This window comes from Stomoxys calcitrans, chromosome 1 (assembly GCF_963082655.1).
Source record: "Stomoxys calcitrans chromosome 1, idStoCalc2.1, whole genome shotgun sequence".
Lineage (NCBI taxonomy): Eukaryota > Metazoa > Arthropoda > Insecta > Diptera > Muscidae > Stomoxys > Stomoxys calcitrans.
Window position 1 is genome coordinate 16,318,955 of NC_081552.1, and position 72,089 is coordinate 16,391,043.

The window sequence follows — 72,089 nt, forward strand, 5'->3', positions numbered from 1 at the left end:
TAAATTTAATGTAGCTTAATTTTAATTTTAGGGGCTGTTGTAGGGTATAATTTTGTCAGCTCTACCCTTCGTTTACCTTTCCTGGCTAGTTTTATTTGTAAACCAGTAAGGAAAGGCAAAATTCGGGCGGAGCCAACTATATTATAACCTACACCATCGAGACTACGCACTTCTTTTGATACAAAGAACCTACGTCAAAATCTAGCCAGACTTAAATTTTGCATACCTATTGAAATATCGATGTGAACCTTGTAAGATTCTCTTGCGATAGAAACAAAATTGTGGGTACTACAGCCCCAAAGGCCATATCAGTTGAAAGATAAATGTATATGGGAGCTATATCTTAATCTGGACCAATGATTAAAGCGTATGAGGATGTAAAATAGAACACCTTCTGCTAAATTTTGTAAAGATCAGACCAAGAGTGTGGCTTGTACAGCCTCAAAAGGCCATATCGGATAAAAGCTATATATGGGTGCTATATCTTAATCTGAACCGATTTTGTTCAAAACCAACAACGTTCGCTCTTGGGCGAAAAAGCGAAAAAATTAGTGCGGCCTATACCTTGATCACAAGAAAACATGAGCAAACGGACGCTAAGCTACGGATAGCTAAATCGAATCAGGAAGTGATTCTAAGCCGATCGGTATATACACTTACGATACACTTACCAATGGGTCTAGCTCTTCTCCTTGTTAGCGTTGCAATCAAATTTATAATACCCTGTACCATAGTCGTGGTGTAGGATATAAAAATATAAATCTTAGAAAAATATTTTTATATTAATAAGATCCGATTTTTTTCAATTTGCCAAAGATATGGCATTTTCCTTGCTTTCGTCAGCATTTTCATTTACATTGTGTACAAGTTAATATAAACAGCAATTATTTTCAGCTACAACGACTGCAATATAGTAGGGGGACAATATAAACAAACCAAATTGCTGGGAAAATTGTTGCTTATTTCACTTATTGCAAATAGTCTGTGTCTATTGTGTTCTTGCGATACCCAATAAAAAAGGGGGAGAGTGTGTCTCTCCTCAGCTCACACTCTCCTCTCTTTTATTGCAAGAAGACAATATACACAGATTATTTGCAAAAAGTGAAATAAGCAACAATTTTCACAGCTATCAATTTGGTTTGGAAACTTGTAGCCGCAAAATGAATTCCATTTGGATATATGCCAATGGGCAAATACTTGGTGAACGAGTACAAGGCGGTTCAACTACAAGAAAAAAAGTATAGCAACAATGATAAGAAGTAAAAGGGCATTAAGTTCGGCCGGGCCGAACTTTGGATACCCTCCATCACGGGTATATATTGGTAGCTATATTCAAATATAGATCGATCTGAACCGGATGTCGAAAAGCCTGACATAAGTCACTGTGTCAAATTTCAGCGAAATCGGATAGAAAATGCGCCTTTTATGGGGCGAAGACTTTAAATCAAGATATCGGTCTATATGGCAGCTATATCCAAACTGGACCGATCTGGGCCAAATTGAAGTCGGGCAGTCGAAGGGCGTAACACAACTCACTGTCCCAAATTTTTGGCGAAATCGGGCAATAAATGCGCCTTTTATGGTCCCAAAACCTTAAAACGAGAGATCGGCCTATGTGGCACCTATAGCCAAATCTGGATCGATCGCGGCCAAATTGAAGAAGGATGTCTATATGGGGGCTATGTCAAGATATAGTCCGATATAGCCCGTCTTCGAACTTATCCTGCCTATGGACAAAAAAAAAGGATCTGTGCAAAGTTTCAGGTCACTATCTCTATTTTTATAACCTCCACCATATGAAGTTTTACTAATTTCGTCATTCCGTTTGTATCACCTCGAAATTTGCATCTAAGACCCCATAAAGTAACTATTGTATATTCTTGATCGTCATGACATTTTAAGTCGACCTAGCCATGTCCGTCCGTCTGTCGAAAGCACGCTAACTTTCGAAGGACTAAAGCTAGGCACTTGAAATTTTGCACAAATTCTTTTTATTAGTGTAGGTCTGTTGGGCTTGCAATTGGGCCAAATCGGTTTATGTTTTGATATAGCTGTCATATAAACCGATCTTGGGTCTTAACTTCTTGAGCTTCCAGAGGGCGAAATTCTTATCCGATTTGGCTGAAATTTTGCATGTGGTGTTTTGGTATAACTTCCGACAACTGTGCCTAGAATGATCTTAATCGGTTGTTATCCTGATGTAGCTGCCATATAACCGATCTTGGGTCTAGACTGCTAGAGCTTCTATAGGGCGCAATTCTTATCCGATTTGGCTGAAATTTTGCATGTAGTGTTTTGGTATCACTTCCGCGCCAAGTATGATTTTAATCGGTTGTAAACCTTATATAGCCACCATATAAACAAGCCTTGGGTCTTGACTTCTAGAGCTTCTAGAGTGCGCAATTCTTATCCGATTTGGATGTAATTTTGCATGAAATATCCTAGAATGACTCTAGCATAGTATGACCAACAACTGTGCCAAGTATAGTCTAAATCAGTTCATAACATATGAACCGATCTATCGATTAGACTTCTTGAGCCTATAGAGGGCGCAATTCCTATCGGATTTGTCTGAAATTTTGCATGACGTGTTTTGCCATAACTTTTAACAACTGAGCTAAGTATGGTTGAAATCGGTAATTAACCTGCTACAGCTGGCATATAAACCGAACCGAGGGCGCAATTCTTATCCGATTTGGCCGAAATTTTGCACGAAGTGCTTTTTATACCCACCACCGAAGGATGGGGGTATATTCATTTTGTCATTCCGTTTGCAACACATCGAAATATCCATTGCTGACGCTATAAAGTATATATATATTCTTGATCAGCGTAAAAATCTAAGACGATTTAGACATGTTCGTCCGTCTGTCTGTTGATATCACGCTACAGTCTTTAAAAATAAAGATATTGAGCTGAAACTTTGCGCAGATTCTTTTTTTTGTTCATAAGCAGGTTAAGTTCGAAGATGGGCTATATCGGAAGATATTTTGATATAGCCGCCATAGAGACCGATCCTCCGATTTAGGGTCTTAGGCCTATAAAAGCCACACATATTATCCGATTTTGCTGAAATTTGGGACAGTGTGTTGTCTTAGACCCTTCGACGTCTTTATTTAATTTGGCCCAGATCGGTTCAGATTTGGATATAGCTGCCATATAGACCGATCCCACGATCTGCAATATGGCACAGATAGGTCCAGATTTGGATGTAGCTGCCATATAGACGGGTCTCTTGGTTTTAGGTTTTGGGGCCATAAAAGGCGCACTTATTGTCGGATGTCGCTGAAATTTGGGACAGTGAGTTGTGTTAGGCCGTTCGACGTCCTTCTTCAATTTGGCCCAGATCTGTCCAGATTTGGATATAGCTGCCTTATAGACCGATCTCTTGGTTTTAGGTTTTGGGGTCACAAAAAGCGCATTTATTGTCCGATATCGCTGAAATTTGAGACAGTGAGTTGTCTTAGACCCTTCGACGTCTATCTTCAATTCGGGCCTGATCGGTTCAGATTTGGATATAGCTGCCATATAGACCGATCCCTCGATTTAAGGTTTTGGGGCCATAAAAGGCGCATTTATTGTCCGAAATCGCTGAAATTTGGGACAGTGAGTTGAGTTGGGCTCTTCGACCTCCTTCTTCAATTTGGCCCAGATTGGTCCAGATTAGAATATAGCTGCCATGTAGACCGATATCTCGATGTAAAGTATTGGCCCCATAAAAGTCGCATTTATAATCCGATTTCTCTCAAATTTGACACAGTGACTTATATTAGGCTTTTCGACATCCGTGTGGTATGTGGTTCAGATCGGTTTATCTTTAGATATTGCTACTAAAAAGAGAAATATTTTGTTATACTCAATTGAACAATAACTTGTACTTTTTAGAATTTGGTCCAAATCGGAACATATTTCGATGTATTTGCTATGGGACATAACGTATGCAATTTTCACCGGATTTTGATGAAAGGTGGTCTACATATATACCCGAGGTGGTGGGTATCCAAAGTTCGACCCGGCCGCACTTAACGCCTTTTTACTTGTTTTTTTTTTTTTTTTTTTTTGTTATGATTTCTAACAACTGTGTTCAAGTTTTGTCTAAATCATTGCATATCCTGATAAAGCCGCCATATAAACCGATCTCCCGATTAGACTTTATGGGCTTCTAGAGGGCGCAATACTTATCTAATACGGTTGAAATTTTGCATATGTCGTTTTGGTATGACTTCCAAAAACTGTACCAAGTATGGTCTGAATCGGTATAAAGTTTGACTTTTTGAGCCTCTGGAGTGCGCAATTATTACTCGATTTGCCTGAAATTTTGGAGTCGTTGTTTTTCTATGACTGATGTTTTTCTATTTGAACAAGTCATTCAAAAACTTGACCAATGCTATCCATTGTGGAGGGTATATAAAATTCGGCCCGGCCGACCTTAGCACTCTTTTACTAGTTAAAGACTGTATAGTGATTTCAACAGACAGACGGACGGACATGTCTAAATCGTCTTAGATTTTTACGGCGATCACGATATACTTTATAGGGTCGGAAATGGATATTTCGATGTGTTACAAACAGAATGACAAAATGAATATAACCCCATCCTTCGGTGGTGGGTATAAAAAGAATTTCATACTATATTTTTAGTCTTTAGAAAACATTTATTTTAAATTTTGTCTGTACAGTGATTTCAACAGACAGACGGACGGACATGTCTAGATCGTCTTAGATTTTTACGGCGATCACGATATACTTTATAGGGTCGGAAATGGATATTTCGATGTGTTGCGAACGGAATGACAAAATGAATATACCCCCATCCTTCGGTGGTGGGTATAAAAAGAATTTCATACCATATTTTTAGTCTTTAGAAAACATTTATTTTAAATTTTGTCCTTAGAAAGATTTCACGATATATTGTTCGACATTTTTTTCTTTAGAGGAAATTTGGTCGAAATTTTGTCTTTTGAAAAAAAGTTATTGTTATTCGGTCCTTAGAAAGAATCTCATAGAAATTTTGTCTTTAGAAATAATGTTATTGCAAATTTGCCTTTTTTAAAATTTTTGGAAAAAATACCAATAATATACGCCATAGGAATATGGGGCTTAAAAAAAAGGTGTTTGAGTGTAGAATTAGAATCTGATATCCAAATATAACCAAGTGTTTTGGGGGGCCGGACTTATTTACTGACCATGGGAATATGGGGCTTAAATTAAAGTTATTTGATTTAATAGATTGACCGATCTCTCGATTTAAGGTTTTGTGCCCATGAATAGCGCATTTATGGTCCGATTTCGCCGAAATTTGGGACAGTGAGTTGTGTTACGCTCTTCGACATTTTTCTGAAGCTTGGCCCAAGTCGGTTCAGATTTGGATTTAGCTGCCATATAGACCTATATCTTGATTTAAAGTCTTGGCCCCAAAAAAGCGCATTTATAATCCGATTTCAGATCGGCTTATTTTTAGATATGGCTACTAAAAAGACCAATATTTTGTTCTACACAATTGAACAATGACTTGTACATATTAGTATTTGGTCCAAATCGGAACATATTGGGTTTCCCAAAAAGTAATTGCGGATTTTTCATATAGTCGGCGTTGACAAATTTTTTCACAGCTTGTGACTCTGTAATTGCATTCTTTCTTCAGTCAGTGTTAGCTGTTAGTTTTAGCTTGCTTTAGAAAAAAAGTGTAAAGAAAGTATATTTGATTAAAGTTCATTCTAAGTTTTATTAAAAATGCATTTACTTTCTTTTAAAAAATCCGCAACTACTTTTTGGGCAACCCAATATTTCGATATAGCTGCTATGGGGATACCTTATGCCCTTATGCATTTTTCATCGGATTTTGACGAAAGGTGGTTTACATATATACCTGAGGTGGTGGGTATCCAAAGTTCGGCCGAACTTAACGCCTCTTTACTTGTTAAAGACTTTATCGTGATTTCAACAGACAGACGTATAGACGGACGCACAGATGGACGGACAGACGAACGGATGGGCAGACGGATGGACTGACGGACGGACACGGCTAGATCCTCTTAGATTTTTTCGACGATCTAGAACATATATACTTTATAGGGTCTGAATTGGAAATTTCGATGTATTGCAAATGGAATGACAAAATGAATATACCCCCATAGTTCGATGGTGGGTATAAAAACAACAGTAAGAACAACAACAACAACTATAAAAATGGAAGGAGCTCAGCCAAATTTTATGGGCATCAGTTGAGAGTGAGTAGAGTTAAGGCTATAGCTTGAAGATATTTTCTGATTCCCACTATAAGTAAGCACGCAATCCATGAGGAGCGAGAGACATACAGAGTGTGAATGAGAAAACTCCAAGTTTTAAGTGTGATTTTGCTAGTGGTACATCGAGTCATACTGACTCACACTGTCATAAAATATTTATTCCTTGGTGCTGTCACATTCATTTCCTTTCGCATGTTGTTTGTTCCCGTACATTCATACTCTCTGCCATACATACTAAGACACATGTTGGGCCTATACCACAACATCACGAGTGAAACATGTGTTAAAGCAAACACTTGCATTCTTGCATGAGCTTGTAGGAATACATGTGTTCTTCAGAGTGTCTGCGTGTGCCTGTGTATTAACACACATAAGAAAAATGAGAAGAATGAAAGACGGCAAATATTGCTGGGAATTTTTTTTGCTGTTATTGTCTTGTTTCTTATCTCATTTGGCAAGCCACATATCATGTTTTCCATGAAGGCCGCCACACAATTGCATGCCGCCTGCGGTTATTTATGAAAATTTTGCAGTTTAGTTCGACTTGGTTTTTTCTACACTCTAGACATTTTTTCATAGAGAAGAACACACATGTGATCGGAAGAAGACTGTGCTTGGTTTGGCGCTAGCGATATTCGAGTGGGTTCTCAACAGAAATTAGGTTGGGAGGAATGGTTGGGTTAAAGAATATTTGAAAAAATCTTCAAACTACAGGGAATCATTGTTTCATTTCACATTCAATGCGATAAGTTAAGGTGGTTAAAGACCAAGGGTATCAACACCTCTCGGAACAAGGAATCAGATATTAGGGAAGGAGCACAAAATATCGAGGAAGAAATCAGACCCACTACCCAGCACGCTACCAACTCGAACTTCGACTTCAGACTTCGATCTGCTCATAAAATTTCAAAATAGAGTCGGGAATAGAAAAATGGAATTTGCGGTCTAGGATGCTTAGTAACGACATGTCGACGAGTGTGCGGTCCTTCAGGCAGAGGCCTGTATCATAATAAAATCTGAAATCTAACAAGTAAAAGCGTGCTAAGTTCTGCCGGACCGAATCCTATATACCCTCCACCATGGATCACATTTGTCAAGTTCTTTGTCCGATATCTCTTTATAGGCAAACAAAAGATAATGGATAAGAATAGTTATGCTATTGTAGCTATGCCAGGTTGTAAACCTATTCGGGTTATTCTTGGCTTGGATGTTAAAGGCAAAAGTAGATCCCATTGCGCAAAATTTCAACCAAATCGGATAAGAGTTGCGCCCTAGAGGGACTAAAGAAATAAAATGGGGAGAACGGTTTACATGGGAGCTATATCAGGCTATTGACCGATTCAGACCATATTTGGCACGTATATTAGAAGTAAAATCGAGAAATAGGTTTATATGGGAGTTGTATCAGGTTATGAACCTATTGAGACCATATTTAGCAAGTATATTAGGAGGTAAAGAATAAGTCACTGCGCAAAATTTCAGCTTAATCGGGTTTAAGACAGGCTCAAACCATACTTGGTACTTCTATTAAAAGTCATAGAAGACGTCATAGTGCGAAATATCAGCCAAATCCAACAAGTACTGCACCCTCTAGAGGCTCAAGAATTCTAATCGAGAGGTCGCCTTATATGGAATCTATATGAAATTTTGAGCCGATTTGAACCATTCTCGGCACGTAGGTCGGAGGTCATTGGAGAAGTTATTGTGCAATATTTCAGCAAAATCAAATAAGAATTGCGCCCTCTAGAAGCTTTAGTAGTCTAATCGTGAGATCGATTTATATGGCAGCTGCATCTTAATATATTCCGAAATAGCCCATCTACACTAATAGAAAGTATTTGTGCAAAATTTCAAGCTCTTAACTTTACTCCTTCAAAAGTTAGCCTGATCAAGATGATCAAGAATTTTTGGTTCAATGGGTAGGGAAGTAAGCAAAATTGTCGATTTTGGAGTGAAGATCAGCCCAAAATGCAAGAGCTTGACTTGCATGACATGTGGTTTCAAGAGTACGGTGCCACATGCCACACAGCACGTGTAACAATGGACGTGTGTACAAGCGAGTTCGTTTAACTTATTTCACGTTCGGGACAGGTCAATTGGCTGCCTAGATCGTACGATATAACGCCTTAAGACTATTTTTTGTGAGGCTACGTTAAAGCTTATATCTATACAGACAAGCCCGCTTCAATTGACGCATTGGAAGACAACATTGAAGCATTTATTCGTGAGATACCGGCCAAAATGATGGAAAGAGTACGCCAAAATTAGACTAAGCGGATGGTTCATTTGAGGCGCAGTCAATATTTGCATGAAATTATCTTCAAACATTAAATTATATGGACCATACTATGGATTCTAATAAAGATGTCATGCATTTTTCTGAATTGTATGTTTGTATATATCCACCACCATAGAATGGAGGTATACTAAGCTAGTCATTTCGTTTGTAACAACTCGAAATATTGATCTGGTGTAGCTCCTATATAAACCGATCTCCCGATTTGACTTCTTGAGCCCATGGAAGCCACAATTTTTATCCGATTTGGCCTAAAATTTGCACATGGTGTTCTCTTGTGACCTCCAACAACTATGTCAAATACGGTCTAAATCGGTCTTTTATCTGCTAAAGCTCCAATATAAATCGATCTCCAGATTTGACTTCTTGATCCCTGAAAGCCGCATTTTTCATTTGATTTGGCTGAAATTTTGCACATTGTCTTCCGCTATGACCTCCAACAACTATGTCAAGTGCGGTTCAAAAACCGTTTTAGCAAAAATGTTTGCTAAAACAGCAGTTTTTGGCTGCTGAAAATGGGAAAGCAGATATTGCTGCTGTTTCGGCAAACATAGGTCCGTCCGTCTGTCGAAATCATGATAGCGGTCGAACGCGTACAGCTAGCCGCTTGAAATTTTGCACAGATACTTAAGATTGATGTAGGTCTTTGGGCCAGATCGGTTCAGATTTGTATATAGCTCCCATAAACCCATAAACCGATCTCACGATTTGACTTCATGAGTCCTTACTAGCCGCAATTTTTGTCTGATTGGGCTGAATTTTGTCATTAGTGTTCTGTTATAACTTTCAACAACTGTGCTTAGTACGGTTTAAATCGGTCTATAACCTGACATAGCTCCCATATAAGCCGATCTCCCGATTTGACTTCATGAGTCCTTACAAGCCGCAATTTTTGTCCAATTTGGCTGAAGTTTTGCAAGTGGTGTTCTGTTGCGACTTCCAACATTTGTGCCAAATACGGTATATAGCTCCTATATAAACCGGTCTCTCAATCATCCTTGTTCGGTTCCTAGTAGCTGATGGTGGGTTCACAAAATTCTTCCCAGCCGAACTTACTCGTTTCGATTACTTTAGGCATTTTTTTAGAAATTTTATTGGAAGTAGTGATTTTAATTTGTGGAATATTACTATATAGAAGCTACCTGATCCATCCATTGGTTCAAATTTCGAAATGTGGCTGAGCTCGCTCGCATTTTTATACTCACCACCGAGGGATGGGGGTATATTCATTTTGTCATTGCGTTTTCAATACATGCAACACATATCCATTTCCGACCCTTTAAAGTTTATATAATATTGATAAGCGTAAAAATCTAAGCTGATCCGTCCGTCTGTTGAAATCACAATACAGTCTTTAAACATAACGATTTTGAGCTGAAACATTACACATATTCTTTTTATGCCCACCACCGTATATATTCATTTTGTAATTCCGTTTGTAACATCGAAATATCAATTTCCGTCCCTATAAAGTATATATATTCTTGATAAATCTCAGACGATCTAGCCATGCCCGTTCGTCTGTCTGTTGAAATCACGCAACATTCCTTAAAAATAGAGATATTGAGCTGAAACTTTGCACAGATTCTTCTTTTGTCCATAAGCAGGTTAAGTTCGATGATGAGCTTTATCGGACTATATATTGATGTAGCCCCCATATAGACCGATCCGCCGATTTAGGGTCTTAGGCTTATAAAAGCCACATTTATTATCCGATTTTGCTGAAATTTGGGACAGTGACATCCATCTTCATTTTGTCCATCCATCTTCGATCGGTCCAGATTTGATATGTCGGCCATATAGACCGATGTCTCGATTTATGGTTTTGGGCCCATAAAAGTTGCGTTAGGCCCTTCCGCATCCTTCTTTAATTTGGCCCAGATTCGCCTAGATTTGGATATAGCCGCCATATATATCGATCTCCCGATTTTAAGTTTTGGCCCCATAGAAGGCGCATTCATAATCCGATTTCGCTGAAATTTGACGCAATGACTTATGTTAGGCTTTCCGACATAGGGTCGTATATGGTTCAGATCGGTCTATATTTGGATATAGCTGCCAAAAATTACCAATATTTTGTTCTACAAAATTAAACAATGACTTGTACTTATTACACCACTCAATGTCCGTGCCGAATTTGGTCCAAATCGGACCATATTTCAATAGAGCAGTTATGGGGGCATAAATTATTCATTTTTCACCGGATTATGACGAAAGGTGATTTACATATATATCCGAGGTGGTGGGTATCCAAAATTCGTCCCGGCCGAACTTAAAGCCTTTTTACTTGTTTGTTGTTGCTCCAGGTACATATAACTGAGACACACCACACCACTGAGACATACAGTTACATATATATTTTATAGCCTTCACCAGCTACACCAGGCGGCCACCGTAGCGCAGAGGTTAGCATGTCCGCCTATGACGATGAACGACTGCGTTCGAATCCTAGCGAGACCATCAGCAAAAATTTTCAAACGGTGGTTTTTTCCCTCCTAATGCTGGCAACATTTGTGAGGTACTATGCCATGTAAAACTTCTCTCCAAAGAGGTGTCGCACTGCGGCACGCCGTTCGGACTCAGCTATAACAAGTAAGAAGGCGTTAAGTTCGGCCGGGCCTGCATGCATACCTTATGCCCCATAGCAGCTCTATAGATGTCATCCGATTTAGACCAAATGCTTATAAGTACAAGTCACTGTTCAACCGAGAGATCGGCCTATATGGCAGCTATATCCAAATCTGGACCGATCTGAGCCAAATTGAAGACAAATATCGAAGGGCCCAACACAAGTCATTGTCCCAAATTTCGGCTACATCGGACAATAAATGCGCTTTTTATGGGTCCAAAACCTTAAATCGAGAGATCGGTCTTTATGGCAGCTATATCCAAATCTGAACCGATCAGGGCCAAATTGAAGAAAGATATCGAAAGGCCTAAGGCAAATCACTGTCTCAAATTTCAGCAAAATCGGATAATAAATGTGGCTTTTATGGGCCTAAGACCATAAATCGGAGGATCGGTCTATATGGCAGCTATATCCAAATTTGGACCGATCTAGGCCAAATTGACGAAGGATGTTGAAGGGCTCAACGCAACTCACTGTCCCAAATTTCAGCAAAATCGGATAATAAATGTGGCTTTTATGGGTCTAAGACCATAAATCGGAGGATCGGTCTATATGGCAGCTATATCCAAATTTGGACCGATCTGAACCAAATTGAAGAAGAATGTCGATGGGCTAAACGCAACTCAATGTCCCAAATTTCAGCAAAATCGGATAATAAATGTGGCTTTTATGGGCCTAAGACCATAAATCGGAGGATCGGTCTATATGGCAGCTATATCCAAATTTGGACCGATCTGAACCAAATTGAAGAAGAATGTCGAAGGGCTAAACGCAACTCAATGTCCCAAATTTCAGCAAAATTGGATAGTAAATTTGGCTTTTGTGGGCCTAAGACCCTAAATCGGAGGATCGGTCTATATGGCAGCTATATCCAAATCTGGACCGATCTGGTCCAAATTAACGAAGAAAGTCGAAGGGCCTAACACAAATCCCTGTCCCAAATTTCAGCGAAATCGGATAATAAATGTGGCTTTTATGGGCCTTAGACCCTAAATCGGAGGATCGGTCTATATGGCAGCTATATCCAAATCTGGACCGATCTGAGCCAAATTGACAAAGAATGTCGAAGGGCCTAACACAACTCACTGTCCCAAATTTCAACAAAATCGGATAAATGTGGCTTTAATGGGTCTAAGACCCTAAATCGGCGGATCGGTCTATATGGGGGCTATATCAAGATATAGTCCGATATAGCCCATCTTCGAACTTAACCTGCTTATGGACAAAAAAAGAATCTGTGCAAAATTTCAGCTCAATATCTCCATTTTCAAAGACTGTAGCGTGATTTCAACAGACAGACTGACAGACGGACGGACATATCTAGATCGTCTTAGATTTTTACGCTGATCAAGAATATATATACTTTATAGGGCCGGAAATGGATATTTCGATGTGTTGCAAACGGAATGACAAAATTAATATACCCCCATCCTTCGGTGGCGGGTATAAAAAGGAGGCCCCTTATCATTGAGCTTAACACTTGAATCGTACTGCACTCATTGATATGTAAGAAGTTTGCCCCTGTTCCTTAGTGGAATGTTCATGGGCAAAATTTGCAATTTTACACCCCTACTGTGGTACAGGGTATTATAATTTAGTGCATTGATTTGTAACACCCCGATGGAAACGAGCTAGACCTATTGATAAGCATACCGATCGACTTAGAATCGCTTCCTGATTCGATCTAGCTATATCCGTCTGTCTGTCCATGTTAATTTGTGTTCAAAGTACAGTTCGCAATTTTCATCCAATCGTTTTCAAATTTGGCACTGGCATTCTTTTTGACCTAGAGACGAAGCGTATAGAAATTGGAAAAAATCGGGTTGAATTTGGATATAGCTCCCATATATAGTTTCGTCCGATTTGGACTAATACTGCAATAAAGTGGTAATTTTTGAACCGATTCTCACGAAAACTGGCACGAAGGGCCACCTATGACTCGCGACATTGCTGTTCAATTTCATGGATATCGGTTCAGATATAGATATAGCTCCCATATATATGTATATGTATCTAATGATAGATTTTTACAAAATTTTGCACAATACATTCTTTTATAACTTTGACAATGTGTACCGATTTTGGTTGATATCGAATCAGACTTAAATATAACTCCCATATATAGTTTCCTTTCGAATAATACTGCAATTGTTTGTAGATTGGTTAACTAATCCTCAGCAAATTTGGCGCGAAAGTTTCTCTTATGTCTTTTAAGATCACTGGTGAATTACATAGAAATTGGTTCAGACTTAGATATAGCTGCCATATATATTTTCGTCCGATTTGAAGCGAAAATAATTTGGTTATTTGTTAGCCGATCCTCACAAAAATTTCTTCTATGACTCTTAAATATACGGAGTATTATTGGAATCGTTTTCGATGTAGCTCCCGTATATGTTTTCTTCCGATTTTAACTAATCCTCTTTGATTTCTAAAACATCTAAGATTTTGTTCAAAATTCTACAAATCAAATTAGAGCTAATTTTTGAATTACAATTTTTTTTAAGACAAAATTGCAATGAAACTACTTAAAAAATTGCAATGAAACTTTTTAAAATTTTAATGCATTTTTTCTAAACACAAGTTTTCAATGAAGCTGTTTTTACGGACAAATTTAATGCAATTATTTCGAAAGAAGTGTCAATGAAATCTCTTTTAAAGAGAAATTTTTAAAAACAAATTTTCTAAACACAAAATTCCAGAGAAAAAATTTTTAAAAAAATATTTCAAAGAAATTTTTAAAGACAATATAGTATTAATGTTTCTTAGATTTTTCTAAAGACAAAATTTCAATGCAATTTTATGCTGAAGACTAAATTTTAATGAAATTGTATCTTCAGACAACAATATTATGAAACAATATTATGCTGAAGAAAAAATTTTAACGAAATTTTTCCTTAAGACAAAATATTAGGTTTGGTTAGGTTGAAAAGAGGGTGCGGGTATTAATCCGCGCCTGGCTACTATGGGCATACACCTAAGCCAGTAATCGGCTTGTTGTGAGCTCTAAATACTAAAAAGTAACCTCGAAAAAGAAAATCTAAGTTGAAATTCCGTGCTGGTTACTAAACGCATAATTATTTTCCATACAACGCCCCTTAGTTGGTGAATGTCTGTAATTGTGTCCCCACCTAAGTGCCGGTGTCTGTTAGCCGCGAAAGCCGGGCAATGACACAGGAAATCCTCCAAAGCCTCATTATCTTCTCCACATGCCCTACACATGCTATCACTTTATCGCACCCATTTTGCATAAGTGAGCTTGTAGACCTATGTGACCCGTTGTGATACCGAAAGCTATACTGACCTCCTTCTTACATCCCTCCAGAAAAATCTCGTCTTCGAACGACGTGGATCTCTCCAGAGGATTTTCGCCGTCCCATTGAACGTTTCGCTGTACCACAGGGCCACATGAGCATTCGTCGCCTACGCCACTAACTCGGACTGCATCGACCCGAAAGGCTTCGGGATACCAAGTTTATTGACGACAGTTCTCTGACCTTCACTGCCAAATCGACTGCTTCCTCATTCCTAGTTTCTCTACTATGGCACGGCGCCCAGATCGTGCCATCCTCAGAGAAGGCGTGCCATTCTCTTACTTTCCAACACTGTTCGTGATCTTTCCAACCTGGCTGTTATTGCCCTTGTGGCCATTTTACTGTCCATAAAGATGTTCACACTCGACGGCCTCGCGTATTACGGTCAAATGCAAATTTTGCAAATTTTGTCCATGAACATTCCACTAAGGAACAGGGGCAAACTTTTCACATATCAATGAATGCAGTCCGATTCAAGTTTAAGCTCAATTATAAGGGGCCTTCTTTTTATAGACGAGTCCGAACGGCATGACGCAGTGCGACTCCTCTTTGGGGTGAAGTTTAACATGGCATAGTACCTCACAAATGTTGCCAGCATTAGGAGGGGAAAACCACCGGTGAAAAATTTTTTTTCTGATGGTCTCGCCAGGATTCGAACCCAGGCGTTCAGCGTCATAGGCGGACATGCTAACCTCTGCGCTACGGTGGGCCGTATTACGGTCAGGCTGTCTTAATCAGATCTCAGTCCCTGGTTTCTCAGGCATCCGATCGGAAATCTCTTCCATTCCTTGCAGGTTACCTATCGTCGCCTCGATTATACCGCGATGGTATGAGCTGCTCCCATCCTCATTCCAGTCTCACATCGCTTTAAGTCTCATAGCCGCAATGGCTGCCTCACACTCAATCTATATGTCTATGGGTCGGATATCTAGTCTCCAGTGCCCTAGTGTGTGTGATCCTCATCACTCCGCCTATGCCAAGACAACATGTGCTCTGAGCCTGTTGTATTATTATACCCTCCACCATTGGATGGGGGTATACTAATTTCGTCATTCCGTTTGCAACAACTCGAAATATGCGTCTAAGACCCCATAAAGTATATATATTCTTGATCGTCATGACATTTTAAGTCGATCTAGCCATGGCCGTCGTTCTGTCGAAAGCACGCTAACTTTCGAAGGAGTATAGGTAGCCGCTTGAAATTTTGTGCAAATTCTCCTTATTAGTGTAGGTTGGTTGGGACTGTAAATGGGCCAAATCGGTTCATGTTTTGATAAAGCTGCCATGTAAACTGATCTTGAGTCTTGACTTCTTCAGCCACTAGAGGGGGCAATTCTTATCAGATTTTTCTGAAATTTTGCATTTGCTATGACTTCCAAAAACTGTGCTAAGAATGGTTCAAATCCGCCTATAACCTGATGTAGTAGCCATATTAGCCGATCTTGGGTCTTGACTTCTTGAGCTCTAGAAGGCGCACTTCATATCCGATTTGGCCGGATATGAACTGCGCCTTAACGCTGCACTTTGAGTCAGCGATATATATTAATACCTTCAAAAAGCTCGTTAGAAGTATCCGAACTCCCTGGGGTGCAAAGCTCGACCTTGTGAGAAAGATGGACGCGAAGGTTTTCATCAAGGATGAGAGCGGCGAATTCGCGACGAAACGCATGGTGGAAGCCTTAAACAAGCAAAACCAAGAGTTGGCAGTGGAAAAATTTGAGGTCTTCTACAGGGAGGAAAAAAAGAAAGGAACTCTTCTTGTGGTGGGCATTGATCAAGTCTCCATGAAAAGTTTTGCTAAGACTAAAGACATGGCGTACTACGGATCAAGGTCGTCTTTTGCAAAATTGGGAAAACTAGGATAGGCAAATATCCTCGTATTGAGCCATCAGGCGGTGTCGTGACAGGACACTCAATACCGCCTTTCTCAATATTGGGAAGCTAAGGTCCTAATATTGGAACATTAGACAGTGCAGGGGCGAAAGACGCAACACAGCCTAACGAACAGGGATCCGACGACGGATCCATCACTGACTTCAAGATTCGGAAGATTAGAACAGGAGTTTCGCAGCGACAGGAGTCTCTATGCAGCCATTACCGACTTCAAGATTCGGAAGATTAGGACAGGAGTCTCGCAGCGACAGGAGTCTCTATGCAGCCATTACCGACTTCAAGATTCGGGAGATTAGGACAGGAGTCTCGCAGCGACAGGAGTCTCTATGCAGCCTAACGAACAGGGAGTCGTCGATGGAACCATCACCTACTCCCAAGAAGCCCATTTATTTAAGATTTGGAAGACTAAGATAAAGAAAGATTCTAGCATTGAAATATCAGGCAGTATAGGGACGGGAAACTCAGTACAGCTTAACAAACAGGGACCAGACGATGGAACCATTACCGACTTCATAAAGATTCGGAAAACTAGAATTGGCAGAGATCCTAATACTAAAACTTCGGACAGTGCAGATGATGAGACCATGAACCACTCCCAAAAAGTCCATCTAATGGAGGACCAATGATTGAGGTCATGCAGGTAAACCTCCACCGGGGCGAGACAGCTACTCACGCTCTAATGGAGAAAATCAGCAGGGGCAAGATTCATATTGCCTTATTTCTGGAGTCATATCAACTACCAATTATTCTATGCTAACTCTGGCACTCGGCCGAGGATCTGTGTTATTTGTCATAGATATTTATTATATTATATATTTTCACCAGAGTTATCATCGTCAGATGCAACTGTGATGAGACAGGGAAACGCTGAATCATACCTGGCATCGCTTTTTCTGCAAAAATCGAAAACTAGTAAAAAAAATATGCCGTGTAAGAACGGGTAGAGATAGCTCTTAGAAATTTGGTGTAATTATAGCAGAAGTATTTTTGTAGAGATTTTTGAGCACTGTTCAGCAAAAACAGAATTTTGAAAATCGGATTTGGTAGCGCGAACCATTTTATACCCACCACCGAAGGATGGGGGTATATTCATTTTGTCATTCCGTTTGCAACACATCGAAATATCCATTTCCGACACTATAAAGTATATATATTCTTGATCAGCGTAAAAATCTAAGACGATCTAGACATGTCCGTCCGTCTGTCCGTCTGTCTGTTGAAATCACGCTACAGTCTTTAAAAATAGAGATATTGAGCTGAAATTTTGCACAGATTCTTTTTTTGTCCTTAAGCAGGTTAAGTTCGAAGATGGGCTATATCGGACTATATCTTGATATAGCCCCCATATAGACCGATCCTCCGATTTAGGGTCTTAGGCCCATAAAAGCCACATTTATTATCCGATTTTGCTGAAATTTGGGACAGTGTGTTGTGTTAGGCCCTTCGACTTCCTTCGTTAATTTGGACCAGATCGGTCCAGATTTTGATATAGCTGCCATATAGACCGATCCTCCGATTTAGGGTCTTAAGCCCATAAAAGCCACATATATTATCCGATTTTGCTGACATTTGGGACAGGGAGTTGTGTTAGGCCCTTCGACTTCCTTCGTTAATTTGGACCAGATCGGTCCAGATTTGGATATAGCTGCCATATAGACCGATCATCCGATTTAGGGTCTTAAGCCCATAAAAGCCACATATATTATCCGATTTTGCTGACATTTGGGACAGGGAGTTGTGTTAGGCCCTTCGACTTCCTTCGTTAATTTTGCCTAGATCGGTCCAGATTTGGATATAGCTGCCATATAGACCGATCCTCCGATTTAGGGTCTTAGGCCCACAAAAGCCATATTTATTATCCGATTTTGATGAAATTCGAGACAGTGAATTGTGTTAGGCGCATCGACATCCTTCGTCAATTTGACCCAGATCGGTCCAGATTTGGATATAGCTGCCATATAGACCGATCCTCCGATTTAGGGTCTTAAGCCCATAAAAGCCACATTTATTATCCGATTTTGCTGAAGTTTGGGACAGTGAGTTGTCTTAGGCCCTTCAACATCTGTCTTCAATTTGGCCCTGATCGGTTCAGATTTGGATATAGCTGTCATATAGACCGATTTCCTGATTTAAGGTTTTGGGCCCATAAAATGCTCATTTATTGCCCGATGTCGCTGAAATTCGGGACAGTGAGTTAAATTAAGCCCCTAGACACACTTTTGCAATATCGCACAGATCGGTCCAGATTTGGATATAGCTGCCATATAGACCGATATCTAGGTTTTAGGTTTTGGGGCCATAAAAGACGCATTTATTGTCTGATGTCGCTGAAATTTGAGACAGTGAGTTTAGTTAGGCTCTTCGACGTCCTTCTTTAATTTTGCCCAGATCGGTCTAGATTTGAATATAGCTGCCATATAGACCGATCTCTCGATTTAAGGTTTTGGGCCCATAAAAGAGGTATTTATTGTTCGATTTCGCTTAAATTTGGGACAGTGCTTTAAGTTAGGCTCTTCGACATTTTTATGCAACTTGGCCCAAATTGGTCCAGATTTGGTAAAGGATCTAAAGCCCATAAAACCTTTATTTATTACTCGATTTCGCTGAAATTTGAAACAGTGAGTTGTTTTGAGCCTCCAGATGTTCAACCTTAATATGGTTTAGATCGGATTATATTTAGATATAGCTGTCATGTAGACCCATCTGCCAATAAGGGGTCTGAAGCCCATAAAAGCTTTATTTTTTATCCGATTTCTCTGAAACTTAAAACAGTGGGTAGTTTTAGGTCTCCCAACATCCGTCCCAAATATGGTTTGGATCGGAATATATTTAGATATAGCTGTCATACAGACCGATGTCCAGATAAAACGTATGAAGCCCATAAAAGCTTTATTTTTTATCCGATTTCGCTGAAATTTTAAATAGTAAGAATTTTAGGCCGATCAAGGGTCTGAAGCTCATAAAAGCTTTATTTATTACCCGATTTTGTTGAAATTTGAAATACAAAATTCAACAGTGACTTATATTTATTAGACCACTCAACGTCAGTACCGAATTTGGGTGCATAAGTTATCCAATTTTCACCGGATTATGACGAAAGGGGATTGACATATATGCCCGAGGTAGTGGGTATCCAAAGTCCGGCCCGGCCGAACTTAATGTCTTTTACTTGTTATTATTGGATTTGGTGAAATATGGAACAGTGAATTGTCTAGGCTACCCGATGTCCCATCCAGATATTGTTGAGATATGATTTGCTCTAGGCCCTATGATATCCAAACCGAATTCGGTCCACATGCAACCATGTTCAGAGATAGATGCCATGGAAATCGAACTACCGATTTAGAGTTTTAAGCCACTTCAAGTCACATTCAATGTCAATATTGCTGAAATTTGAGCAGTAAACTTTATTAGAGCCCCTCCTTGCCCGGACCGATTTGCCGATATATGGTCTAAAGTTGCATTTATTGCTCGATAGATATAATTTGGAGCATATGTTCATATTTAGAATTTGCTGCCATGTGAACCGATCTGATTGTTTTACGCTGTTAGGGTCGTAAAAGACACATTTATTGCCCGAAAGTTTGGCAAGGCCGAACTTATTGAGTTTTTGCCTGTTAATTTCAGCACTCTAACAAATGTACTGTAACCCCTTTGAATGTCTTTCATATGTGGGATTTCACCAAACAGCTGCAATATGAAAGAAGTAGAGCGTTTGTTTATTATTTGGCAACTTTAGATTTGTAAAGTTTTTATTGCAAGTCCTTGTCGCAGCACAGAGAGCCTGTGGTGCCATTTCTTGCTGTTTTTACTGCTGCTGCCTTCATTTTGGCTTTTGCCCAATATTATTATCACTAGGGATTTTTTTTAATAAACTCAACTTTTGTTCTGTTTCTAATTGTTTGTAATGAGCTCTGATGAAATATTTATTCAATTATCTAGGAATAATGTCAAAAGTGTCAACTCGGTTGGGTCAAGTGAGTTAATTTGGCCATAACGTACAAAAGTTTGATGGGGTTGGACAATGCAAAGGAAATTAAATGAAATTCAAGCATATTTTGGCAGGGTATATTAAAGGTTGAAATATGGAGGATCTGGGAGCCTTATGGTTCAGATTTATTACTAAGTCTTAAATATTAAGGTTATATTTGTCATTTTATCGGTTCAGATTTGGATATAGCCCGTATCGGTTCAGATTTGGATGTAGCCCCCATATAAACCGATCTCCCGATTTGACTTTTTGAGCCCCTAGAAGCCTTAACGTCCATCTGATTTGGCTGAAATTTTAAACAAAGATTTGAGTAATTATTTCCAATGTTCATGTCAAATATGATCAGAATCGGTATTTAAGCAGATATTGCATCCATATAAACCGATCCCTAGATTTTACTTCTTGAGCCCTAAGAAGCCTCAATTTTGACCTGATTTGGATGAAATTTGGGCCAAAAACCTATCTAATCGCTTACAAAATCAGTACAAAGTTTTGTCCGAATCGGTCAATAAGGTTATTTAGGCTCCAGACAAAAATAATTCAAATACGAGCTCAGTTAATAAGGGTAAATTTTTAGCGAATTTCATGGCCAAGATTCGGTCGGCCGAACATAGCACGCTTTTATTTGTTTTATCTGAGCCCTACACTGGCACGGTCCTATGCTGGCACGGTCCTATGCTGGCACGGTCCTATACTGGCACGGTCCTATGCTGGCACGGTCCTATGCTGGTACGGCCTTTCAGATATTTCGCCCCAATGTGGATATCATATTGGAGTTCTACTCCCAAATACCTTTCATTTCAGCCTTATATAGCTATGGTCGGTAAATATGTCCGATTTGGTGGTATTTGAAATGGACCCCTAATATACCAGATTCGTGCTGTAGTGGTCTAATACCTTTCATTTTCATTATTGGCTTATATTTCCATTTGGTGGGCTTTGGTGGGCTTTGGTGGTGGCGCGGCCCCCCTAGCTATCCCACCCTAAATAAGAATATAAAATTTCTGCTTTTGAGTTATTATAAACAAACTAAATTTCACTTAAATCGCCACACCCATTTCCGAGATCAGGGGTTTTTGAAAATAGGGTAAGGGGAGGGTCTGCCAATTACAGTTTTGATGTTACATCTACTTCACTCTCTTGGGATTGTTGGTGGTTTGGAGTAGCCAAACCCTTTGCCCCGAAAGTGGATATCAGATTCATACTCTATGTTCGTCCGTTCGTTCGTCTGTCAAAATCACGATAGCAGTCGAACGCGTAGAGCTAGACGCTTGAAATTTTGCAAAGATATTTTATATTGATGTAGGTCATTGAGAATTGGAATTGGAGCATGTCGGTTCAGATTTGGATATATCTCCTATATAAACCAATCTCCCGATTTGACTTTTTGAGCGCGTACAAGCCGCGATATTTATCCGATTTAGCAGAAATTTTGCATATAGTGTTCTGTTATGACTCTCAAGAACTGCGCCAAGTAACGCTTTTATTTGTTTTTAATGTCTCTGACAGCAAAGAATAAGTTTTTATATCAGCTTTTTACTCTACTTTTAAATACCAATGACTTCTGCTATGGTCTTCAACAATGAATTCATTTATGTTCCGAATCGGACTAAAACTTAATACAGCTCCAATAGCATAACAATTTTTGTCCATTATTCTTTGTTTGCCTAAAAAGAGATACAACGCAAAGAACTCAACAAATGCAATTCATGGTGGAGGGTATTTAAAATTCGGTTCGGCCGAACTTATCACGCTTTTAATTGTAAGATTTCTAGATGATTAGAGGTTAGCTTCTATATTCATTTAGTCATTCCGTTTGCAACAGATCGAAATATCAATTTCCGACCCTACAAATTGTATATATTTCGGATCGTCGTAAAATTGTAAGACGATTTAACGATGTCCGTGTGTCTGTCCGTCCGTCTATTGTAATCACTTTAGAGCCTTCAAAAATTGAGATATTGAGTTGAAAATGCTACAGATACGTCTTTTTAAAAATTTTAAAAACTAATTTTTTTTTTTTTTTATTTCATAACACATCCTCAAAATTAATATGTACATATACAAATATTCAAGATATTCCGCAAATTGTTCCTTCTTTCCTTATATTTTCAAATGAAAATCTTTAATATGCAAAGCACTTTAAATTCATAAACAAACCCCAAAATAAAATTTAAACGCCTAAAACCAAAAACGGGCGTATTATAACACTATTTACGACGTTCTAATGATTTACAGCATATAACAACAACACTAACAAGGCTTAACAAGACAACATTTGCAACGAACAGCGGCACTCGTAAATAATGCATGGCACACATGCTAGTGAAACAGAAGGCTACAAACGATATCGCGCACACTGGCTCATGAATGTGCTTACAACTCTGCAGTCTTATGTGTAGGTGAGTGTTTGCCTCCCATAAAACATGTGCATTAACTAAAATATAAAAACAAACAAACGTACGAACTTTAAGTAACAACGAAATAGCAAAAATCTTTTTGTTTTTATCGTTTTAACTACAGCGGCAGTCCATATAGTCTACTTTTAGGCTGGCGATAGTACTAACTTGCTGCTTGCATGGATTCTGTGTATGGCACGATACTCGAAGCATCATAACAACATCTGTACATTGCCTACATTTAGGCTCATCAAGCAAAGACATGCAAACTCATGTACAAGAGCCCTTAAATGCACTTATAGAGAGTCTACACCGCCATACACATCATCATCTATAATACACATTTACATACAAACATTGACAATGTTAATAATTTTTAAAAACAATAAGAGCATCAACTTAAAAAAATTTGAGAAAATTCCTAAAGAGCCATAGAATCGGGGGGTTGTGGAAATGTAGTTTTGCCAACAAAACACTGAAAACGAATTTACTGGCTTTGCGCAAAACATAGACAACTCCATAGATACCGGAGACAGGGGAGGATAGTGTCAAATATGAATATGCACATGCAATATTGTACTCATAGCTTGAATAAATGTGCGAGTACGAGGGGTCATATCTAATGGTAGGGAATTTTTGGACTACAAAAAAATGGAGGAAAACATGAAAAACAGAAAAAATGGTATTGAGCATAACTTAATTGAACCGCCTTGACATTGAAAGGACGTCATCCGACACATGAGCGGAATGACAACATTTTTTATAAAATTTTGACAAACATTTTCTATAAATATAAAATTGTTGACAATATTTTTTAAAGAAATAATATGTTATTAGTGTTTATACACACACCACCGTAGGATAGGGGGTATATTCATTTAGTCATTCCGTTTGCAACACATCGAAATAGCAATATTCGACCTTACAAAGTATACATATTTCGGATCGTCGTACAATTCTAAGACGGTTTAACGATGTCTGTGTGTCTGTCCGTCCGTCTGTTGTAATCACTCTACAGCCTTCAAAAATTGAGATATTGAGCTGAAATTTGGCACAGGTACGTCTTTTTGATGTACGCTGGTAAAGTTTTTGAACGGTCCAAATCGGACCATATTTGGATATAGGACCATATTTGGATATAGACCGATTTTCCGATAAAGGGTCCAGTGCCCATATATGCTTTACTTTTCATCCGATTTTGCTGAAATTTGAAACAGAAAGTAGTTTTACGCCTCCTATCATAGGACCCAAATATGCTTTAGATCGGACTGTTGTTGTTGTTGTAGGAGTGGAGGATACCATCGGGTCAATCCGGTACGTACAACCGGCTGCCATTGGATTGAGTTCGGATTGTATTTAGATAAAGCTATCATATAGACCGATATCCCGATAAAGGGTCTAAAGCGAATAAAAGCTTTATTTATTTCCCGATTTCGCTGAAATTTGAAACAGAGGGTTATCTTAAGCCGTCTGATATCTGACCTAACTATGGATCAAATCGGACTATATTTAGGTGTAGCTGCCATATAGACCGATCTCCGGATAAAGGGCTTTTTTAACACCGATTTCGCTCCTAACATAGGACTTAAATGTGGTTCAGATCGGACTTTATTTAGATATAGCTGCCATATAGACCGATCTGCCGATAAAGGGTCTGAAGCCCATAAAAGCTCTATTTATTACCCAATTTCGCTGAAAATTGAAGCAGTGGGTAGTCGTAGTTTTGTGTAGGTTTGTGACGAAAGGGGGTTTTCATATGTATCCGAGGTGATGGGTATCCAAAGTTCGTCCCGGCCGAACTTATGAAAAATACGCAATTACTTTTTGGGCAACCGAAAACAACGCTTTCTTCGACGACTTACACAAAATCCATAAAGTTTGGTCGAAATCGATTCGGTATTAGACAAAATTTCAATAAAATTTTCTCTAAAGACAAAATTTCAATAAAATATTTTTGAAATATTTTCTAAAGACAATATTTGGCTCAGGCCCAGTCTTAATCGAAAATATTTTTCCTAAACGTAAACATTTTTCTAAAGGCAAAATTGAAATGACATTTTTTCTACACACAGAATATTTCTAAAGGCTAAATTGTATTAAAAAATCCTGTAAGGGCAAAATTTTGTCAAGGCACCCCTGGAATTTAATATTTTAAAGGCATAATTAAAAAAAAAAAAACAAAAATTTCTGTTTCTGACTAAATTCAAATGGAATTTTTTTCTAAATGTCAATATCAAAGAAATTTGTATTGCAAATCATTGAATTTTATCATCTAATTGCGTGCTATGTTAAGATAGGTCATAGTAAGAAGATAGGTAAGATAGGTCTTGTAACAAGGCAGTGCTTGGAGTGTTTGAGAGAAAGATTCTTCGAAAAATTTATCGACCAGTTGGCATTGATGGAGAGTATCGTCGTCGTATTATTCACGAACTGTATGAGCTGTATGACGACGTTGGTTGCGTTGGCTATGTCATGTTGTCAGAATGAATGAAGAAGCTGCAGCGAATAAGTCATTGGAAGGCGATCATGATGGGACGGCCAAGAGCCCGATGGAAGGGTAAAGTGGTGAGAGACGCCTCGAAACTTGGCGTCAGAGATTTTGGAAGGAGCCCAGAAGATCGAGGCCCTTGGAGCACTATTATTTATTCAGCTAATGCGACAAATGTTCTGTCATGGCCAATTAAAGTAATTTAAGATGTATTCTTTCAGTTGCATATTTTTCTGGCGAGAACCATGGTCATTTCGAAATCGTGATCACAGTAGTCTGCCAATGCAGTCCGAATCCGAATGGAGTGGCAATAATCTTTATCTTTATGTCATGAGACCCAAAATGTATCTACCTTTTCCTTATCGATGTCGATTCATACCGCCAATATGTACGACTTAACATCCGAGGATATTTCTATTTTATGCTCAACCTCGTGCAGGGCGGTTTATGCCGACCTTCACATGACATAGGCATCATGTTTATATTGGAGCAAATTGTTGGATGTCCTACTCTCTTCATTGGTATGATTAAAACATTCCATGGTTTTTAGTACACTTTAGGTCTAAAGGCCTAATAGAAACCGAATCCAGGCGAGAACATCAGAAAACAAGTAAAAGCGTGCTAAGTTCGGCCGGGCCGAATCTTATATACCCTCCACCATGGATCGCATTTGTCGAGTTCATTTCCCGGCATCTCTTCTTAGGCAAAACAGGATATAAGAAAAGATTTGCTCTACCATTAGAGCGATATCAAGATATGGTCCGGTTTGGACCACAATTAAATTATATGTTGGAGACCTGTGTAAAATGTCAGCCAATTCGAATAAGAATTGCGCCCTTTGGGGGCTCAAGAAGTAAAAAAGAGAGATCGATTTATATGGGAGCTGTATCGGGCTATAGACCGATTCAGACCATAATAAACACGTATGTTGATGGTCATGAGAGGATCCGTCGTACAAAATTTCAGGCAAATCGGATAATAATTGCGACCTCTAGAGGCTCAAAAAGTCAAGATCCCAGACCGGTTTATATGGCAGCTATATCGGGTTATGAACCGATTTGAACCTTATTTGACACATTTGTTGAAAGTAAGAATAAAATACGTCATGCGAAATTTCAGCCAAATCGGATAAGAATTGCGCCCTCTAGAAGCTCAAGTTGTCAAGTCCCTAGATCTGTTTATATGGCAGCTATATCAGGTTATGCACCGATTTGCACCATACATGGCACAGTTGTTGAATATCATAACAGAACACGTCGTGCAAAATTTCATTCCAATCGGATAAGAATTGCGCACTCTAGAGGCTCAAGAAGTCAAGACCCAAGGTCGGTTTATATGGCAGCTATATCAAAACATGAACCGATATGGCCCATTTACAATACCAACCGACCTACACTAATAAGAAGTATTTGTGCAAAATTTCAAGCGGCTAGCTTTACACCTTCGGAAGTTAAGGTGCTTTCGACAGACAGACGGACGGACATGGCTAGATCGACATAAAATGTCGCGAAGGTCAAGAATATATATACTTTATGGGGTCTCAGACGAATATTTCGAGTAGTTACAAACAGAATGACGAAATTAGTATACCCCCCATCTTATAGTGGAGGGTATAAAAATAAATAAAATATAGTTTAAAAGGGTTTAATTTCACGAAAAATTTAATTAAAAAGATGCTCATCATTATTTTTAAAGCAAGTATCTGCGTTATGTTGTTCTCTGCTAGTTTCAGCAGAGCGAAAAAGAGTATCCAGCATATTCATGTGTTCAATGTAAATTGGGTTATCATTAACAAAGTGTTTGATATAGACCAATCCGTGATAAGTGTACGCCGAATGTACTTGATTTTGTTTCCTCAATCGAACTGAAGCTTGAAGGATCCAACTATCAGATCCGATCAGAAAGGTTTTCTTTTATATACTTTATATGGAACAAAAGTTTTTTTGGAATATTTATTTTCGACAATTAAAGATCTTTTAGTGAAATACCATGCTAACTTGACTAACAGTTTAACAATATAAGTGCCTTTGTCTGAATTCCGTATGATCTTTATTGGTCTACGAATTTAAGTTTGGATGTAAGTTGTACTTCACTCTCAAAATACATCATTTCAGACCGATATTCTCATGATGTCTGATTTAGTGGTGTTTTCGGGGGAGAGGTGGTCCCCCATATACTTGGCCCTGAGAAAAATATCAGCTTCGTGCTCTTCTTCAAAATGCCATTTATTTAAACCCCATATTGCCATTGGCTTAAGAGTTTACAGGATGAGACGTCCCTCAAACACATGGCTCCAAGATAGGTTATCAAATTCGTTTTCTAATCTCAAATACCTTTCATTGGAGCCACATATTGCGATGGTCACTAAGAAATTGCTGTTTGTGGGGTATTTTGAGAAAGGGGTAGACCACCAGACAATTGGTCCCGAAAATGGGTATAAATTCTTGCTCTACGCCCCAAAACCTTTCATTTAAGCTCCACATCCACATGGTCGGTAAATATGCCCGATTTCGGGGTGTTTTGGGGATTGGAGTGGTTCCCAAACACTAAGCCTGGAGAATATATCAGCAACGTGTTCTATTCTCATATATCTATATATCATTTATTTGAACCCCATATTGCCATTGCCTTCAAAATTGTATTTCAAATTCGTTTTCAAATCTCAATTTAACTCCTTATTGCAAAAGTCAGCAAATATGTCCGGTTTGGGGTACTGGCCCTAAAAACTATAAATATTTAGTTTCACTCTCTTTACGACCCAAATTGTCTTGGTGAGCAAATACGTCCTATTCGGGGGTTGTTATGGTGGTGGGACGTCCGCTAGACAGTTGGCCCCAAATGTTGATATCAGATACGTGGTCTACTCCCAAATACCTATAATTTGAGCCCCATATTTCCATATTCGGCAAATATGACCGGCTTGGGGGGTTGTTTTGGAGGATGGGCGTTCATTCAGTGAGTTGGCCTTGACAATATACATCGGATTCGTGTTCCACTTTAAAAACCCTCTTATTTGAGCCTCATATTGCAATAGTCAGAAAATACTTACTATTTTGGTGGTGTTGTGGGGGTGGCGTGTCCCCATAGACACTTTTCCCGAATATTGATATCAAATTCGTGCTTTACTCCCAAAGACCATTCATTTGAGCCCCATATTGGTATGGTCGTAAATTTGTCCCCTTTGGGGGATGTTTTTAGGGAAAGGCGGCCCCCCAACCACTTGGTCCCATATTTGAATTTCAGATTCGTATTCTACTCGCAAATACCTTTTATTTAAGCCCCATATTCCCATGGTCAGTAAATAAGTCCTACTTGGGGGGTGTTTTGGGAAAGGGATGGACCCACAGAAACGTGGTCCCACATTTGGATATCAGATTCGTATTCTACTCGCAAATACCTTTCATTTGAGTCCCATATTGCCATGGCCGGTAAATATGTTTGATTAGGGGTGTTTTGGGGATTGGGGTGGTCCCCCTAGCACTTGGTTCGGCAAATGGATATCAGTTACGTTTTCTTATCCATAATACCTTTCATTTGAGTCCCATATTGTTGTGATTGGTCTAAATATATGTTTGATAGGTTTTAGGGTGGGGCAGTCCCCCCTAGTGACCCCATCCGAAATTTGGATACCAAATTTTTATTTTTAGGGTACTATATGAGAGCACACAAAATTTCGCTTAAATCGCACCACCCATCTCCGAGATCTGGCGTTTCTGAAAATTAGGGTAAGGGGGAGGGTCCGTCCCCCCTTCAGGTATCAAAAAATGTAGTATCCTATTTTCACCACGGGGTAATTATGGACCATCTGTGAAAATTTCAAGAAAATCGGTTCAGCCGTTTCTGAGTCTATAAGGAACACACAAACATACAAACAAACAAACAAACACAAATTGATTTTTATATATAAGATTGGTTTTCGTTTGAAACCCTAATATTGACAAGGATAGGTTTGATTTGGTGTTCCTTCTGAATTCGCTTAAGGTTTTCAAGAAATAGTTTTTGTCGTATGGAGAGAGCAGTTTGACAACTGGGGAATAATTCTGGTTCTTATTGTTTTTGTTTTGCAGTCGGTATATGGATTTAACAACCGGTGTAGAAATGTTTATAGTTTAACATATATTTTCAAAATAAAGTGGAAGATTTTCGCCTTCATAGTACGGAATTCCGTTAAGTCTAAGATCACATGCAACCAGAGAATTAGCTTGTTTTAATGCTTTTATTTTTGAGTCCTTTATCTCGGTTTTGAGGTTGAAAATTTCACACATAGCTGTCTCTAAATATGATACTCTTTCAATTACATTGTTTAAGTCCTCTCTCATTTCGGTTATTTTCTTATTAATTTCTATCACTTTCCTTAATCATTGCCCATATTCCACTAGATATACTTTCGAATTGTTTTTCGAGTCGATGGTCCAGGATTTGCAAGAGCCGAAAAGAGGAATCCCCAATTCTGGAAGAATTAGCCAGTTTTTCCGTCAATGAGTTTTGGGCTTGGAGTCTTGTTCTTTTTGGAGCAGACATTTTTGATTAAAAATTTAATAATAAAAAAAAATTGTTCTTCAATAATTGACGATTTAACTTCAACTTCAAATTAAAAAATAAAACTTCAATTAAAAGCGGAACAAAGAAAAACACGTCCGTTCGCTATTATATTAAATATGGCACGTATGTGGAAATTCATAGAAGAAGTCGTTAAAATAATGTTTAGTCAAATCGCATAAGGATTGCGCGCTCAAGAGGCTCAGAGAGTCAAATTGGAGATCGGTTTATATGGGAGGTACATCAAGTTTTAGACTGGTTTGAACTATACTTAGCACAGATGTTGGATGTCATACCAAAATATCTTATAAAAATTTGAGACAAATCGCATAAGAATTGCGGCGTCAAGAGGTCAAGATCCAAAATCGGTTTATATGGCAGCTATATCAAAACATAATATGATCCATTTAAAATCCCAACTGACCTAATTTTGTACAAAATTTCATGCGCCTAGCTTTATTTCTTCGAAAGTAAGCGTGCTTTCGACTGATGAACAGACCGACATTTCTAAATCGACTTGAATGTCAAGACGATCAAAAATATACATATATACTTTGTTGGGTCTCAGATAAGTATTTCGATATTGTAGAATATAAAGAAAACACAAATTTAGTGGTCTATTCTGAAGTCTTAAAGGGATAATGATTATTGTCGCAACTATTATTGAAGGAATACCCAGTGGTAAAAATTTTTTCTGATATTTTTGACATGGGTAAGCCGAAGATGCTTACCCATGCGCAACGGTTACATTAGATAGGCCGACAAAAGTAGAAATTCGATTGAATTAAAAAATAGACAAAATGATGACAATGTGATGGGAATCACCAGCGAGCATCACTAACAACAAATTCAGCGCCATCTATTGGGAGATATAAATTATTTGAATAGCCAAGCAAACCCGAACAAAGAAAAGGAGAGCGAGAGGTACCGGAGAGTGTGTTCAAAGTTGATCATATGCTTTTCATTTCTGACAACTAATCTGAAAAGAACTAACCATTGACTGTTTTCGGTATTTTTTTTTGTAACCCTCCTACCCTGGGAAAAGCTTCCACAATAGTCTAAAATTTCTATAAAAACATGGCCGCAAACTATATACGTAACTTAGTAAATGCAAAGAAGAGTAACTGAAAAGAAAGTTATAATTCATATGATGTAAAAGGAAACGCAACGAAGCGAGCCGGGTTCTGCTAGTCTTATATATAAAAATCAATTTGTGTTTGTGTGTTCCTTATAGACTCAGAAACGGCTGAACCTATTTTCTTAAAATTTTCACAGATGATGTATAATGATCCCGTAGTGAAAATAGGGTACTACATTTTTTGATATCTGAAGGAAGAGTGGACCCTCCCCCTTAGCCGAATTTTGAGAAACGCCAGATCTCGGATATGAGTGGTGCGATATAAGCGAAATTTTGAGAAACGCCAGATCTCGGATATGGGTGGTGCGATATAAGCGAAATTTTGTTTACTCTCTTATAGTACCCCAAAACCCAAAAATTGGTATTCAAATTTCGGATGAGGTACCTGGGGGGGCTGCCCCACACCCAAAACCTACAATATATATAGACCAGGCACGACAATATGGGACTCAAATGAAAGGAGTTTAAGATAAGAAAACGTATCTGATATCCAATTCTTGGACAAAGTGTTAGGGGGACCACCCAAACCACCAAAACACCCCTAAATCGGATATATTTAACCACCATGGCAATATAGTACTCGAATGACAGGTATTTACGAATAGGATACGAATTTAATATCCAAATGTGGGACCAAGTTTCTGTGGGTCCACCCCTTCCCCAAAACACCCCCCAAATATGACTTATTTACTGACCATGGCAATATGGAGCTTAAATAAAAGGTATTTAAGTGTAGAATACGAATCTGAAATCCAAATGTGGGACCAAGTATTTGGGAGGTCCTTCCTCCCCAAAAACATCCCCCAAAGAGGACAAATTTACGGTCATAGCAATATGGGGCTCACATGAAAAATCTTTGGAAGCATAGCACGAATTTGATATCAATATTCCGGAATGTGTTTATGGGGCCATCCCACCACCCATATAGGTAGTTTTTGCTGACCATTGCAATATGGAGCTCAAATAAGAGGTATTTTAAAGTATTGGGTTGTCCAAAAAGTAATTGGGAATTTTTTAAAATGCATTATTAATAAAACTTAGAATGAACTTTAATCAAATATACTTTTTTACACTTTTTTTCTAAAGCAAGCTAAAAGTAACTGCTGATAACTGACAGAAGAAAGAATGCAATTACAGAGTCACAAGCTGTGAAAAAATTTATCAACGCCGACTATATGAAAAATCCGCAATTACTTTTTGGGCAACCCAATAGAACTCGAATATGATATGTACTTTCAAGGCCAAGTCAATGAGTGGCCGCCCCATTCCCCAAAACACAACCAAACCGGTCATGTTTGCCGACTATGGAAATATGAGGCTCAGAGAGTAGACCACTATTCTGATATCAACATTAGGTACTAACTGTCTAGGGGACGTCCCACCACCATAACAACCCCCAAAAAGGACATATTTGCCCACCAAGACATTTTGGGTCTTCAAGACAGTGGAACTCGATATTGATAGTTTTTGGGGCCCATACCCCAAGCCGGACATATTTTCTGACTTTTGCAATAAGGGGTTTAAATGAAAGGTATTTGAGGTATTAGAAAACGAATTTGATATCTAATTTCGAGGCCAATGCCTATATGGGGTTCAAATAAATGATACATAGATTCATGAGAATAGAGCACGTTGCTGATATTTTTTCAGGGCTTAGTGTTCGGCGGACCACCCCATTCCCCAAACACCCCTACATCGGGCATATTTACCGACCATATCAATGTGAAGCTCATATGAAATTGATACACACTTTCGGGACCAATTCTGGGGGTCTACCCCTTTCCCAAAATAGACCACAAACAGCAATTATTTACTGACCGTCGGGTTCAAATAAAGGTATTTGGGAGTTTAATACGAATATCCAACTATGGGAGCATGTATTTGGGACACCGCTCTTTCCCCAAAAACCCATCAAAGGGTAAAAATTTGCCGACCATGCCTATATGTGCCTTAAACGAAAGGTATTTGAGATTGAAATTTGATAACCAATTTTGGGGCCAAGTGTTAGGGGGACGTCTCATCCTATAAACTCTACTAAAACCAATTGCAATATGGGGTTAAAATAAATGGTATTTGAGACAGGAGCACGATGCTGATATTATTTTTCAGGGCCAAGTGTCTAGGGGACCGCCTTACCCCCGTAAGCACTCCTAAATCGGACATCATGAGAATATCGGGCGGAAATAAAGTCTTTTTAGAAAGGCATTAACCCCCCCGAGCAAATTTTTGGTCCATTATAGATCATATGGAATTCAGATAAAGGCCCTTATATTGTTATATGTTAGTCAAGCGATATGCATATACTTTTTTCGTAGCATGGTATTTCACTAAAAGCTATTTTTTGTCGAATATAAATATTCAAAGGATAATTTTGTTCCATATAAAGTAAAAGAAGGCGCAGGGGAGCGGGCCCGGTTCAGCTGGTGTTATATTAACTTCTACGGACGGATATTGTTCCCAAAAAAATGCAATATCTCGTAAAGTTGCAGGTGGACGCAATTGATTCAGACCGCAAAATAACCACAAGACAACATAGTAATTTATGAAAAAGAAACTAGAATGAATCCCCTTGAATTCCGCAAGTTCAAGCCCATGGAAGTTATAATTTTTTTTTGCAGTTTTGGTATAAGCTGCTTTAGCATAAGTTGTTTTCCTTTTTCATATAAGCACAGGTCGCAAAAATATTTTTTTTTTTGTCAAAAGAATACATACCTCTTTCAATAAAAAACACAATTTTTATACCCACAACCGAAGGATGGGGTATATTCATTTTGTCATTCCGTTTGCAACACATCGAAATAACCATTTCCGTCCCTATAAAGTATATAAAGGGTGATTTTTTTGAGGTTAGGATTTTCATGCATTAGTATTTGACAGATCACGTGGGATTTCAGACATGGTGTCAAAGAGAAAGATGCTCAGTATGCTTTGACATTTCATCATGAATAGACTTACTAACGAGCAACGCTTGCAAATCATTGAATTTTATTACCAAAATCAGTGTTCGGTTCGAAATGTGTTCATTCACCGTAACGTTGCGTCCAACAGCATCTTTGAAAAAATACGGTCCAATGATTCCACCAGCGTACAAACCACACCAAACAGTGCATTTTTCGGGATGCATAGGCAGTTCTTGAACGGCTTCTGGTTGCTCTTCACTCCAAATGCGCCAATTTTGCTTATTTACGTAGCCATTCAACCAGAAATGAGCCTCATCGCTGAACGGTGAATGAACACATTTCGAACCGAACACTGATTTTGGTAATAAAATTCAATGATTTGCAAGCGTTGCTCGTTAGTAAGTCTATTCATGATGAAATGTCAAAGCATACTGAGCATCTTTCTCTTTGACACCATGTCTGAAATCCCACGTGATCTGTCAAATACTAATGCATGAAAATCCTAACCTCAAAAAAATCACCCTTTATTATCTTGATCAGCGTAAAAATCTAAGACGATCTAGACATGGCCGTCCGTCTGTCTGTTGAAATCACGCTACAGTCTTCAAAAATAGAGATATTGAGCTGAAACTTTGCACAGATTCTTTTTTTTTGTCCATACGCAGGTTCGAAGATGGTCTATATCGGACTATATCTTGATATATCCCCCATAAAGACCGATCCGAGAAATGATGCCCATAGTGAGTAGGCTACTTTTCGGAATTAGAGCGCATAACAAGACGATTACTGGCTTAGGTCTATGTCCAGAGTGCCATTGGTCTGATTAGAATCCACACTCTCTTTTCAGCCTAACATAAACTTAGTTAATTTCTCGTCACCCTAATATTTAAATGTATTTACATATGCATGAGGGTATATTGTTTTAAACCAGTCGACGAGCCCAAATGCAATTGTATAAATGTATATTTGCTTTATATGCATGTGTGTTGGTATCTATGATATGCCCTTGCGTTATGTTCGTGTTTGTTTATGTTAGGCAGCCGGTGTTTCCGTACTTCCTTCATCATCATTGTCTTGCTAAATACTATAGTTTTAGTTGTTGCTATCGCTATTGTTGCCTTCGTTGCATTAGTTGTTGTTTTTGGTGAATATCACAGCATTATTACTAAATAATTGCATTTATCTTACAAAGCAGGCAACACACACAAGTGGTGGCAGTCCCTGCAGGATTTTGAACCGGTCCCAAACTTGTGATTTCATCGGTCCCAAACTTGTGATTTCATTATCCATTTTTATATGGGCATGTCATACCTAGGGACCAATAATTTTGAACTGGTCATTTCGTCGGCTTAAAACACTGGTCACTTAACTGGTTAAAAAATCGGTTATTTCATCGGTCTGAAAAATCGGTCATTTCTCCGGTTAAAAACCCATCTCTTCAATGGTTAAAAAAACCAGTCATTTTCTCCGTTAGGACTACCACATCCCTTCAATTGTTAGGACAATTTTGTAATAACTGTTTAAATAAACTTAATAATTTAATTTTTACGCTCTTTTGGAATTTTTGCTTCACACATAAAAATAAACTATAAATAAAGTCAAAGTGCTAAGTTCGGCCGGGCCGAATTTTACATACCCTCCACCATGGATCGCATTTGCCGAGTTCTTCTCCCGGCATCTTTTCTTAGGCAAAAAAAAAGGATATAAGAAAAGATTTGCTCTGCTATTATTATATTATTACATGTTGGAGACTTGTGTGAAATGTCAGCCAATTCGAATAAGAATTGTGCCCCTTTGGGGGCTCAAGAAGTAAAATAGAGAGATCGATTTATATGGGAGCTGTATCGGGCTACAGACCGATTCAGATCGTAATAAACACGTATGTTGATGGTCATGAGAGGATCCGTAGTACATAATTTCAGGCAAATCGGATAATAATTGGAACCTCTAGAGGCTCAAGAAGTCAAGATCCCAGATTGGTTTATATGTCAGCTATATCAGGTTATGAAACGATTTGAACCATACTTGGCACAGTTATTGGATATCATAACAAAACACGTCGTGCAAAATTGCATTCCAATCGGATAAGAATTGCGCACTCTAGAGGCTCAAGAAGTCAACACCCAAGATCGGTTTATATGGCAGCTATATCAGGTTATGGGCCAATTTGAACCATACTTGGCACATTTGTTCGATATCATAACAAAATATGTCGTGCAAAATTTCATTCCAATGGGATAAGAATTGCGCACTATAGAGGCTCAAGAAGTCAAAACCCAAGATCGGTTTATATGGCAGCTATATCAAAACATGCATCGATTTAAACCATACTTGGCAAAGTTGTTGGATATCATGACAAAACACGTCGTGCAAAATTTCATTCCAATCGGATAAGAATTGAGCACTCTAGAGGCCAGTAACGGTTTATTTACTTTACTTTAATTGGTTATGACAGAGCATTTGTTCCACTAGCCGAACATAGAATATCTTTCCAAGCGCCTCGATCTTCTGCGCTCATTTTATAATCTCTGACACCAAGTTTCGAGGTGTCTCCCATCACCGGATTTTTCCATCGGGCTTTTGATCGTCCCGGTTTGCCTTCAAAAGACTTCTTTGCCGAAACTTCTTTATCCATTCTTACTTAGCCAACACAGCCGTTGTATTTTGATACGGCTAACTTTCCTATCGTCGTCATACAGCTCGTGGTTCATACGACGCCTATTTTCTCCATTAACGCTAACTGGTCCATATATTTTACGAAGAATCTTTCTCTCAAATACTTCACTTCACCCATGCCTCAGTGACCTTGTTTCCAAACTGCTTACTTAATCCAAAGTAGAATCTGTTTGCCAGTATTATTCTTCGCTTAATCTTAAAACTGGTGTCCTTCGTTTCGGTTTCGGCGGTCCCGAGCTAGATAAAGTTATCTTGTGATTAGTGTGTCACATCTATTCACATCCGCATCCCCTATAATCTTATGGAGCAGGATTAAAAAGATCCCAAAATAGCCCATCTCCTTCTCTAAAACCTCGTTTGGTATTAAATGGTTCGGAGAGATTCTTTCCTATTCTTACTGAGGAACGCTTAGCAGCAAGTGTCATCCTGCGGAGTCTTATTAATTTTGCAGAGATACCAAACTTAGACATGGCTTAAAATATCTTTGAACATAAAGGGGTAACGAAAGCGGCTTTGTAGTCAACAAAGTGATGGTAGGTGTTGATTTGTCCTTCTCGGGTCTTTTTCAGTATTTGGCGCAGTGTGAATATCTGGTCTAGGATGGATTTACCAGGTCTACAGCCGTATTGATAGGGCCCAATTATCTCATTGAATTTAGGTTTTAATCTTCCATACAGTACGCTCGAAAGTGTCTTGTATGCGATAGGGAGAAGACTTATTCCTCTGTAGTTGGCACATTCCGTCTTGTCTCCTTTCTTGTGTACGGGACACAGAGGTTCCAATCACCGGGTATGCGTTCTTCTAGCCAGATTGCGCAGACAAGCTGATGCATACACCTTATCAGCGTGTCGCTTCCGGTCTTAAATAGTTCAGCGGGTAACCCGTCGGCTCCCGCGGCCTTGTTGTTCTTCAGTCGGGACACTGCTACTTGGATCTCATTTTGAATAGGAGGTAAACATTTAATACCATCATCAGGGATTGGTTCTAAGGTATCGGACACTAGCAGCTGGGTAAAATGTTCTATCCATATCTTCAGCAGCCTATCTGTGTCAGTTACCAAATTTTCTTCTTTGTCTCTGCAGGAGGATGTGCCTGCACCAAAGCCATCGGTTTGATGTTTAATTCTATGGTAGAATTTCCGAACTTCATTCTGACTCCTGTACATTCAATTCGTTCACACTCACATCTCTCCATTTCCATTTTTTTCTGCATATACGTTTCTCCTGTCTCCTTTTCTCCCGATGCCTCTCCTTCTGATTGCGTGGTTGCTTTATATGCATTCTTGGCTTCGGTAGCATCTCGACACTCTGGGTCGTACCATGGGTTTCTTGGGGGAGGCATCCGTTACCCAACCAAGTACGGATTTCGAGGCATTTTCCATGGAGTGGGTAATGGTCTGCCACTGCGCCATTATATCATCGAAACAAGGAGTGCTTTCATCAAGCAGTTGGGTCAGTCGAGTGGAGTATGTAATCTGTTGTGTTTGTAACTTTTCAATGTCCAACTTCCGTGCAGTGTCAGATCGTACTTTCCTCGCCATGTTCAAACGGGTGCGAACCTTTGCAGCAACAAGGTAATGATCCGAATCTCTATTCGCTCCACGGATCGATCTATCACAACGTAATCAGTTTGGTGTTTTGATCGGGTTACAGCCATGTGGCCTTGTGAATATCTTAATGTTGAAATCTGGTGCTTCTAACTACCATGTTTTTTGCCGCAGTGAAATCTATCAGCCTGAACTTATTACCGGACGTTATCTCGAGGGGTTGCATCGCCTTGTAGGTGCTTAATTATAGTTTATCAAAATCAGAATTTGTGGAAATATGATAAATAAGTATTGGGTTGCCCAAAAAGTAATTGCGGATTTTTTAAAAGAAAGTAAATGCATTTTTAATAAAGCTTAGAATGAACTTTAATCAAATATTACTTTTTTATACAACTTTTTTCTAAAGCAAGCTAAAAGTAACAGCTGATAACTGACAGAAGAAAGAATGCAATTATAGAGTCACAAGCTGTGAAAAAATTTGTCAACTCCGACTATATGAAAAATCCGCAATTACTTTTTGGGCAACCCAATAGATTAAAAAAATGTTTTGAGAACCCAGGGACTGAGATCTGTTTTAGACTGCCTAACCATAATAATGTCCTACAGGCGGAGATCCGGGCGATCACGGAATGCGCGAGGTGACATTGTGCTATCGCGCGGACATCGAGTGTGAACATCTTTACGGACAGTAAAATTGCCATAAGTGCAATAACAACCAGGACGGTGAGGTCACAGTCATATAAGAAGTCAGTGTAAGAAGGAGATTAACGCCTTAACTTAGGCAAAATCCGCATCGTTTGGGTGCCGGACCATAACGGAGTAAGTGGGAATGAAAGGGCAGTCGATTTGGCGGTGAATGCCAGAGGACTACCGTCAATAAACTTGGTCAACTCGACTCTGTCCGAGTTAAGGGAGTGGGCGACGAATGCGTATGCAACATTGTGGAACAGCGAAACGATTGGTAGGACGGGGCTATTACTGAAAGGAAGACTTATGTAAAATCGGTGCGGCAAGTGATAGCATGTGTAGGGCATGCGGGGAAGATGATGAGACGTTGGAGTATTTCCTTTGTCATTGTTCGGCTTACGCATCTAACAGATACCGGCACTTAGGTGGGGACACGATACTAGACATGAACCAACTTAGGGGAGTGGCATAGAAAGCAATTAAGGATTTTGTAACAAGCACGGAATTCCTAACATAGATTGGTTAGTTTTTAGAGCGCACAACAAGCCAATGTACTGGCTTAGATGTATGTCTATAGTGGCATGCGGCAGATTAATTTCTGCACCCTCTTTTCAACCTAACCTAACCTGAAATTTTCAAAGCATTACAGCCGCCATATACCTCAAATAATGATATTATAGCAATGGGTTTTGCCCGGAATGCACGCCATACGAATGCTTGAAAAACGCCTTCTTTACATTTTTGTCCCTAAAAAAAACTTGGGACAATTGCGGGCAGCCAAACATTTTTGAATTCTACTAAGAGGCATTCGAAGAGCTTATTTTGAAAATATGGGGAGGGTTATTTTGGGTTATTTCTTTATTTTCCATTTAAGTTGAAAAATAGGGAAAAATGGGTACATTTTATACCCACCACCATAGGATGGGGGGTATACTAATCTGGTCATTCCGTTTGTAACGCCTCGAAATATACGTCTAAGACTCCATAAAGAATATATATTCTTGATCGCCTCGACGTTCTGAGTCGATCTAGCCATGTCCGTTCATCCGTCTGTCGAAATCACGATAGCGGTCGAACGCATTAAGCTAGCCGCTTGAAATTTTGCACAGATACTCAGTATTGATGTAGGTCGTTGGGGATTGCAAATGGGTCATATAGGTTTAGATTAAGATATAGCTCCTATATCGCCCGATTTGACTTCTTGAGCAATTACAAGTCGCAATTTTTGTCCTTTTTGGCTGAAATTTTGCATGTAGTGTTCTGCTACGACTTCCTATGGTGGAGGGTATAAAAACGAACTGCCCCCATTATAAAGACATTTATACCGGCGTTTTCACAGTTTTGTTCTGCGAATAGACTAAAATGACTGGTGATATGACCGGTAATTTATGTTAATAAGGGTGAATTTACCACAAACATCCTGCAGGGGTGGTCGCACTTAAACACACAGACACATATACACATGCACATTCAGTGCAATGTATGCCTTTATGGCATGTGTATTGCATACTTGTAAGAGTAAAGTGTTTTATTTTCAATTGATTTTATTTTTCCCTCGTCCACTCTGCTGAGTTCGTGCATGTTGTTGTTTATTTTGTTTTTGTATTTTGTTCTGAATCCTCAGTAATTGAAATTAAAGAAATTTGAATTTTTAATAATTTTTTTTTAAACAGTTTATTGTTTATATAGACTTCTAATTACTTTTTATTGTTCAAAAGCACCGAAATGTATGTTTGTATGGATTCAAATTTGCTATGTTTAGACTTTTGTTTTTATGTAGGCCTGTAATCTGAACAAAAACATGAGAAGACTAGTAGGCTTTAGAAATTTATGGAGTTTTATTTAAACTTCACTTATGTTGGTAATTTATCACAATGATTTACAATATTTGATTTTTGTAATTTGTAACAATACAATACAATACAAAAACTTGTAGAGCGGGTATGTATTAGTATCACATTTGTAGAAAATTAAAAATTTATATATTGATTTTATACTTGAGCTTGTCAGCTTTGATGAAAATTATTTAAACAAGCAAAAGCGTGCTAAGTTTGGCCGTGCATCGTGCCTCGCATTTGTCAAGTTCTTTGCCCGGTATCTCTTTATAGGCAAACAAAGTATAATATTTAAGAATTGCTATGCAAATGGAGCTATATCAGTTTGTTTAATACATACATCGACGTAAACCTAAAAAACAAATAAAAAGGCGTTAAGTTCGGCCGGACCGAACTTTGGATACCCACCACCTCGGGTATATATGTCAACCACATTTCGTCATAATCCATTAAAAATGCATAATTTATGGCCCATAGCAGCTACATCGAAATATGGCCCGATTTGGACCAAATTTGGCACGGACATTGAGTGGTCTTAGAAGTACAAATCATTGTTTAATGTCGTAGAACAAAATATTGGTCTTTTTGGCAAATATATCAAAATATAGATCGATCTGAACCATTAGCGACGCGGCTGTCGAAAAGCCTAATATAAGTCACCAAGAAAAATTAAAAAAAAAATGAAATTATAAATGCGTCCTTTATGGGCCCAAGACATTAAATCGAAAGATCGGTCTATATGATAGCTATATTCAAATCTGGGCCAGGGTCAGAAGTGTATATATCGATGTGTTGCAAACGGAATGACAAAATGAATATACCTCCATCCTTCGGTGGTGGGTATGAAAACCAACAAGTAAAAATGCATTAAGTTCGGTCGGGGCGAACTCTCGATATCCACCACCTTTCGCCACAATCCGATGAAAAATTTATTATTTGTGCACCCATAGCAGCTATATCCAAATATGGTCCGATTTGGACCAAATTCGGTGCGGATATATAATACAAGTCACTGTTAAACTTTGGTTCAATAGTGGTCTTCTCGGCAGCTATATCCAAATACAGGCCGATCTGAATAAGTCGCTATGTCAAGTTTTAGCGAAATCGGATAATAAATCCGGGAATGGTCTATATGGCAGCTATACCCATATCTGGATTGATCTGGGCCAAATTAAACAAGCAAAAGCGTGCGAAGTTCGGCCAGGCCAAATCTTGGAAACCCACCACCATGGATTCTGCTAAAAATGTATACAAAATAAATTTAATTGAAGGCCATAACTTTATTCTACATACCAAACTTACGTCAAACCAGCCCAAGGATGTTCGAGAGACCAGTTTACTTGGGAGCTATACCAGGTTATAGACTGATAGTAGACTATAGTTGACACAGTTGTTGGAAGTCGCCACAAAACACTACATGCAAAATTTCAGCTAAATCGAACAATAAGTGCGGTTTGTAACGACTAAAGAAGTCAAATCGGGAGATCGGTTTAAATTGGGAGCTATATTGCGGCTTCATGGGGTTCAAGAATTAAAATCTTGAGATCGATCGATCTATATCAGGTTAAAGACCGATTTGAATCGCACTTGCCAGAGTTGTTGAAAATCATAACAGAATACTAAATGCAAAAATTGCGGCTTGTAACAGCTCAAGAAATCCAATCCGGAGATTGATTTATATAGAAGCTATATCAGGTTATAGACGGATTTGAACCGTTCTTAGCAGAATTGATGAAATTCATAACCGAACACCACGTGCTAAATTTTAACCAAATCGGACGAAAATTGCGGTTTCCAGTGGCTCAAGAAATCAAATCAGGGGATCGGTTTATATGAGAGCTGAACCGATATTGTCCATATGCAATCACCAACATAAATACATCAATATAAAGTACCTGTGCAAAATTTTATGCGGCTAGCTTTACGTGTTCAACCGCTATCGTGATTTCGATGGACGGACGGACATGTCTAGATCGACTCAGAACGTCGATACGATCAAGAATATATATATACTTTATGGGGTCTTAGATGAATATTTCGAGATGTTACAAACGGAATGACTGGATTAGTATACCCCCATTCAGCAATACAAGCAATACAATATTTGGCTCTTCAATAGTACATACTATGCATAATTTTTGTTTTGGTTGGCTTCAAAATCGGTGAAGCCGCATGTTTATCAATCATTCTCAGTATGTTTATAAGTCCTATCATAGTTTATAATACTAAAACTCCTTCTCGTGCAAATGTGCTAAAATTTTTTTAAAACAATCTTTCTATTAAACCATAATTATAAAAAAAAAATTTTAAATATTTATACTTACTTTTCCATATATCAATATGATTTCAGTTCATCGTATTCGTCTTTTTGGTCGTCACACTTTACATTCATTATTTTTCACAAAAACCCGAATTTTACATTTTTCTACATACCACTCGTAATAACTTTTATCTATATATGCAGATTTCTTAGCATATTGTTGGCATTCACTGTTTCTGTGAAATTTAAGGGCGAAGATCTTAAATTTCACGGCAAAAAATTTGAAAAATAAAGATAATTACCTGAAACTTTGCACATATTCTTTTTTTTTTGTCTCTAAGCTGGTTAAGTTCGGGTTATATTGGACTATATCTTGATAGCCCCCATTTACCCCCCAGATAGACCATTCATCCGATTTAAGGTTTTAGGCCCATTAAAGTCTATATTAGGCTTTCTGAGATCCGTTCCCTATATGGTTCAGATCGGTGTATAGTTGGATAAAGCTGGCATATATACCGATCACCCGAATTTAGTCCTTGGAGCCATAAAAGTAGCGTTAATTACCCGATATCGATGAAATGTGCCACAGTGAGCTGCGTTAGGCTCTACGACATCCGCATTCAATTTGGCCCCCTTTGGTTTATATTTGGATATAGCTGCCATATAGAGCGATCTTCCGTTTTAAGGTCTTGGGCTCATTAAAGGCGCACTTATTATTTTATGCTTTTCGACATCCGTACCCTATATGATTCACATCAGCCTTAAATTTAATATAGCTACCAGTTTGAGAAATATTGTGTTTTAACAACTTGAACAGTGAATTGTATTTATTAAACTAGTCGACATGCCTTCGAAATTTGGACCATATTTAAATATAGCTGCAATGGGTTCAAAAATGACGCATTTTTTCTCTGGATTACGACGAAAGGTTGTTGATATATATACCCGAGGTGGTAGGTATCCAAAGTTCGGCCCGGCCGAACTTAATACCTTCTCACTTGTTTATATGTACTATTGTAGATTTACGCTAATAAATAATCACTACGTACTGTGACACGTATACGTTATGCGAATATGTATGAATTTTTCATTAATTATACGCCTCAATCCATATAACCAAAAACCAATTCTTGTTTAAAACCCTCCATAGCACGAAAAGTTGGTCTTTGGCAAAACTTTTACAAATCCATATGAAAACTTTGCCATATCCTTTTTCAGCAAGGCGAAAATGTCCCTTTGTGGTTGCGCTTATATAGCCGTTAGTATTATAATTCCAATTTCCATTTATAGACAATGTTGGTGGTGGTATTTTTCAATATATAGCCTCAAGAAAAAATAAATGCACACACCCATAGCCATGATATATAGGGAAACGTTACATGCAAGGGGAACAAGAGAGACAATGCACACACCCATGCAACAACACCTCCAAACATTGGTGGAACTTTTAAATTAGAATCCTGTAAATATTTAATTAATTTTTGCTGATGACTATAAGAGGCTTTTGTACAAGGAATACAACAAAGCAAGAAGCAACAGCCATGGAACAGTCGGAGCCAAGGCAGTATGCAGCATGAGGACTGAATGAATATCCTGAAAATACACAACAATAATAAGACTTTGACATAAACAGCCATACACACCTACACGCTCACTCGCAGGGACACTTTTGCCCGCCTGCATTGCAAGATGGCAAAAATAATACCAAACAAAACTGCATAAGAAAATCCCTATCTCCCTCACTGTGGCAGATATGAAATATTTATAGTCAGACAAAATAGTGTTTTATAAATCAGAGAAAGTGAAGGAACAAAATATTAAAATTTTTTGTTTTCTTTCAGGGAATGTGTTCTTTGTAGTCCAAAAATATAAGCGACAAGCGACCCAATTGACTTTTAAATTAATAAAGACAAAAACAAGATATTGTCTATGCTTGATGATGGCATGGACCCTAGATTTCGTGGAAGATCTTCTTTTCATATATTTTTTGCCATTTGCTTAACTGCAGGTGTTGGGATGAGGATTTTGAATTTTTCCCCAACATTTTTTGCATTAACTAAAAAGCTTTGAGTAAACATTAGCATTGCAAAGTATTGAAGAGGTCAAGCGAACAAAAGTAGAATTTTAAGATGAAGTATTGGGTTGCCCAAAAAGTAATTGCGGATTTTTCATATAGTCGGCGTTGACAAATTTTTTCACAGCTTGTGACTTTGTAATTGCATTCTTTCTTCTGTCAGGTATCAGCTGTTACTTTTAGCTTGCTTTAGAAAAAAAGTGTAAAAAAGTATATTTGAATAAAGTTCATTCTAAGTTTTATTAAAAATGCATTTACTCTCTTTGAAAAAATCCGCAATTACTTTTTGGGCAACCCAATAGTATTATGAGAGAGAGGTAAAGTATTTTGGAGTGATCCAAAACACATTAAACACATCATTACACCTAAAAGAAAGAATTACGGCAAATATATAGTAACAGTTAGTGAGTGATAACAATGAGGAATAATATTGAATTTTCCCAAAAATGGCAAGAAAACTATGTACAATAGATAATAACAAGTCAAGCCGGGCTGATCATCGATTCTCCTAAATTTTTTTTTTTCACAAATTAAGAAAGAAAGGACAGATGACGGAAAAGCAGACCACGGAGGTGGGCTATAAACGCTCGCTACGTTATCTTAAGAAGATGGAAGGATTAGAGCCATCCACTTTGAAGATCCCTGGAAGGCGTTTTATGCGCAAGCATAGTTTCCTCGCTAGATATTACGAATCTATGATAAAACAACTGTCGTGACATGCTCCATCGGGCAAAGTAAGAACGAATATCAACCAGAACGTTACTACAGAATCTGCTAGCTAGGCTACACACAGGAACTACACGGCAACTGAAAAGAATTTGTGCTAAGTGCTTGCCCCAGGATGGGGCACAACGGAATCAGAAGATTGTACTCCCCACTAGGGTATCTCAATCTAATGGTAATACCAATAGAATAAGAAAGTGGCAGTAGTCGGGTAATGTGCAAACGTCTGTGAGAAAACGGATCAAGAAATCGACAGGAACTACAAGTGACTATTGTAGACCAGAACCATGCCGATGGCCGGCTATTCCCTGAGAGATTGATGACGATTGAAGAGAGGATTCTCCGAGCTTCATTAGAAGCCACGGAATTCGATAGTGTCAAAAGATAGAAGGGAGCCAAGATCACTAGATGCGGTAACGAGAAAGTATTAAACTTTTTCTTGGTGGTCTTGACCTCTTTGGACGCTGCGATTGTGGACACCCCCTCCTATACTGAGGTATGAGCTCATACTCCATCTGCTGAAGGTTCAGTATAAACGTTTTCTATAGTAAGATTGGTTTCAGAACGAATAACTAGCCATTCGTGGTGGACCCCAGAGTTATTCAGCAGGGAAAGCGGGGGGTTCTTTAACAAGGCTAACAGAGAGATCACAGCAGGGGGCTGGCACTAATATCGTGAAGCCCTAGGCAGGTTCAAGAAGGAGACGAGAAGAGCGAAGAGGAGGGCAAAAATGCTCTCCTGCATAAAATGCTCTCAAAGGATCTCAGCACGCCAAGCATTCTGAGGAGGGGGACGAAACTTGCACTGAGCAACCTACAATTTCCAGGTAGCCAGGATCAGGTCAGCGATCACGATATCGCCATGCCCACATGAGCTGCATATAGTCACATTGTCGGCGAGGAGAAGAAAGCTAAGACGATTCGCAGATTCCAGCCATTTAAATCGGCTCGGCCGGATTGAATCATCCCATCGATGCTACAGGAGTCTGTTGGAGATGGAAAGCTTTATAAAAGAGCTTTTATAAAAAATCGATTTAAGTTTTTTAGAGTACAAGTCAGTTCGGACAGAGCAACTCTACAATCAGTAACATCACGCCAGATGAAGCAGAGGTATCGAGAGAAAAGAAGAGAGGAAAATCGCCTATTCCGCAGAAAGAAGAAGAAAATCGAAAGACGTGAGTGTGAGCGAATTCAGATGTACAGGACTCAGAATGAAATCCGGAAATTCTACCAAAGAATTAAACATCAATCCAATGGCTTTGTTGCAGGTGCCTCCTCCTGCAGAGACAAAGAAGGAAAACTGGCAACTGACACAGATATCATGCTGAGGATATGGAAAGAACATTTTATGTAGCTGCTAGCGTCCGACGATGGCGGCGAAGAGGACACTCCAAAAAAAGCCCTAACTATGGTATAGTTAGGATGAGGTGCAAGTAGCAGCGACCCGACTGAAGAACAACAAGGCAGCAGAAGCCGATGCGCCACCCGATGAACTATTTAAGACCAGAGACGAAACGCTGATAAGGCGTATGCATCAGCTTGTCTGCGCAATCTGGCTAAAAGAACGCCTACCCGATAATTGGAACCTCAGCACACTCTATCCCGTACACAAGAAAGGAGACACAACGGAATGTGCCAGCTACAAAGGAATAAGTCTGCTCCATATCTCATATAAGGTACTTACGAGCCTTCTGTGTGAAAGATTAAAACCTTAAGTCAATGAGATTATTGGGCCCTATCTATGCAGCTTTAGACCTGGTAAATCCAACATAGACCGGATATTCACACTGCGCCAAATCGTTCAAAGGTACTTCCAGCCATGTTTGAGTTTGGTATCCCTGCAAAATCAATAAGACTCTGCAGGATAACATATGCTGATACACGTTACTCAATAAGAACGGGAAATAATCTCTCCAAACTGTTCAATACCAAACGAGGTCTCTCTGTGGCACGCCGTTCGGACTCGGCATAAAACAGGAAGCCCCTTATCGTTGAGCTCAAACTTTAATCGGACTGCCCCCATTGGTATGAGAGAAGTATCCCCTGTTCCTTAATGGAATGTTCATGGGAAATTTATTTGTATTTAGTTGTGAATTGATATGGCACACTACTCACAAGCAGGGATTTGGAGGGGCCCGAAGCGAAGCATGGCTGGAGCGTAGTTGGAGGCGGAGTGGCCAGAGCGGGATTGAGGATGGAAGTCATTCCGCTCAGAATAGAAAAAATTTCACTGCCTCTTTGGCAAAAACTGGGCCGCTCCACTTTTGGTCCGAACCAGCTCCGTCCGCGCTCCGAATCCCTGCTCACAACAGAACATATGCTACTTGCCTTTGCCGATGACATCGATATCATGGGCCGGTCAACTGAAGTAATAACAAATAACTTGATATTTAGGTTGCCCAAAAAGTAATTGCGGATTTTTCATATAGTCGGCGTTGACAAATTTGTTCACAGCTTGTGACTCTGTAATTGCATTCTTTCTTCTGTCAGTTATCAGCTGTTACTTTTAGCTTACTTTAGAAAAAAAGTGTAAAAAAAGTATATTTGATTAAAGTTCATTCTAATTTTTATAAAAAATGCATTTACTTTCTTTAAAAAAATCCGCAATTACTTTTTGGGCAACCCAATAGCTACCATATAAACCCATCTGGGGTCTTGGCTTCTTGAGTCTCTAGAGGACGCAATTATTATCCGACTTGGCGGAAATTTTGCATGAGGAGTTTTGTTATGACTTCCAACAACTGTATTAAGAATGACTCAAATCGGTCCATAACCTGATATAGCTGCCATATAAACCGATATGAGATCTTGACTTCTTGAGCCTCTAAAGGGCGCAAGTATTATCCGATTTGGCTGAAATTTTGTACAACGGCTACTCTCATGACCTCTAATATACGTGTCGAATATAGCATGAATCGGTTTATAGTCTAATACAGATACCCTATAAACCGATCTCCCTACTGTTCAAGAATTTTGGTTTTCAGGGGCTTAAGAAGTCAAATCCGGAGATCGGTTTATATGGGAGCTATATCACGTTATACTTCAAGTTTTAAGCCAAACCAGACAAAAATTGTGGCTTCCAGGGGCTCAAGAATTCAAATCGGGAGATCGGTTTGTATGGGAGCTATATGCAAATCTGAACCGATATGGCCCATTTGCAATTTCCAACGACCTACATCAATAAAAAAGTATCTGTGCAAAATTTTAGTCAGGTAGCTTTACGCCTTTGGCCGCTATTGTGACTTCGACAAACGGACGGACGGACGGACATTGCTTGATTGAATCGGACTGTCGTGACGATGGGGTCTTCAATCAATAGTTCGAGATGGAATAACTAGATTAGTCACCCCCATCCTATGGTGGTCGGTATATAAATGTGTTGGTTGGAAGGAAAAAGCAAGGATAAAATTGCTGTAATATTTAGCTCCAATACGATTGGTACAGAATTTTTTCTTAGGACAGAATTATCATTAATTTTTAGGGACCAAATTGCAGCGAAAAACTCTAAATACAACTTAACCTCGAAATTATTTTTTATAGTGAAAATTTCAATAAAATTTGTTATGCCCGCTCAATGCATTTTGCTACACCACATTTTGCCTAAACATTTTTAAAGTCTTTTCATTATGCTTATTTGTTCCAAACAACATACGAAATTTAAACCCATTACTCCTTATTCCGTTGTCCAATTTTTGCAAAATTTTATATATTTTTTTCGTGATTTTTCGAACATCTTCCCGCTCGACTGGTCAGTGGATCGCGATTTCTGTTACGCCATGTAACTTCTCCAGCACCTCTGTCAAATTGACATACCCAACGATTATTGACTACAGTGTAGAGCACGGTTTTGTTTTGAAACAGGGTTCAATAAGTCCTCTAATTCTCCTTAGCGCAGCAAGAGAAGAGAGCCTTACTTTTCACTATTCCGATACAAACTAATCCTCAATGCTAAGAACAACAAACACATCAACATTGCCAAACTCAAAAGCGTACTCTACACCGTACTTATTCAAGACTTATGTACGAAAAGCTTTAAATTCTAGTAAAATTGTTTATTTACCAAATTTCCAATATCCCTAAGGTTATGGTCTGATTTAGACCATACTTAACACAGTTGTTGGAAGTCAAAATGAAACACTTCATGCTAAATTTCGGCCAAAACGGATAAGAATTGCGCCCTCTAGAGACTCAAGAAATCTATTCGGGAGATCGGTTTACATGGCGGCTATATCAGGTTATGGACTGATATAGACTATACTTGCCACAGTTGCGGGAAGTCATACCAGAACACTTCATGTATTAAGATCAATCGAAAATCCGGTTTTGATGAAAAAAATGCCCGTTCAAAATTGCACCCAACTATTGTCTTATCTATCTATCTATATATAAAAATTAATTTGTGTTTGTTTGTATGTTTGTTTGTTTGTTTGCTTGTTTGTTCGTATGTTTGTTTGTGGGTTTGTAAATTTGTGTTCCGTATAGACTCAAAAACAGCTGAACCGATTTCTTCAAAATTTTCACAGATTGTGGGAAGTGGTCCGGAAGGAGCAATAGGCTAAATAATTTTTTGATATCTCAAGGGGGGCGGACTCTCCCCCTTACCCCAAAAGTACCACCCAAAAATAAAAGTGCACTGATCTAGGCAATATGGGACACAAATGAAAGGTATTCAAGAGTAGAGTACGAATTCTATATTAAAAATTGGGTCCAAGTATTTGGAGGCTCGCCCCGACCCCAAAACCCCCCAAAATAGGTATATTGGATGATAATGACAATATGGGACTCGAATGAAAGGTATTCGGGAGTAGATTACGAATATGGTCCGGAGGGAGCAATAGGCTATGTAATTTGTTGATGTTTGAAGGGGGCGGACTGTGCCCCGTTACCACAAAAACACCATTCAAAATCAAAAGTGGACCGATAGGGACAATATGGATATCAAATGAAAGGTATTGGAGAGTAGAATACGAATCTGGTATAAAAACTTGGGTTCATGTATCCAAGGGGTCGCCAAACCCCAAAAACTGCTCCAAGTAGACATATTGGACGTATATATAAATATAGAACTCAAATGAAAGGTATTTGGGAGTAGACTACGAATATGACATAAAATAGATGTTCTAAGTAATTGATGATCGCCCCATCCCCGATAAGCTCCCCAAATGGGAATATTAGTCGATCATAGCAGATTACGAATATGATATTAAACTTTGTGTCCAAGAATGCAGTTGGTGCTTTACCTCCTAAATAGCCAATAGGTTATTTGACCAATGGAGACTTGAAAACAATGGGGAGTCATGTGATAGATTTTTTTAAGTAAAGTGCATCATTCAAATTTGTGCCCAAAACAGTCGATCAATTATAATAACCTAACGGGACATTGTGTGATTTAATTAATTTGTGGGGACACAAAATGTAGGACGTCATAGCCCCGAAATTGTGACGTTCAGCGTGATAGCAGGAGTAGAAAACCTTAACGTTATGGTTGCAACCATTTAGACAAGACCAAACGACATGTTGCAACACCTTTTCGTTCAAAAGTTTTACATGGTTTAATAGTAAGAACTATCGACACCGCACCAAATATATAGACTGGCAAATTAGTTTTTTACCACAGAAAATCCTTTAACATGGCAACTTGATTTTTTAAAAACAAGTAAGAGCGCGCTAAGTTCGGCATTTGTCGAGTTCTATGCGTGGTATCTCTTTTTAGGCAAACAAAGAATATTGAAAAAGAACTGTTATGCTATTGAAGCTATATCAAGTTATAGTCCAATTCGGACCATAAATGAATGCTGAACATTGTAGAAGTCATTGTGTAATATTTCAGTTCATTTGAATAAGAATTGCGCCTTGTAAGGGCTCAAGAAGCAAAATCGGGAGATAGGTCTATCAAGCTATTGATCGATTCAGGCCATATTAGACACGTATGTTGAAGGTCGTGAGAGAAGCCTTTGTACAAAATTTCTGCCAAATCGGATGAGAATTGTGCCCTCTAGAGGTTCAAGAAGTCAAGATACCAGATCGGTTTATAGGACAGCTATATCAGGTTATGATCCGAGTTGAATCATACTAAACACAGTTGTTGTAAGTGATACCAAAACACTGCGTGCAAAATTTCAGTCAAATCGGACGAGAAGTGCGCCCTCTAGAGGCTCAAGAAGTCAAGACCCAAGATCGGTTTATATGGGAGCTATATTAAAACGTGGACTGGTTTGGCCCATTTAAAATCCCAACCGACCTACACTAATAAAAAGTATTTGTTCAAAATATCAAGCAGCTAGCTTTTCTCATTTGAAAGTTAGTGTGCTTTCGACAGACAGACGGATGGAGGGACGGACATGGCTAGATCGACTTAAAATGACATTATGATCAAGAATATATATACTTTATGGGGTCTCAGACGCATATTTCGAGATGTTACAAACAGAATGTCGAAATTAGTATACCCCCATCCTATTGTGGAGGGTATAAAAAAGAATAAATGATGATTATTTAATAGGTAGCCGCATGGTATGGTGATTGTCTATGAATGACTATTCATAGACAACCACGATCCGTTCTAAGCGAGTAGCACTAACTTGGTTTTACTTGATCCAATTGGATTTAGTTACAAACAACCAGTAGATGGCGCTAATTTGGAGAAGCCAACATGAACAGAGAGAGGGCGAGTGGAAAAATTAATCATCCAGCATGTATCTTTATTATGACAACCAATCGGGCCTTTGAATAAACAAAAATAAAATATAGGAATTTCCTTGCGGTTATTTGCGGTATTATTTTTTAACTTTCCCCCCAAGACGGTGTTTAAGGTAGTTTAATTGTCAATCTTTGCTATAGAAACAAATAGATATAAATACAAAAAATTGCTATAGAAAACAAGTAAAAGCGTGCTAAGTTCGGCCGGGCCGAATCTTATGTACCCTCCACCATGGATCGCATTTGTCGAGTTCTTTTCCCGGCATCTCTTCTTAGGCAAAAAAGGATATAAGAAAAGAATTGCTCTGCTATTAAAACGATATCAAGATATGTCCGGTTCGGACCACAATTAAATTATATGTTGGAGACCTGTGTAAAATTTCAGCCAATTCGTATAAGAATTGCGCCCATTGGGGCTCACGAAGTAAAATAGAGAGAACGATTTATATGGGATCTGTATCGGGCTATAGACGGATTCAGACCATAATGAACACGTTTGTTGATGGTCATGAGAGGATCCGTCGTACAAAATTTCAGGCATATCGGATAATAATTGCGACCTCTAGAGGCCTAAGAAGTCAAGATCCCAGATCGGTTTATATGGCAGCTATATCAGGTTATGAACCGACTTGTACTATATTTGATATAGTTGTTGAAAGTAACAATAAAAAATGTCTTGCGAAATTTCAGCCAAATCGGATAGAAATTGAGCCCTCTAGAAGCTCAAGAAGTCAAGTCCCCAGATCTGTTTATATGACAGCTATATCAGGTTATTGACCGATTTAAACCATATTTGGCACAGTTGTTGGATATCATAACAAAATACTACGAGCCAAAATTCATTCAAATTGGATAAGAATTGCGCACTCTAGAGGCTCAAGAAGTCAAGACCCAAGATCGGTTTATATGACAGCTATATAAGGTTATTGACCGATTTGAACCATACTTGGCACAGTTGTTGGATGTCATAACAAAACAGGTCGTGCAAAATTTCATCCCAATCGGATACGAATTGCGCACTCTAGAGGCTCAAGAAGTCAAGACCCAAGATCGGTTTATATGGCAGCTATATCAGGTTATTGACCGATTTGAACCATACTTGGCACAGTTGTTGGATATCACAGCAAAACACATCGTGCAAAATTTCATCCCAATCGGATAAGAATTGGGCACTCTAGAGGCTCAAGAAGTCAAGACCCAAGATCGGTTTATATGGCAGCTATATCAAAACATGGACCGATATGGCCCATTTACAATACCAACCGACCTACACTAATAAGAAGTATTTGTGCAAAATTTCAAGCGGCTAGCTTTACTCCTTCGGAAGTTAGCGTGCTTTCGACAGACAGACGGACGGACGGACGGACGGACGGACGGACGGACGGACGGACAGACGGACGGACATGGCTAGATCGACATAAAATGTCGCGACGATCAAGAATATATATACTTTATGGGGTCTCAGACGAATATTTCGAGTAGTTACAACCAGAATGACGAAATTAGTATACCCCCCATCTTATGGTGGAGGGTATAATTACGATTTGTGGGGTAAAGAAGCAAAATCGAGGTTTATATGGGAGCTGTATCAAGCTATTAATCGATTCAGACCATATTAGACACGTATGTTGAAGGTCGTGAGAGAAGCCTTTGTATTTACAAAATTTCTGCCAAATCGGATGAGAATTGTGCCCTCTAGAGGTTAAAGAAGTCAAGATACCAGATCGGTTTATAGGACAGCTATATCAGGTTATGATCCGAGTTGAATTATACTAAACACAGTTGTTGTAAGTGATACCAAAACACTGCGTACAAAATTTCAGTCGAATCGGACGAGAAGTGCGCCCTCTAGAGGCTCAAGAAGTCAAGACCCAAAATCGGTTTATATGGGAGCTATATCAAAACATATACCAATTTGAACCATACTTTGCGCAGTTGTTGGAAATGATATTAGAACACCACGTGTGAAATTGCAATCAAATCGGTCGAGAATTGCGCCCTCTAGAGGCTCAAGAAGTCACGACCCAAGATCGGTTTGAATGGCAGCTATATTAAAACGTGGACCGGTTTGGCCCATTTAAAATCCGAACCGACCTTCACTAAAAAAATATTTGTTCAAAATATCAAGCAGCTAGCTTTTCTCATTCGAAAGTTAGTGTGCTTTCGACAGACAGACGGACGGACATGACCAGATCGACTTTAGATGACATGACGATCAAGAATATATGTACTTTATGGGGTCTCAGACGCATATTTCGAGAATGTCGAATTTAGTATACCCCCATCCTATTGTGGAGAGTATAAAAAAGAATAAATAGAATAAATTCCAAATCTGGAAATAAATAGATCTAGATCTGCCTCTCCACTGGACACAGACGCGTATCATCAACCTTGAGCGATTTAATTTTTATACCCTCCACCATAAGATGGGGGGTATACTAATTTCGTCATTCTGTTTGTAACTACTCGAAATATTCGTCTGAGACCCCATAAAGTATATATATTCTTGATCGTCGCGACATTTTATGTCGATCTAGCCATGTCCGTCCGTCTGTCCGTCCGTCCGTCCGTCTGTCTGTCGAAAGCACGCTAACTTCCGAAGGAGTAAAGCTAGCCGCTTGAAATTTTGCACAAATACTTCTTATTAGTGTAGGTCGGTTGGTATTGTAAATGGGCCATATCGGTCCATGTTTTGATATAGCTGCCATATAAACCGATCTTGGGTCTTGACTTCTTGAGCCTCTAGTGTGCGCAATTCTTATCCGATTGGGATGAAATTTTGCACGACGTGTTTCGTTATTATATCCAACAACTGTGCCAAGTATGGTTCAAATCGGTCCATAACCTGATATAGCTGCCATATAAACCGATCTGGGGTCTTGACTTCTTGAGCCTCTAGTGTGCGCAATTCTTATCCGATTGGGATGAAATTTTGCACGACGTGTTTTGTTATGATATCCAATAATTGTGCCAAATATGGTTCAAATCGGTTCATAACCTGATATAGCTGCCATATAAACCGATCTTGGGTCTTGACTTCTTGAGCCTCTAGAGAGCGCAATTCTTATCCAATTGAAATGAAATTTTGCACGACGTGTTTCGTTATTATATCCAACAACTGTGCCAAGTATGGTTCAAATCGGTCTATAACCTGTTATAGCTGCCATATAAACCGATCTTGGGTCTTGACTTCATGAGCCACTAGAGAGCGCAATTCTTATCCAATTGAAATGAAATTTTGCACGACGTGTTTCGTTATTATATCCAACAACTATGCCAAGTATGGTTCAAATCGGTCTATAACCTGATATAGCTGCCATATAAACCGATCTTGGGTCTTGACTTCTTGAGCCTCTAGAGGGCGCAATTGTTATCCGATTGGAATGGAATTTCGCACGACGTGTTTTGTTATGATACCCAACAACTGTGCCAAGTATGGTTTAAATCGGTCTATAACCTGATATAGCTGCCATATAAACCGAACATGGGTCTTGACTTCTTGAGCCTCTAGAGGGCACAATTCTTATCCGATTTTAATGAATTTTTGCACGAAGTATTTCGTTATGATATCCAACAACTGTGCCAGGTATGGTTCAAATCGGTCTATAACCTGATATAGCTGTCATATAAACAGATCTGGGGATTTGACTTATTGAGCTTCTAGAGGGCGCAATTCCTATCCGATTTGGCTGAAATTTTGCATAAATTATATGTTGGAGACCTGTGTAAAATTTCAGCCAATTCGTATAAGAATTGCGCCCATTGGGGCTCACGAAGTAAAATAGAGAGAACGATTTATATGGGATCTGTATCGGGCTATAGACGGATTCAGACCATAATGAACACGTTTGTTGATGGTCATGAGAGGATCCGTCGTACAAAATTTCAGGCATATCGGATAATAATTGCGACCTCTAGAGGCCTAAGAAGTCAAGATCCCAGATCGGTTTATATGGCAGCTATATCAGGTTATGAACCGACTTGTACTATATTTGATATAGTTGTTGAAAGTAACAATAAAAAACGTCTTGCGAAATTTCAGCCAAATCGGATAGAAATTTAGCCCTCTAGAAGCTCAAGAAGTCAAGTCCCCAGATCTGTTTATATCATAACAAAATACTACGTGCCAAAATTCATTCAAATTGGATAAGAATTGCGCACTCTAGAGGCTCAAGAAGTCAAGACCCAAGATCGGTTTATATGACAGCTATATAAGGTTATTGACCGATTTGAACCATACTTGGCACAGTTGTTGGATGTCATAACAAAACACGTCGTGCAAAATTTCATCCCAATCGGATACGAATTGCGCACTCTAGAGGCTCAAGAAGTCAAGACCCAAGATCGGTTTATATGGCAGCTATATCAGGTTATTGACCGATTTGAACCATACTAGGCACAGTTGTTGGATATCACAGCAAAACACATCGTGCAAAATTTCATTCCAATCGGATAAGAATTGCGCCTTCTAGAGGCTCAAGAAGTCAAGACCCAAGATCGGTTTATATGGCAGCTATATCAGGTAATCAACCGATTTGAACCATACTTGGCACAGTTGTTGGATATCATAACAAAACACGTCATGCAAAATTTCATCCCAATCGGATAAGAATTGGGCACTCTAGAGGCTCAAGAAGTCAAGACCCAAGATCGGTTTATATGGCAGCTATATCAAAACATGGACCGATATGGCCCATTTACAATACCAACCGACCTACACTAATAAGAAGTATTTGTGCAAAATTTCAAGCGGCTAGCTTTACTCCTTCGGAAGTTAGCGTGCTTTCGACAGACAGACGGACGGACGGACGGACAGACGGACGGACATGGCTAGATCGACATAAAATGTCGCGACGATCAAGAATATATATACTTTATGGGGTCTCAGACGAATATTTCGAGTAGTTACAACCAGAATGACGAAATTAGTATACCCCCCATCTTATGGTGGAGGGTATAATTACGATTTGTGGGGTAAAGAAGCAAAATCGAGGTTTATATGGGAGCTGTATCAAGCTATTAATCGATTCAGACCATATTAGACACGTATGTTGAAGGTCGTGAGAGAAGCCTTTGTATTTACAAAATTTCTGCCAAATCGGATGAGAATTGTGCCCTCTACAGGTTCAAGAAGTCAAGATACCAGATCGGTTTATAGGACAGCTATATCAGGTTATGATCCGAGTTGAATTATACTAAACACAGTTGTTGTAAGTGATACCAAAACACTGCGTACAAAATTTCAGTCGAATCGGACGAGAAGTGCGCCCTCTAGAGGCTCAAGAAGTCAAGACCCAAAATCGGTTTATATGGGAGCTATATCAGGTTATGGACCGATTTGAACCATACTTGGCATAGTTGTTGGATATAATAACGAAACACGTCGTGCAAAATTTCATTTCAATTGGATAAGAATTGCGCTCTCTAGTGGCTCAAGAAGTCAAGACCCAAGATCGGTTTATATGGCAGGTATATCAGGTTATGGACCGCAATTGTTATCCGATTGGAATGGAATTTCGCACGACGTGTTTTGTTATGATACCCAACAACTGTGCCAAGTATGGTTTAAATCGGTCTATAACCTGATATAGCTGCCATATAAACCGAACATGGGTCTTGACTTCTTGAGCCTCTAGAGGGCACAATTCTTATCCGATTTTAATGAATTTTTGCACGAAGTATTTCGTTATGATATCCAACAACTGTGCCAGGTATGGTTCAAATCGGTCTATAACCTGATATAGCTGTCATATAAACAGATCTGGGGATTTGACTTATTGAGCTTCTAGAGGGCGCAATTCCTATCCGATTTGGCTGAAATTTTGCATGACGTATTTTATTTTTACTTTCAACAACTGTGTCAAATAAGATTCAAATCGGTTCATAACCTGATATAGCTGCCATATAAACCTATCTGGGATCTTGACTTCTTGACCCCTAGAGGTCGCAATTATTATCCGATATGCCTGAAATTTTGTACGACGGATCCTCTCATGACCATCAACAAACGTGTTCATTATGGTCTGAATCCGTCTATAGCCCGATACAGATCCCATATAAATCGTTCTCTCTATTTTACTTCGTGAGCCCCAATGGGCGCAATTCTTATACGAATTGGCTGAAATTTTACACAGGTCTCCAACATATAATTTAATTGTGGTCCGAACCGGACATATCTTGATATCGTTTTAATAGCAGAGCAATTCTTTTCTTATATCCTTTTTTGCCTAAGAAGAGATGCCGGGAAAAGAACTCGACAAATGCGATCCATGGTGGAGGGTACATAAGATTCGGCCCGGCCGAACTTAGCACGCTTTTACTTGTTTTTAAATATAATGACCTAATACGAGTAACAGAAAAATTCTTGCTGAGAGAAATGGCAAAGGGAGAGAATGGCATATAAACCGATCTTGGATCTTGAACTAGCGATTCTCATCCGAATCATCTGAAATTGTTTATGTTCCATGGTGGCTTTTGAGGGCCGATTTCTCGAGGACAAAAAAACATCGCATGCCCTTTGTCTGAGGGAGCATGCACTTAGCAATTTGATATATGTTATTTGTTAGACAAGCTGGTTTTGTGTCCATCTCTCTGCTTTCATCTAAAAATTAACACCCTTTTTATTATATTATCCATAGCGTCATTTCCTGTATATTTTAGTTTTGCGTCTTAACTTTAGTTTTCTGAGTTTATATGCATGGTTTTTCAAATTTTAAAAGAGCTACAAAATGAACAAAACGAAAGCTTTGGCCAATGGATGGATTTACAAAACTTTGCCATTGTTCAAGGTCACCAAACTTGTTGTTCGATAGAAAAGGCGATGCAATATTTTATGCTTTGGGAGTTAAAATGTTTTAAATTCTGTTTTTAAAACTTAAGTTTTAGTTTATTTTACATTTTTTTAAATTTTTTCTTTTCATTTCTTTTTACCAAAGTTTATGTTGCCAAAACCAGGTTTTAATAAATCATGTTTAAAAATCTGTTGCTACAATACTCCCCCCATAAATTGAAACCATATTTCAGTTCAGGCTCAATGTTATGGTTGTTTGGCTACAGCCATTGCAAGTTGGCTGGCATTGTATGTTTTACACTCGGTTGATTAATCGAAAAATATTAATTTGGGAAAATGATGTGTCATTTCCAAAACAAAACGTTAGATTTGTATGCTTTTGAGGAAAAATGCAACTGAAATATTTATATTCCGTTTCGATGATTTGTTTTTACGGCCATTCATTTTTGAAATGGTGCATGGCATAAACTTCTATTTGTGGAAACTACGAAGGACAGTGGCTTAAAGTAAAAATACTGAAAACAATTATAAAAAATCAAATTGTAAACAAAAAAGAATTTCCAAAAATAGGGAATTTTGGAACCTTAAGCCCAACAGTCCCTATTTTTTGTGAGATTCAACAGATCTAATAGTCCCTGTGTATTTCTTTGTTTCCAAAGTCCAAAATTGTTATCAGCTGTGATTCACTGTCATCATATCGACAGAAATCAGTCTTGCAACTCAGCCTGCTCAGCGATTTGTTTCTTTTTCGGTTAATGTTGTATTGCTATCCGGGACATTGGAAACATTCAAACAAAAGTTGATGTAAACCTGGGGCCCATTGCTGTGTCCCTTAGATACACATAGTACGGGGTACAGAGAACAGGTTAAATGGTAGCAGCAACATTGTTAAAATTGTATTGAAGCATGTTTTGTCACTTGAAATATTTCGGGCTCCAGTTTCCCTGAAAATGATGGAAGGACACAAGGAATTCTCCAGACTACAACTTTTATCAAACCAAACAACCAAACGTGTTCCAATGTCCTTATGCCCTCTCCACTACCCCATCCTCCCCTGTGACATATATAACAAGTGAAAACAGTATGAAAAATCCTTTCTATAACAAGTTAAAACACTTCAATTTCATTGGAATTTTCCAACAACAAGAACACCATACGATACAACATGGCGAATACAAACCCATTTCGTCCTCGGCCATTCAGCCAAATTGAACAGAGTTATCGAAAAGGGCAAACAAAAAAAAAAAAATAAATAAATAAAAGGAAACGTAACAAACAAAAATCTTGAAAAAGAAGCAAAAAAATGTATCCTGATACCAAACGAAATGAGAGCTTAAACAGGCCTCCAATGTTTACTGCATTCAGCTTCAATGCATTTGAAAAATATGACTTATTTTTGTTATGGGTGCAAGCACAACAATTTTGCTGCTTATTGTAGCCTATAAAATGCCTTAAGCTCGCCCTACCATTTCATGGAGACGAGGTGGGGTATGAATGATTGGTAAAATCGTTGTGCCGTGCCTTGGCATATATATGACAGCTTCATTTAAATATGGTTTGATTTTGACCATAATTGGGAAGCGCCGATTTTTTTGTTTGTTTCAAGACCTTAAATCACGAAGGCGGGTCCTATATGAAAATACGGTCCGATTGAGATGATATTCGGCAGAAATATCGTGTCGCAATAGCATGAAAAATGCGCATGTTAAGATTATACACCACAATATGGTCCGATGTTGATACGAACCACCAAATTTATACAAAGTAGTAAGATATGAATTACCATAAAAAAAACACAAATCGGGTCAGTACATGATGTGGGTGCTAAAATTGACATTAATGCATTACATATCAAATTTCAACAAAAACAAAAAGAACAAGTAAAAGCGTGCTAAGTTGGGGCGGGCCGAATCTTATATACGCTCCACCATGGATCGCATTTGTCAAGTTCTTTTCCGGGCATCTCTTCTAAGGCAAAAAAAAGGATATAAAAAAAGATTTGCTCTGCTATTAGAGCGAGACCTGGAGACCTGTGTAAAATGTCAGCCAATTCGAATAAGATTTGCGCTCTTTGTGAGCTCAAAAAGTAAAATAGAGAGATCGATTTATATAGGAGCTGTATCGGGCTTTGGACCGATGCAGACCATAATAAACACGTATGTTGATGGTCATGAAAGAATCCGTCGTACAAAATTTCAGGAAAATCGGATAATAATTGCGACCTCTAGAGACTCAAGAAGTCAAGATCCCAGATCGGTTTATATGGCAGCTATATCAGGTTATGAACCGACTTGTACTTTATTTGACACAGTTGTTGAAAGTAACAATAAAAAACGTCTTGCGAAATTTCAGCCAAATCGGATAGGAATTGCGCCCTCTAGAAGCTCAAGAAATCAAGTCCCCAGATCTATTTATATGACAGCTATATCAGGTTATGAACCGATTTAAACCATATTTGGCACAGTTGTTGGATATCATAACAAAATACTACGTGCCAAAATTCATTCAAATTTGATAAGAATTGCGCCCTCTAGAGGCTCAAGAAGTCAAGACCCAAGATCGGTTTATATGACAGCTATATCAGGTTATTGACCGATTTGAACCATACTTGGCACAGTTGTTGGATATAAGAACGAAACACATCGTGCAAAATTTCATTCCAATCGGATAAGAATTGCGCACTCTAGAGGCTCAAGAAGTCAAGACCCAAGATCGGTTTATATGGCAGCTATATCATGTTATAAACCGATTTGAACCATACTAGGCACAGTTGTTGGATATCATAACAAAGCACGTCGTGCAAAATTTCATCCCAATCGGATAAGAATTGAGCACTCTAGAGGCTCAAGAAGTCAAGACCCAAGATCGGTTTATATGGCAGCTATGTCAAAACATGGACCGATATCGCCCATTTACAATACCAACCGACCTACACTAATAAGAAGTATTTGTGCAAAAATTCAAGCGGCTAGCTTTACTCCTTCGGAAGTTAGCGTGCTTTCGACAGACAGACGGACGGACGGACGGACGGACAGACGGACGGACGGACGGACAGACGGACGGACATGGCTAGATCGACATAAAATTTCACGACGATCAAGAATATATATACTTAATGGGGTCTCAGACGAATATTTCGAGTAGTTACAATCAGAATGACGAAAGTAGTATACCCCCATCTTATGGTGGAGGGTATAAAAATGAGATTTAATACCATTTTCTTTGACAAAAGTATAGTTAAATTGCACTTGCCTTTGGAAAAGGGTAGTTTTAGTACCTTTGTCTTTGGCAAAGGCTAGTTTTAGTACACTTGCCTTTGGCAAAGAGTAGTTTTAGTACCCTTGCCTTTGGCAAAAGATAGTTTTAGTACCCTTGCCTTTGGTAAAGGTTAGTTTCAGAACACTTGCCTTTGGCAAAGGGTAGTTTTAGTACACTTGCCTTTGAAAAATGATAGTTTTAGTACCCTTACCTTTGGCAAAGTTTAGTTTTAGTACCCTTTCCTTTTGCAAAGGGTAGTTTTAGTACCCTTGCTTTTGGCAAAGGGTAGTTTTAGTACACTTGCCTTTGGCAAATGTAGTTTTAGTACACTTGCCTTTGAAAAGTGATAGTTTTAGTACCCTTACCTTTGGCAAAGTTTAGTTTTAGTACCCTTTCCCTTTGCCACAATAAAGGGTACTAAAACACCCTTTATTGTGGCAAAGGGTAGTTTTAGTACCCTTTATTGTGGCAAAGGGTAGTTTTGGTAACCTTGCCTTTAGCAAAGGGTAGTTTTAGAATCCTTGCCTTTTGCAAAGGGTAGTTTTAGTTCCTTTCATACTGTTCGCTGCTACGGCCAGTAGTGTCTAGTTTCATACTTCGCCGCATTATAGAATAATGCTATAGCATATCCGTTAAGAGTCTGGCCCACCTACGTTTGTCATGAGTCCATATAGTAAGCAGCCCCCGAGGTTCTTGATATCACATGCGTATTTGAACTTGGTCTGCACAGGTTGGCTTTGTATCCAGTCGGATCGCTTTGACAGATCAATTGGTCTTCTCCAGTATTTCATCTATGTCCATATCAACTTCTACTGATGAATTTTTTGAACCCACCACCATAGGACGGGGGTTATATTTATACCCTACACCACTACTGTGGTACAGGGTATTATAATTTAGTGAATTTGTTTGTAACACCTAGAAGGAAGAGAGATTGACCTATTGATAAGTATACCGATCGACTCAGAATCTGTCTGTCTGTCTGTCCATCTTTATTTGTGTACAAAGTACAGGTCGCAGTTTTCATCCGATCGTCTTAAGATCCAATTGAAATTGGAAAAAGTTGGTTCTGATTTTGATATAGTTCCCATATATATGTTCGTCCGATTTTTAGTAATAATGCAACAAAATGGTCAATTGTTAACCGATTCTCTTGAAATTTGGCAGAAACGATTTCTTTATGACTCTCGACAATACTGGCGAATTTCATAGAAATCAGTTCAGACTTAGATAAAGCTCTCATATATATATCTCCTGATTTTTATACCCTCCACCATAAGATGGGGGGTATACTAATTTCGTCATTCTGTTTGTAACTACTCGAAATATTCGTCTGAGACCCCATAAAGTATATATATTCTTGATCGTCGCAACATTTTATGTCAATCTAGCCATGTCCGTCTGTCTATCCGTCCGTCCGTCTGTCCATATAAATCGATCTCTCTATTTTACTTCTTGAGCCCCCAAAGGGCGCCATTCTTATTCGAATTGGCTGACATTTTACACAGGTCTCCAACATTTAATAATATAATAATAGCAGAGCAAACCTTCTCTTATATCCTTTTTTGCCTAAGAAGAGATGCCGGGAGAAGAACTCGGCAAATGCGATCCATGGTGGAGGGTATGTAAGATTCGGCCCGGCCGAACTTAGCACGCTTTTACTTGTTACTTCTAGAGTCACATCAAGCGCATTTATTGACCCATCTTGCCAAAATTTTGCGAAACGCTTTCCTCGACGACTGCCACAGTATCTGAGAAGTTTGCTCGAAATCGGTTCAGATTTAGGTATAGCTTCCATATATATGATCGTTCGATTTTGAGAAATATTGCAAGAAAATGCTTTTTAAACCGATTCTCTCGAAATTTTGCAGGAAGGATTTTCTTATAACTCATGATATTACTGGCGAATTTCTTAGAAATCGGCCCAGATGTAGATATAGATGTCATATATGTATATCGCCAGATTTTCACATCAAGAGCCACTTGCCAAAATTATGCACAATGCTTTCCTCGATGACTACAACATTATCTGAGAAGTTTGCTCGAAATCGGTTCAAAATTAGATATAGCTCCCATATATATGTTCGTCAGATAATAATGTTGTCATTTGTCAACCGTAGTTATTTCAGTTTGAACATATTTGCTTGCCGAGGTCTATCAAAATTGGTTCAGAATAGTATATAGCTTCCACATTGTACTTATAAGGTAATGGTATTTTGTTATAACTTCAAACAACTGTGCCAAGGACGGTCCAAATCGGTCAATAACCTGATATAGCTCCCATATAAACCGATCTACCGATTTTGAATTTTGAGTCACTGGAAGCCGCAATTGCTGTCCGATTTGGCTTAAATTTTGCTTTAATTGTTGTGATATGCAAAAACTGTGGTTAGTACGGTTTAAATCGGTCAATAACCTGATATAGCACCTCTATAAACCGATCTCCCTAATAGTCTTCTACGGCCCATACATGCTGCAATTTGGCATAAATTTGGTACGTGATGTCTTCAAGTCAGTTTGTTTGTGGACATTTTTTACAGAATCGATGGTGGTGGGTTCCCAAGATTCAGTCCGGCCGAATTTAGCACATTTTTACTTGTTTCTCGTTAAAAGCAGCAACTCCGTCTTGTGCACCGCAAGTTGCATGTCGTGGGCGTCCAGCCAGCCCATTGCTTTAGCATCACCTGCCGGAGTTTACGGAATACCTCTTACGTGTTTTTTCCGCGATGGCTGCAACGAAGTCGTCATAATATCCTACTAGCATACATTAGCTAACATTTCTGCACAGTATTCCATTATAATTGGCATTTGAGCGATTCGGTCCAAGTATGGAACCGTTCCATACTCGTTCTACCTTAAGAGTTGAGTAGATTAAAAGTTATGGCCCCAGAAGGCTTGCAAAGTCAAAAGTGATCAACTTTGACACCCTGTATCTTACCCTCTATTAAAGATATGGACCTACAGCAGCACTTTCCTGAAAGCCAATGTCCGCCTTAGGTCAACAGAAAAGAAGTTGTAGACTTATTTCCAACTTTTTGCAATTTGGCCTACTGTGCGCCGGTACATTAAAATTCTCCCTGAGTGCCCGGAGAAGGTATATAAGTCTAGAGCGCAATTGGCCTGGAGTAGTGATTTCTTCGCCTAGCCGCCTCTTTTACCTCAGCCATATCATAGAGGGCTCCGAACGAGGACATTCCTGTTGGGTACTCATCGTTTTATATTTTATCCATACCAGGTTTTATTATTTTCATACCATACGGTCTCGCTTTACTTACTTCAGTGTAGCATTTTCATACCTATCTCTTTACAGATCTCAATTCCGTTTATATGCGAATGTAGGGATTTTTTTGCATTTTCACTCTTTGGTGCTGGCGATGTTGTTGCTGTCGCAAGGGCAACATAGTGTATTACAAAATAATATTTTTTGATCGTTTGTATTTGAAATGCTTTACGTTATTTTATGGTGTTGTTGTATTATTAAGCTGCTATTACACGGCATGTCGTTGTCTTATGACAAGTCAAAATCAGAACAAATCTGATTTTTTATGCTTAATCTGATTTTTTATGCGTAAATTGTTGAAGCGAGGAGATAGGTGATTTGTCATTAATTTGTGGAACCAATTTAATTTGGGGTTGCTTTCATTTGTCTGACATCAAAAACATATTATTTTTTTATGGTTTTGTTAGAAGGAATAGAACCCGCTCTAAACATGTACAAGTGCTTTTTCGATTTTCATATGTTAGTTTCGTTTCTATCGCACGACATGTACAACTCTACATATGCTAAATTTGTCATATAAGGTACCTACATACCGTCTAATAGAGCCTTAGGCCTGTGGGTGTATGTATGATTGTTTGCATGCCAATACCGGTATATGCTTGGTTAGTAAAGGCCTGTGTAGAGTTACTTCCTAATGCTGCTGCTGCTATTGCTAACTAATCGCATGAAATTTTGTATTTTATGCTCGAAAATTTTCGTCGTTGGCACATAGCCAAATATTTGACTCACATTCACAGAGGTGTGTGCGAATGAGAGTATGTTGTATGTTTTGAATGCACATATTCAAGTTTACACTCCTACACATACTCATTTATGCACTCAAAGAAAGAAAAAAAAAAACGTGTTAAGTTCGGCCGTGCGTGAACTTTGAATACCCACCACCAATGATATAATCATCATCCTATTTTATTATAACTCCACTACTATATCCATAGTTATGTCTACATAGGAGCTGGTCTCGACCATATTTTATTCAGGTCCCGAGAACTCATATACGAGTAACATTTTCAGCGAAATCTACAAATAAATCCGCTTTTTATAGGGTTAAGACCCTAAATTGGATAATCAGTTAATATAACAGCTATATCTATATAGTCTGATCTGATTCTGATCTGAGGCTTAAAACAACCTAACAAAATTGGGTAATAAGTATGGCAGCTATATCGAAATATAGTTCGATCTGAACCATATTTAGATCGGATGTCGGGAGGCTTAAAACAACTCACTGTTTCAAATTTCGGCGAAATCGGGTGTTAAAAGCAGCATTCATGGGCCATGAACCCTTTATCGCCAGATTGGTCTGTATAGCAGCTATATCCAGATATGGTCCGATTTGGCCCGTTCGAGAACTTTACCTGCGTGCATCAAAAAGACGTATTTGTGCAGTGAGTACAGTGAGTTGCTCTAAACCGCCTAACATCCGACCCAAATATGATTTAGATCGAACCATATTTGAATATAGCTGCTATATAGACCGATCTGCCGATAAAGGGTCTGAAGCCCATATCGGCAGGGATATCGAGCTATTATGTCGAAATAATGACCGATCTTAACCAAACTCGTACCAGTGGCAAGGGGTCTAACTCAACTCATTGTACCTAATTTCAGCAAAATCGGTTTTTATTGGGTTGCCCAAAAAGTAATTGCGGATTTTTTAAAAGAAAGTAAATGCATTTTTAATAAAACTTAGAATGAACTTTAATCAAATATACTTTTTTTACACTTTTTTTCTAAAGCAAGCTAAAAGTAACAGCTGATAACTGACAGAAGAAAGTATGCAATTACAGAGTCACAAGCTGTGAAAAAATTTGTCAACGCCGACTATATGAAAAATCCGCAATTACTTTTTGGGCAACCCAATATATTCACCTTTTATGGGTGTAAAACCTTAAATCGTGGAGATCGGTATATCTGGCAGCTATATCGAAATCTGGACCGATCCGGCCGGTATTGAGCTGGGATGTCGAGGAGGCTAACAAGACTCCCAAAATGAAATCCCGGCTATGTCCGGCTAAATTTAAACCGATTTCGACCAAACTTCTCGGATATTGTAGTAGTTGTCCAGAAAAGCGTTGTGCAAAATTTTGGCAAGAATGGTCAATAAATGCGCTCGCTGTGACTATAGAAGTTAAAATCGGGTGATATATATATGAGAGCTATATCTAAATCTGAACCGATTCCATGCAATTCACCTGTAATGTCGAGAGTCAAGAGAAAATCCTTTTTTATTGCATTATCACTGCAAATCGGACGAAAATATGTATGGGAGCTATGGTGGTATGATAGGGGGTATATTCATTTAGTCATTCCGTTTGCAACACATCGAAATATCAATTTCCGACCCTACAAAGTATATATATTTCGGATCGTCGTAAAATTCTAAGGCGATTTAATGATCACTATACAGGCTTAAAAAATTGAGATATTGAGCAGAAATTTGGCACAGATTCGTCTTTTTGATGCACGCTGGTTAAGTTTTTGAACGGGCCAATTTAGATATAGCTGCTATATAGACCGATTTTCCGATAAAGGGTCTGAAGCCCATTAAAGCTTTATTTTCTAACCGATTTTGCGGAAATTTGAAACAGTGGGTAGTTTTAGGCCTTCCAACATCTGACCCAAATATAGTTCAGATCGATCTATATTTAGATATAGCTGCCATATAGACCGATCTCCCCATAAAGGGTATAAAACCCATAAAAGCTTTATTAATTGTTCAATTACGCTGAAATTTGAAGCTGTGGGTTATTTTAAGCCTTCCCATATCTGACCTTAGTATGGTTCAGATCGAACTATATTTAGATATAGCTGCCATATAGACCCGTCTCCCGATAAAGGGTCTGAAGCCCCTAGAAGCTTTATTTTTTAACCGATTTTACTGAAATTTGAAACAGTGAGTAGTTTTAGGCCACCCCCCATCCGATTCAAATATGGTAAAAATAGGACTGCATTTAGATAAGGGTCTGAAGCTCATAAAAACTTTATCTATTACCCGATTTTGTTGAAATTTGAAATACAAAATTCAACAGTGACTTGTATTTATAAGACCACTCCATGTGATTGCCGAATTTGGGTGCATAATTTATAAAATTTTCATCGGATTGTGACGAAAAGGGGTTTACATATATACCCGAGGTGGTGGGAATCCAAAGTTCGGCCCGGCGGAATTTAATTTCATTTTACTTTTAATAATTGGGAAATTCCATTTATTACTGAAAGACAACCTCAAGAACAGCACCACACAACCCACATTTCGACGATGCTCAAGGGAAACAATAGATTTGGATACCCTACGATATCCGATCAACACCAACTCCCACCTCTGAACAAGCAGCCTCAGGTATGATTTCGAAGCTCCGGTCCTGATATTATATAACAATTTTGGCCTGATATACGTAGTAGAGATATAAAGAAGATCATAGGGAGTGAAATATTTCTTACTCCGCTTAAGAAAGACCAAGCACTTGAATGCTTCCTTCGACACCTCGAACACATGTTTTGATCAACGGAAATCACATTATATCTTCATGCCCAGAACATGAATTTGGCTGTGGATTTGTGGTTAGTCGGAGACTGAAACACCTTGTCTCCAGGTTTACTCCGGGAATGAGAGGCTAGCTACAATCTGCATAAAAACCAAATACTCCACCATCAGCCTTATTTGTGTCCATACCCCGATGGAAGACAATGACGAGCAGACTAAGGATATTTTCTACGAGAGCCTAGTGAGAATATGGCGGCTGCCCCGCCCATGACATTGAAATCGTTCTTTGAGATTTTAATGCGAAGATAGGGAAGGAAAACATCGCTGGTCCAGCTGTCGGATAATTTAGCATCCACGAGATAACGTCCAGTAATGGGTTGAGGCTAATCGATTTCGCCGCGGCAAAAAACAAGTAAGGACGGGCTAAATTCGGATGATACTTTGATACCCTAGACCACATTGGATACGTAGGCTATGGCGTCGAATGTGAATTTTTGAGAAGATCGATTAATAAATGGGTTAGCAAAGGCCTTAAAAGTGGAAACGTGGAGAGAAAGACAGACAGACAGCTTAATTGAATCAGAAAGTGATTCTGCGTCTATCGGTATACTTATCGAATGGGTCTATCTGTCTTGCTTCTGGCTGTTACAAACAAATACACTATGTTTTAATACCCTGTACCACAGTAGTAGTGTAGGGTATACAAATTCACAAAGCCACTTGGCTGTCACCCGACCAAAACACGAGAAACCAAACTGATCACATTGAGATAGATGAAAGACATTCATCCAGGTTGTTAGATGTACGATCGATCCGTGGAGCGAATATAGATTTGGATCATTACCTTGGTGCAGCAAAGGTTCGCACCCGTTTGAGCATGGCGAGGAAAATAAGATCTGACACTGCAGGGAAGCTGCAAACACAACAAATGGCAACGGCATACTCCACTTGAATGACCCAACTAATTGATGAAAGCACTACTTGTTCTGATGATACAATGGCGCAGTGGCAAACCATTGCCCACTTCATGGAAAATGCCGCGATATCCTTTGGGGGGTACCGGAAGCCTGCCCCAGAAAACAGATGGTACGACCTAGATTGTCGAGATGCTACCAAGCCAAGAAAGCGGCATACAGTAGCTATGTGCCAGATGAAGGAGAGGTATCTGGAGAAAAGGAGACAGAAGAATCGTCTATTCCGCAGAAAGAAAAAGGAAATGGAAAGACGTGAGTGTGAGCGAATTGAGTTGTACAGAACTCAGAATGAAGTCCAGAAATTCTACCAAAGAATCAAACATCAAATTGATAGCTTTGTCTCCTGCAGAGACAAAGAATCTGGTAAGTGATACAGATAGTGTGCTGAAGATATGGAAGGAAAATTTTACCCAGCTGCTAGTGTCTGACGATGAAGACGAAAAGGATACCGCAGAACCAATCCCTGATCTGGCTAGAAAAACGCATACCCAATGAATGGAACCTCAGCATATTATGTCCGGTACACAAGAAAAAGATAAGATACAATGTGTAAACTACGGAGAAATAAGTCTCCTCCCCACCGCTTTCAAGATACTCTCGAGCGTACTATGGAAAAGATTAAAGCCTAAAGTCAATATGATAATTGGGTCCTTTCAATGCGGCTTTAGACCTGGTAAATCCATCATAGACCAGATAATCAAACTGCTCCAAATTTTGGAAAAGACCTGAGAAGGACAAATCAACACCTACCATCTCTTTGTTGACTACAAAGCCGCTATCATTACCCCTTTAAGTTCAAAGGTATTTCAAGCCATGTCTGAGTTTGGTATCCCTGCAAAATTAATAAGACTCTACAGGATGACACTTGCTGATACGCTTTCCTCAGTAAGAATAGGAAATAACGAGGTTTCAGACAAGGAGACAGCTTATCGTTTGATCTCTTTAATATCCTGCTGGAGATGATTATACGAGATGCAGATGTGAATAGGTATGGCACACTAATCATAAGACAACACACTCGTCTATGCCGATGACATCGATGCCATGGGTCGGTCATCGGGTAAAGCAATTGCAGCCTTTGAACGTATCGAAAAAGAATCTACGAAAACGGGTTTGGTAGTAAATAGAGAGGAGACAAAACGGATGATATCAACTCCACAAAGCCCTGTAAACCCAAGCAGATAAAGAAAATGGAGAAAGTTGGGAACTACAACTTTGAGATAGTCAGTCTTATCCACCTCGGCAACGCCGTAACCAAAACAAATGCTCCAACTGTAAAATAAAGCGAAGAATAATATTGGCTAACAGATGCTACTTTGGATTAAGCAAGCAGCTAAAGAGTAAAGCCACCTCTCGACAGACGAGTATTACACAATACAAGACAGTGAACCGTGCTGATGCATGGTTGCGAAAAATGGGTACTTCTGAAAATAGACGAGACAGTGTTTGGAGTGTTTGAGAGAAAGATTCTTCATAAAATATATGTACCAGTTTGCGTTAAAGGAGAATATAGGCGTCGTATGAACCACGAGCTGTTCGACGATGATAGTATGGTTATAAAGGGTGATTTTTTTGAGGTTAGGATTTTCATGCATTAGTATTTGACAGATCACGTGGGATTTCAGACATGGTGTCAAAGAGAAAGATGCTCAGTATGCTTTGACATTTCATCATGAATAGACTTACTAACGAGCAACGCTTGCAAATCATTGAATTTTATTACCAAAATCAGTGTTCGGTTCGAAATGTGTTCATTCCACAGATGAGACTAGTAACAATGATAATACAACTGCAACTCCTAAACCTTCACCGATATTTAAACCGCATGTTCAAGATATTCTTAAAATGGCCAATAAAGTTAATAGTGTAATTCCCAGCGCAGATTACCATTTTAAGTCACTGAGAGACGGCAAAATTCGTCTAGTTGTAAAAAATATGGATTCTTTTAGAAAATTCATAACTTATTTTG